This window comes from Budorcas taxicolor, chromosome 15 (genome assembly GCF_023091745.1).
Source record: "Budorcas taxicolor isolate Tak-1 chromosome 15, Takin1.1, whole genome shotgun sequence".
Lineage (NCBI taxonomy): Eukaryota > Metazoa > Chordata > Mammalia > Artiodactyla > Bovidae > Budorcas > Budorcas taxicolor.
In genome coordinates this window covers 44325551-44386498 of record NC_068924.1, presented here as the reverse complement: position 1 = coordinate 44386498, position 60948 = coordinate 44325551, and the positions used below count along the sequence as shown (strand labels likewise).

The following is a 60948-nucleotide window of genomic DNA, read 5'->3' as shown; positions in this document are numbered from 1 at the left end:
CCATCAATTCCTTCTCATTTCTACCCCCTGTAAACATCGAAGTGCTCCAGAACTCAAATCTCAGCTTCCTTGGCGATCTTGTCCTTTGACAGTTTAAATATCAACAATATGCTTATTCTACATACACAGCCTGGATCTTTTCCCCTGAACTCCATGTTCATATATTCAGCTGTCCACTTGATATTTCCTCTTGAATGGCAATAGGCAATTCAGACTTAACGTGATCAGATATAAAGTCACAATTCTCCCCCAGAATCCTGTGCCTTATAGCCATCTAAGGAAGTCATCTCAGGAGGAGAATACCCGAGATCAGAATAGTCATATGTAAATAGTTTAGATGCTGTCTTTGCCATGTTGGTTAGTGTACATTGTTCAAAACATCTCATTTCAGGAAATGGCAGCATTGTACTTCCAGTTGCTCAGGCCAAAACCACTGGGGTCATTTTTTACTTCTTCTTTTATACCTTAATTCTATTTCTCTGGAAGTCGTGTTGGCTCTTAGTTCAAATGTCTGTCTACTTCTCACCATGTCCACTGCTTCTACTCAGATGTCAGTTTTTTACCCTGGTTATTGCAATAGTCTCCCAACTGATCTCCTTGCTTTGTCCCATGCCTTCTCCCAGCGGTCTAGTTTCAACATAGGAGCAAGAGTGAACTTGTTTAAATGGGCTGAGGCCCTGCTTCTCCACTCGATGTCTTTTCACTTGGAGTAAAACTATAAAACCCAATGTCTTTTCACTTGGAGGAAAACCCAGTGTCTTTCCGCTAGCCCATAAGGTCCCACACAAGCTGCCTTCCCTCCAGCGTCTCTGATCTCCCTGGGTTCATGCCTCTCCTGGCTACTGACCTTCTGGTGGGTTTCGGTATGTCTCAGACATGCTCCCACCTCAGGTCTTTAGCACTTGCCATCCTCAGTGGCTAGAATGCTTTAGTCTCCAGATATCTACCTAGCCTTCACCCTTACCACCTTCAGATCTTTTCTCAGATGTGTCCTTATCAGTTTTCCCTGGACCATAGATTTTTTTAAAATTGCAAACATCCTTCTATTTTGCATTCACTATCGCTCATCCCTGATTTATTTCACTCTATCATTTATTACCAACTGCTATATATTTTTTACTTCTTTATTATCTGCCTCCCCATCTCCACTAGACTTCTGTCCATTTTGCTCACTGAAGTATCCCTTGTGACTAGATACCTGATGCAGATAGAGCCACTTGCAAATGTTTGTTGATTAAATGAAGAGAGAAACCTAAGAAGAGCCTAAAGAGCACCCGTATCCCATCAAAAAGAAAAGCCCTACTAGCCCCTTGCAATACATCATGTTAGAGTTCTTATTCTGGATATTTAAATTATGAGCTGGGCAGGAATTAGTGGCATAAAAGCAAGTCAGCCTCCTCCACCCCTTAAGTTAGGGAAAAAAAGACCAAAACTTTTTCAAGATGTGAAAAGATCTATAAAATACTCCAGAGTATATTAAAGTTATTGATAAACAGCAGTGGTTCAAAATACTTATTTTTGAGAAAACATGATTTCAGCCACATTGTCATGTTCATAATCTTGTTTCAAGTCAATCTGATTTCATTCAAAACAATTTGGAACCACAGTCTTGTTGGAATGGGTTTTCAGGATGCAAACACCTGAGAACAATACAGTCGGGTAACAGTAGTTCAAATCTTCCCTGTTCCACATTTGTTAATGTATATTGTTCAAAGCAAATATTATTCTAAGAAAACTAGAATGCCTACTATGTGAGTTGATTGTCTACAGGGGCAAATCCCTGTGGCCCTAGAACTCCCAAGGATGACCTGAATTGACGCATAATGAGCGAGGCTAGCTTGCCTGGAAAATCCCATGGACGGAGGAACCTGGTGGGCTGCAGTCCATGGGGTCGCTAGGAGTCGGACACGACTGAGCAAATTCACTTTCACTTCTCACTTTCATGTACTGGAGAAGGAAATGGCAACCCAGTCCAGTGTTCTTGCCTGGAGAATCCCAGGGACAGGGGAGCCTGGTGGGCTGCCATCTGTGGGGTCGCACAGAGTTGGACACAACTGAAGCGATTTAGCAGCAGTAGCAGCAGCTTTCTGTAACAGGTGGCACTTTGTTAACCATCACTGGGCACTGAGCTAGTCTCATTACAGGCACTGGGCTAGTCTCATTACAGTCCAGGACATTGTTTATAAATAGATGATTGTGGGTATTAGGGAATACCTGAATCTGATCACATTGTTTAGGGTGCAGTATACTGTGAGTAGCACCTATGGTTAAGAAATATATGCTCTGAGTCATCGCATTACAGTCTATCCTGAAGACAGACTGTTAACATGAGACGGGTATTCACCGGGCCTGAGAGAAGGGAAGTCAGAGAGCAGGGCTCAGCCCCGGTGTTTACTACCCTGCCTGGCATCAGAACGTTCTGCTTCCTGGAAGGGTGACAGGGCTGCCCCTGAGGGTGATGGCTGGTCTCTGTTGTCCTTCAAAAAAGTTTGGCAGCAGAAGTTGGGAAGAGTGGGTGTACATATCCCATATCACATATTCCATTCACTAGAAGTGAACTGCCCCAGCCCTGCATTAAAACACCCACCTTTGTGTTTATATATCCTTCCGCTGATCCTGGGACTTGTTTCCAGGAGCCTCCTCACAGAAAATCTTGACACAGTTGAGTTTCCGGTCTGACAGCACTGAGGACCTGGACTCGTTGGGCACCTCCAGGACTTCATTTGAGGAGCCAGACACCCTCCCTGAAACAGAAACATTTCTTTCATTGGCTCTTAAATCAAGCTTCAACAAGCATTAAGAGCTTATTTCTTGCTTCTTTCTTCTTACTTTTTGATCTTGTGCCCAGAATCTTATGTGTAACATAGAAATTAACCCCAATAATTATGGTGTATGGAGTATCTATAGGACATAGTTAATTTTCTTATGTAGGAATGGGTTTCAGCTTGAGTCCAAGTGGTTTCAGATTCTTCCAGGGATGTTTGAACAGGGATGGGATGGAATTAGCAGACGTCTATTTGCTTGGGGCTGAAGAGATTCCTGAGAAAGAATTTATAGTGAGGGAGAATGATCCAGGTATAAAAACTCTGAGGAGATGACAAAGACTTAATCATTTTAAAGGGTCAATTCTGAGAACATCATGGTGTCCAGTTAAAAAAATGTAGTAAAATACACAACATAAAACTTACCATCTTAACCATTTCAAGTGTGTAGTTCAGTGGTATTAAATACATTATTATTGTGCAACCAATATCACCATCCTTCTCCATAACTTTTTTTTCATCTTGCAAAACTGAAACTATATAATTTTTAAACAATGACTCCCCATCCCTCCCTCCCTGCTCCCAGCTCCAGTAAGCTGACCCAGGGATAGAACCTGCATCTCTTGCACCTCCTGCATTGGAAGGTGGATTCTTTTACCACTGCGCCACCTGGGAAACCTCAAATATTAACATACAAATTTTACATATGTTAATAATAAGTCTGGTGAGAACTGAGGAGGAATAATGAATGCATGATTTATTGACTATATTCTACCTGTCCAAATAGGATGAAATAGATCTTTTGAAGCCATAGAGTTGCCTGCCCTACTCTATGCTGCAATCAGTAGTGATCTAATTCTGGAAGCAAGGAGAAAGGAAACTGAACCCTGAAAATATAAAAGGAAGATCCTTTTCTTTATTTCCTATCTGGAGTGGGATGCTTCTGAAAATCCAAAATAAGCGCTTTTATAAAGGACTATTCCATTCTCAAAAGAAGTTCCTTAAAACTGTCTACAGAGGGTCCCTGAGCATCCTGGAGATTGTAACCTCCCATTGTTCCAGCAGCTCCACTAGAGGCCCCCTTACCAAGCCACCAGGTGACAACTAGAATCTTTCCCACAGGCTGCTAACTCCCCAGTCTCCCATGAGCATTGTGAGAGAGGAGATAGATGATGGGTGGCGAGCGTATCAGCAGGAATCCATGCCTCCCGAGAAGGGAAGCCACAGCGCTGTCCACAGCATCCATGGAGAGAGGGACGCACAAACACCTGGCGGCTTCAGAGGCAAGGATGACGATGCTGAGCTGCAGTAACTTGTTGGCTTTCTCTCCACCTTGAAGGCAAGAAATCTCTTTGTTAAGGTCAGTTAATGTCTAGAAAAAAAAATGGCAGAATATATTTTTAAGGGGATATTTGGGCATTTTATTTGTAAAGACAAAGGGAAAGAGGATTCTACTGTGTGAATTAAAAGGTGTGTGATGTTTCTTGGCAAGCTGTCAAAGAAAATTATATTACCCGAAACATTTATAAGAAGTGATGGCTGTGAGAATAAGAAAGAGGGCTGACTACATGATTTTAATACAGTGCCTTCAAAGACTAAGGCTGAGAAATAAGTGGCTATCAGGATCATGCTAGTGTTTTAGTCTACATCCATGAATCCTGAAGCCAGGAGCATCAGCAGCCCAGAGACTAGCCACTGTGCTTGGAGATCATTCTTCAGAGAGGGAAGTCTATCTCTCTGTGGCTTCTTTGTCAGCTCCTGTTTATTCTCCTTCTTGAGCCATCACACCACGGAATCTTGACTTACTGAGATTACCCACAAGCTGCCAATGGCCAAATCAAAAGACCTGTTTCCCCATTCTTACAGGACTAGATTTTGTCCAGCATTTTACATTATTGGCCATCCCTCTTTTTGAAACCTAAGCTCTCTCCCCGCCTTCCATGCTCTGTCCTTCTCCCCCTCCCCTTCTGCTCACTCCTTCAGCCTCTCCTCAGCTTCTCCTCTCTCCCTTTGCTCCTTTTCCTCTGCAAATGGCCTTTTCCAAGGCTGCAACCCTCACCCTCACCCACACCTGCCACCTCTCGAATCACATCACCCGTGGCTGTTTTCACAGCCCCTGTACATCTGTAGCTGGACATCCCACAAGTATCTCTAAAGTTACCTGATACAACCTTAACTCACCTGTGCCCCTCACACCCTCCCCACATCTGCTTCTGCTATATTTCTTTTTTGGGCCAAGAGTGCATGCAGAGGCAGTATAGTATAGTGGTTAGGAGCACCAAGTTCTGATTTCAGACAGTCCTGGCTTGGAATCCCTATTAGGCCACTTACTGGAGCAAAGAAATTGATCACTGAGCTTCAGTTTCTTCATCTGTAAAATTAGGGTTAAGAATAGTACCAGTTTCTCAGGTTTACTGAGAGGATTCTATGCACATAAAGGGTTTGGCCCAGAGTAAGGAATAAATGTCAGCTATTGTACGAACAGGGATCAGCTGTGGGCTGGGAAGGGTGGCACGGCACCAGAGCAGCGTGGAATTAGCCCCAAAGCGGGGCTGTGCAAGGATGGCTGGGCTTAAGCTGAGTCTAGTGCAGGCTCTGTCTCTGCAGTTGTCTGACTCTGTCACCTCAGCTTTATGAGCCTCAGTTTCTTTTCGTGAACACAGGGTAAGGGTCCTCACCTGTTCACACGTCAGGGGCAGTGTGAGAGACGCTGAGAGCAGGTGTGCAAGTCAGAAGACTGTGAAGGGCTGTGGTGATGGAAGGTTCCCGGGACGCTCATGTGAGGCCGATTGCAGACGTGGATGGGGCCCCCATCCTGTGGCTGTGCCCCACGCTGGAAGCAGCTACCCATCGCCTCTCACAGGCACTCGGGCTGGAAGAAGGTGGTGATGCAAGTGAAGCAAGGCTACCGGCTGCGGTGGTGCCAAGTTGTAGTCCGCAGGGGTGCTGCAGGAGGCAGGGTAGCTTGCGAGGTAGGTGACGGACCTTTTCTAATAAGACAGAAGGAGTGTTAAATAAGCCCATGGAAGAAGGGAGGCTCATGGAGCCTGAGTGCTTGAACTCCCCCTGAAGGGGAAACAGCATGAAGTGAGGGTAGCTGGTCACCATGTGGGATGATGTCAGACTGCCCCTTGTAAGTGCCCGCACAGCTCTAGGCAGACAAGGGCTCCAGGGAGGGATCCCTAAATGACTAACTTGTTCTGCAGTCTTGCGGGGCGGGAAACAAGGGAAAGTGGCCTGTGGGCAGTAGAGGGTTCCCAGGAGAGGAGGAGGCCTCGACTGTGAAGCTAGACACAACCGACAAACATGGAACTGGCTCTTAAATCCTGTTTCTCTTTTTATAAAGAGAAGGGAGACTCAGTCCAAATCCGGTACTCTGGGCCAGAAACATCTATGAACGAGCAACCTCTGGTCAATGCTGGGGGAAGCCCATGGTCTGTGGGGCTGCAGCAGTCACGGTGATGCTGGTGGCCAGGCAGGCTGGAGAGAAGGGAGGTGCCGAGGTCTCTTACCTGAGGGGAGCCGTTGGCCAAGTCACGGATGCTTGCTTTCACCACCCAGGTAACTAGAAAGTGAGAAGAAAAGAAATCACAGATACAGTGCTTGCTTCGGCAGCACATATACTAAAACTGGAACGAAACAGAGAAGATCAGCACGGCTTCTGGGCAAGGCTGACGCACAAATGTGTGAAGCGTTCCATATGTTTGTGTAAAATAGATGACCAGTGCAAGTTGGATACATGAAGCAGGGCACCCAAAGCCAGAGTGATAGGGTGGAGAGGGAGGTGGGAGGGGGTTCAGAATGGGGGGGGGCACAAGTATACCCGTGGCTGACTCATGTTGATGTAAGGCAAACACCATCACAATATTGTAAAGTAATTATCCTTCAATTAAAATAATAATAAAAAATCACAGATATGGCCTCATTAAGAAAATATGGGGTTAGGGGACTTCCCTGGTGGTTCAATGGCTCAGAAACCATGCTCCCAATGCAGAGGGCCTGGGTTTACTCCCTGGTCAAGGAACTAGATCTCATGTGCCACAACTGAGTTCATGTGCCACAATTAAGACCCAGCACAGCAAAATAAATATATACATATTAAGAAAATCTGAGGTTAGGAGGTGGCTCTCCAGGGAGCCCTAGAATCGGAGGGAAAGCAAGGCTACCATCTTGACCACTGCAATAAAGGCAGCAGCCAGTCCTTCCAGAAGCCCAGCAAGGCTCTAGAGACTGCTCTCTTTTCTAAGTATATAGATCATCCTAGGGCTCAGGAACATGAAGCAGTCTGTTTGACATCACCTGATGAGTTAAGAGCTCTAACAGGAGCATAATCAAGACTTGCAGCTTCATTCTAACGGTTATAGCTATGCATGTTCATCATCTGCAGGAAATAACTCAGAGCCACGATCTCAAGGCCCTGGTTAGCCTGCCTGTCTGGGTTAGCTGAAGAGACTCAAGAGGGTGCAGCCAGAGGAAACAGGTTCATTACCAAACTAACAGTTTTCTGAAATAAAAATAAAATTTCTATAAAATGACAAGATACTAGGCTAGTCTAATTTTTTAAAAAAGATTTGGAAAATATCCAAAATTGGGAAAGTAGAAAATATCACAAGGTATTATGGGGAAATATTTTGTATAACACAGAGCAATTAGTAGGAAAATATGAGTGTTATAGCTGTTATTAGGAGCTGATAAATGATCAAAATTGAGTGAAGGTGAAGATTTTAAACCTAAAAACTAGCAATCAGGAAAGAAACAGAAAGTTATTGCTAACATCTTCAAGGAGTAGATGGCTAGTATATTTAATCACGTGACATCATTATTATTCTCCCCAGTTGTAAGTTTATGCAAAGCATAGAGCTAGAAGGAAAGCTCTAACAGAAAGTTGCTAAAAGAATAGATCTTAAAAGTTTTCATCACAAGGAAAAATAATTGTAACTATGCGGGGTGGTAGAAATTGACTACACTTACTGCAGAGATCATTTTGCAAAAATACAAATATCAAACCATTATATTGTACACCTGAAACTAATATGTTACATGTCAATTATAACTCAGTTAAATTAAAGGAGTGTTCTCCAGTTCTTTTCACGAAGAATGGTGATACCAAAGTCTGACAAAGGCAGATGATAGAAAACCATAGCCAGTGGTTCTCAAACCTTTTGCTCTCAAGTCACCTTTACACTTTGAAAAATATCACTGAAAATTCTAAAGAGCTTTTGTTTATGGAAGTAATATTTAGCAATAGTTAACATGCTAGAAATTAAAGCAGAAATTGTTTAGATTATGCATTTTTAAGATAACCACAGTAGAACTCTTCAGTTCAGTTCAGTCGCTCAGTCGTGTCCGACTCTTTGTGACCCCATGAATCGCAGCACGCCAGGCCTCCCTGTCCATCACCATCTCCCGGAGTTCACTCAGACTCACGTCCATCGAGTCAGTGATGCCATCCAGCCATCTCATCCTCTGTCATCCCCTTCTCCTCCTGCCCCCAATCTCTCCCAGCATCAGAGTCTTTTCCAATGAGTCAACTCTTTGCATGAGGTGGCCAAAGTACTGGAGTTTCAGCTTTAGCATCATTCCTTCCAAAGAAATCCCAGGGTTGATCTCCTTCAGAATGGACTGGTTGGATCTCCTTGCAGTCCAAGGGACCCTCAAGAGTCTTCTCCAACACCACTGTTCAAAAGCATCAATTCTTCGGTGCTCAGCCTTCTTCACAGTCCAACTCTCACATCCATACATGACCACAGGAAAAACCATAGCCTTGACTAGGTGGACCTTAGTCGGCAAAGTAATGTCTCTGCTCTCGAATATACTATCTAGGTTGGTCATAACTTTTCTTCCAAGGAGTAAGCATCTTTTAATTTCATGGCTGCAATCACCATCTGCAGTGATTTTGGAGCCCAAAAATATAAAGTCTGACACTGTTTCCACTGTTTCCCCATCTATTTCCCATGAAGTGATGGGACCAGATGCCATGATCTTCATTTTCTGAATGTTGAGCTTTAAGCCGCCTTTTTCACTCTCCTCTTTCACTTTCATCAAGAGGCTTTCTAGTTCCTCTTCATTTTCTGCCATAAGGGTGGTGTCATCTACATATCTGAGGTTATTGATATTTCTCCCAGCAATCTTGATTCCAGCTTGTGTTTCTTCCAGTCCAGCGTTTCTCATGATGTACTCTGCATAGAAGTTAAATAAGCGGGGTGACAATATACAGCCTTGACGGACTCCTTTTCCTATTTGGAACCAGTCTGTTGTTCCATGTCCAGTTCTAACTGTTGCTTCCTGACCTGCATACAGATTTCTCAAGAGGCAGGTTAGGTGGTCTGGTATTCCCATCTCTTTCAGAATTTTCCACAGTTTATTGTGATCCACACAGTCAAAGGCTTTGGCATAGTCAATAAAGCACAAATAGATGGTTTCTGGAACTCTCTTGCTTTTTCCATGACCCAGCGGATGTTGGCAATTTGATTTCTGGTTCCTCTGCCTTTTCTAAAACCAGCTTGAACATCAGGGAGTTCATGGTTCACGTATTGCTGAAGTCTGGCTTGGAGAACTATTAGGTATTAACAATATGTATTCAAATAACCAAATCTTCTAAAATAAAAAAAAATTACATTAAACTGGCATTGTTTCCCATTTCTTCAAAACCGTTTAATGTCTGGCTAAACAGAAGATAGATGGAACTTCCCGTCTGCTTTTTACATGCAGTCTGTTGAGATATCACACATTATATAGTCTCTGGAAAACTCTATGATACATCCCTGAGAGAGTGGGAGTGAAAGAGGATAATATGTGTTAGTATTACTATGAAAGTGTTAGTCCCTCAGTCATGTCTGATTATTTGTGAAGCCACGGACTGTAGGCTGCCAGGCTCCTCTGTCCATGGAATTCTCCAGGCAAAATACTGGAGTGGGTAGCCATCCCCTTCCCCAGGGGATCTTCCCAGCCCAGGGATTGAACACAGGTCTCCTGCACTGCAGGCAGGTTATTTACCATCTGAGCCCCCAGGGAATGCTGGGAAACATTGAGGGCAGGAGAAGAAGGTGACAGAGGATGAGATGGTTGGATGGCATTACCCACTCAATGGACATAAGTTTGAGCAAACTCCAGGAGATAGTGAATTACAGGGAAGCCTGGCATGCTGCGGTTCATAGGGTGGCAAAGAGTTGGACACAACTTAGCAACTGAACAGCAATTACTATGAAAATCATTTTGACCTTGCAGACCCCCTAAAAGGATCTTGGAGATCCCCATCGGTCTCCAGACCACATTTTGAGAACCTCCACTGTAAGTCAATTTCAATGATGAATGTTGATGCAAAAATCTGAATGAAACATTAGTAACAGAGCCCAGCAGTACATTGAAAGATGAATGTATCATGTCCAAGTGGGATTTAGAACTGTAGGAACATTAAGTCTGCCAGGCTTCTCTGTCCATGGGATTCTCCAGGCAAGAATACTGGAGTGGATTGCCATTTCATTCTCCAGGAGAACGTCCCAATCCAGGGATCAAACCTAAGTCTCCTGCTTTGCAGGCCAGCTCTTTACCATCAGAGCCACAAGGGAAGCCCTTAGGAAATCTATTAACATAGATTTAATGTACTCATAAGTCAAAGGAGAGAATCAGTCATTACAATAGATGCTAAAAATATTTCACAAAAGTCAATATTCATTTCTGACTTAAAGATCTTAGGAAGAGAGATATAATAAAATATATCTCTGTCCAACAACCAGCCTCCTGTTTAATTAAAATATACTAGAAGCATATTTTAGTGTGAAATAGTGTGAAGGGGCAGAAATTTCCCAAGCACTCGGGAACTCAAGTTCTGCTGGGGAAGCAGATTGCCTGTGATGGTGGTAAATGGGGAAGCAGCAGAAGACCCTAGTGGATGACAGAGATGGTAGCTGAAAAATTAATGATCAATCAAGTTAAACCACCAGCTTCCACCATGCTCCATTCTCCAGGTGTACTTACGTATTGGTGAAGCGGCGAGCAAGGGTGCTGGTCTTCCCAGCAACGCTTGGTGGCAATCTGCACACTGACCTGCTATGGCCAAGAACTGACCATGGCCTCCTGCCTCCCACAGTCTGGCTGGGAAGGGACCTGGAAAGGGGGAGAGAGAGTGGCGCTGCAAAGCCCACCTGGAAGGGGGCCAACGAGATACAACTTAGCTACCCGTGAAACCTCCTCACCATCAAGTCCAGGTCTGAGCAACTCTAATGATACCTGGAAATAATGAGAAATGCTTATTGAATTCTAGAAATTATATATATATATATACAAACACACACACACATATATATAACATATATAAATAGAAATGATGTTTTACCCAAGAATAAAATATCAAGCTCACTCTTGACTTTTTTTTTTGGTACCACGTATCAAGTCTCCAAACACTTTAGATCCTATATTCACAATATATCTTGAATCCATCTTTTGTCTTTGGGCTTGGATCTTCAGCATTGCTCACCTGGACTACTCTCCCTGGGGTTAATCTTTCCCTGTCCTTTCACTCCCAAATGAACCATCGAAGAGGGCTTGCTTTGATTACATCACTCCCCCGACTACAACCATCCAAGGGTTCTGCACAATGTATGGAACAAAGTTGACATCCTATTTTTCTTTGTCAAACAGCCCTAGTGAAACAACAGTGTCCTAATCACCTCAGAAGTTATTTCTTGTATTTTCTGGTATTCAGGATTTTCTTGTATTGTGGTTTTTGGTGCACATTTCCCCATTTGTTGTCAACTTTATGGCATCCCACTCCAATACTCTTGCCTGGAAAATCCCATAGATGGAGGAGCTGGGTAGGCTACAGTCCATGGGGTCGCAAAGAGTCGGACACGACTGAGCGACTTCACTTTCTTTCACTTTGTCAACTTTATTAAAGTAACATCTATACAGAAATATACTCAAATAATAAAACACTTTAAATGAATTTCTAAGAAGTACAACTGGAACCCAGATCAAGATTTAGACTATTAGAATCTCTAAAAATACTTCAGGAGTCCAGTCCAGTCACTATGCCTCCAAAGCATAACTGCTATCCTGACATCTAACACTATCTATTAGTTTTGAATGCTTTTAGTTTTACACAAGTCTACTGTATTCCGTGGCGTAGGAAATGGCAACCCACTCCACTGTGCTTGCTGGAAAATTCCATGGACAGAGGAGCCTGGTGGACTACAGTCCATGGGGCTGCAAAGAGTAGGATATGAGTGAGCACATACGCACTCTCTCTCTGTACATGTAACTTTCATTATTAGGATATGAATCCCTTTAAGATATCTATGTAGTACCTGTGTAGTTCTCTGTACCCATCTCCCCCACGCCCTGGGCTCTGGTACAGAGATTCATCCAAAGAGGACACCAAATCAGGGCACCGTATCAAGACAACCTGACAGGATGTCAACAGTTGAGGAATATATACAGGAGTTCATGTATTATTCTTCCATCTGCTGTGTAGATTTGAAAATTTTCAAAATAAAAGTGAAAGACAAAATAGCTTATTGGATGACTTATGCAATCCAGTTTGGGTGTGCTATTTAAAACAGGACACATGTAAACTCTTTATCTTATCCTCTGTAAGTTTTTGTGTATTTGTATAAGGGAAGAAACCCCCCAAAGTAGGTGGGAGTTCAGTGAGAGGGAACCAGGAAAGCCTCCCTTACTGGAGCTATTTGTGGATTATTTACTTTCAGTCATCAAATATTTATTTGGCATTTCCTGTGTCCTGGGCATTGTGATAGGCACTGGGAATAAAATAATGAATAAAATCTAGCCGAGAGTAGTAATGAGACTCCTTGGCAGATAACCTGTGTAGTTCAGGCTAAGACTTTGTTGACTATATCTCCCCCTGGTGGCCAAGAGCAGGAACCGCTGCAGACACACCGCAAAGAGGTTCCACCCGGGGTTTCTATGACTCATGCCGTCCAAGAAGCCAAAAAAAAAAAAAAACACCCCAGAAAATTCAGACTGCTTCTATACTTCCTCATTAAAAGGAATACTCACCCAGCACACTCTGTTTTTCTGTGCTCCATGTGTCAGATAATTTATAAAATTTATGAGATTTTAAAAATAAGGTGATTTTTCTTTTGACGAAATATCAAAATGGCAATCTGAAAGTTCCCTTACCCTCAGCCTCTACTGCCCCCTCATCACGTTTCCCACAGGAAGTTGGATGTCACACGTGGATGTCAGTGATGTTACAGAGGAAACAAGGAAAAGAGAAAGCCCAGCTTCTCAGTGCTTGCCTGCATACAGGCATAGCAGTTCACTCACTCTGTTTGCAGCAGATGGATCTTGTAAATCAGATCAGATCTGGTAAACTATTTACCCAACCCTACTGCATGAATCACTTGAATTGGGAATTTGATTCTGTGACTGAAAGTATTTCAGTGCTGCTTTGAGCAAAGGGACAGTGACCACATCCCATCCATCTCTATGTGATGACTTTTTTGATATGGCAACTTGGCCAGGCTACAGCCTCCAGTTATTCAATAAAACATTAGTCTAGATGTTGCTATGAAGGGATTTTGCAGATGTAATTAAAGTCCCTAATCAGTTGACTTTAGGTAAGGAAGACTGTCTTGGATTGTCTGAGTGGGCCTGACATCATTAGTTGGAAAGGCCTTAACACAGAAGGCTCCCCAGAAGAGAAAAGAAGAGAGCTTGTGGAGAATGGCCTCAGCCAACATCTGTGAAATTCCAGAGTCCTGTGATCTTCCCTTCCTGCGTGCCTGCCTTATAAACAGACTTGCTTAGTCAGCCCCCAAATCCTGTAAGCCAGTTCCTGGCGACTTAGCTTGCTAGATCTACCATAATAAAATATCACAGACAGGGTGACTTAGACAAAAATTTATTGCATCACAGTTCTGGAGCTTAGAGGTCTGAGATGAAGGTGCTGGGAAGGTTGAGTCCTTCTGAGGATGAAGATGATGATGATGGACAGCCTGCTCCAGGCCTCTCCTCTAGCTTCTGGTATTTTGCTGGCCATCTTCAGCATCCTTTGGTTCATAAAAGACCCATCACTCCAGTCTCTGCCTTCATGTCCATGTGGTTTTCTCCATATGCGCATGTCTCTCTCTCCAAATTTTCCCTTTTATAAGGACATCAGTCATATTGGATTAGGGCCCATACTAATGATATCATTTTCACTTGATTGCCTCTGTAAACACACTGTCTCCAAATAAGGTCACAAAACGTGTCCTTAGATACTGGACATTAGAATTCCAATAGTATCTTTTGAGGGTTCTTGGTTGAACCCTGGACTAATACACTGCATGTGCTTCTCATGGTCACGTTCTCCAAAACAGCTTACCAGAATCACTGGATTCTTCAGGTGGTACATTTCATGTCTCCAGAAACACGGATTCATTCTCTAATCCAGAGATGTTAAAATCTGGGTATAAGCATAATACAATTGCTCAGATCATGCAAACAAGGTCAGTGTTTAGGATTTATCAGAAAATTATTATTGTTAGAATTCTGGGGCATCCTGTCAGTTGGATTTTATGGGTATTTGAACTGGAAAGTGGAGTGTTTTAACTATAACCTGGGTTTGCCATAAGCAGCTCTTTATCACTTGAAAAGAATGAACATCTTGAGAAGCCAGTAACTAGCTTTCTAAGATTTTGACAGAGTGCTCATGGGTGAGAGAGCTTGGAAGGAAGCTGAATCTTCTGGTGTCCAGGGACCAGGGGCTGGTGACAATGCTTCATGTCTCTGAGCCTCCCTCGTGTGTCACACACCCTGGCTCCTGGCCAACCATATCTTGTCTGATTCAATCCTTACTACATTCTTACCGTGCATTTATTACTCTCCCATAATAAGACTGAGGAGGATGAATCTTAGAGGACTCTTAGGTTGCACATCTGAAGGCCAACATGCAGACATACAGCTGATCTTCATTCTTTGTGGATTCTGAACTTTCAAATTCACCTACTTGCTAACATTGATTTGTTAATTCAAAGCCAGTCCTCCAGGTACTTTCACAGTCATTCATGGACATGTGCAGAGCATGAAAATTTTGAGTTACTTGAAGCATGTGTCCTGGCTGAGGTCTCAGCCACACTCTTGTCTTGTTTCAGCTCTCACACTGTAAACAAGTGTCCTTTCATGGGTCTGCTAGCACCACTTTCTGTTTTGTCTTGCTTTTTGTATTTTTGTACTTTTATTTTTTCATTTTCAGGCATGCTGTTTTTTATCACCTTAATTATTTTCTTTTTAAAAATGTTTTAGTTCTTTTCAAGTGAACTTTTATTGCATTATAGTTGCTTTACAATGTTGTACTAGTCTCTGCTGTACAGCACAGTGAATCAGCTATCTATATCTATAATATATATACATATACATATATGTGAGAGTTGGACTGTGAAGAAGGCTGAGCACTGAAGAATTGATGCTTTTGAACTGCGGTGTTGGAGAAGACTCTTGAGAGTCTCTTGGACAGCAAGGAGATCCAACCAGACCATCCTAAAGGAGATCAGTCCTGAATATGCATTGGAAGGACTGATGTTGAAGGTGAAATTCCAATACTTTGGCCATCTGATGTGAAGAGCTGACTCATTGGAAAAGACCCTGATGCTGGGAAAGATTGCAGTCAGGAGGAGAAAGGGATGACAGAGGATGAGATGGTTGGATGGCATCACCGACTCAATGGACATGAGTTTGAGTACAAACTCCAGGAGTTGGTGATGGACAAGGAGGCCTGGCGTGCTGCAGTTCATGGGGTCACAAAGAGTCAGACACGACTGAGCGACTGAACTGAACTGAACACATATATATTTCTTCTTTTTTGGATTTCCTTTCCGTTTAGGTCATCACAGAGCATTGAGTAGAGTTCCCTGTGCTACACAGTAGGCTCTCAATTAGTTATCTAGTTTACACGTAGTATCAATGGTGTGTATACGTCAATCCCAATCTCCCAATTCATCCCACCCAATCCCCCTTTCCCTCTTGGTATTCATACATTTGTTTTCTCCGTCTATGTCGCTATTTCTGCATTGCAAATAAGATTATCTGTACCATTCTCTAGAGTCCCATTTTATGCATTAATATATGATATTTGTTTTTCTCTTTCTGACTTGCTTCACTCTGTGATATGTGTCTCTGCATTTTTGTGCTTTTTTGGGTGGTTGAAATGGCCCAAAACATAGTGCTCCAGTGCCATCTAGTGTGGCTAAGTGCAAAAAGGCTGGGTCGTGCCTTGCAGAGAAAATACATGTGACGGATAAGCTTTGTTCAGGCACAAGTTACAATGGTATTGGCTGTGAGTGAGTTCAGTGTTAATGAATCAGCAATGTATATTAAATAAGGTGACCTGAAACAGAAATACAAATAAAACCAGAGGCTGATAGCAACCTACCTTCTCCGCATTACCCCAGGAGCAGTGGTTCAGGGTTCACAGATTCAGTGAATGAAGAGGTGACTGTACCCATGCTGAGCTCTAAAGGTTGCTCTATTTACCACATCAGGAGGATGAGACTCGGAGTTGGTACCTCAGTCCTCTTACCTGTTTCATGAATGAAGGAAACTGTAGCCTGGAAACCTCTGAAGGTCGCGTTGTCATTGGACTGGAAGCTGATGGACATTACCCTGGTGATGCTCACCACAGGGGTGGGGACAAGAAAGCCACACAGCCGAGCTGGTTCGAGCCCAGCCCAGGCACAACAGGATCAAGGGCCCAGCAAATAGACATGGCAGTGGATAGAAGAAAAAAGATTGTCCTTCAGGTAACTGTTAAGAAATAAACTTTTCCGGTGGATGTCACCATTCATTTTCAAAATGGAAAAGGCAGACTGCTTCTTAGTACTACATATTTAACCCTGCTAACATTTTAATTCTGTTTATCTCCCAAATACTCCCATTGGGAATGCCACTAAGAGAACTGACTCCAGCCACAGGGCTTATTTCAATGGCACTTTCCCCTCTGATCCCTAGACTACGTGGGCCTTCCATTCAAATGGTTCTTTGATTTTCCCTGAAGCTCTCCCCACCCTTGCTCCATGCCTCCCTCCACATCTGGGGAGGAGGAGAGGTGATGAGAGCACAGGGAAGGATGGAGATGATGCAGGGAAAGGAACACTGAGCCACATCCCATTTATTTCCTAAAAGGATTCCCAAGAAGGACCAGATCCAGATGCAAACTAGGGAAGCTGAGGCTCCCAGGGAAGACAAGCCTATTTCTTTGTTGTTTTTAAAAATTTATTTATTTTTTAATTGAAGGATAATTGCTTTATAGAATTTTGTTGTTTTATGTCGAACCTCAACATGAATCAGCCACAGGTATGCATATCTCCCCTCCCTTTTGAACCTGCCTCCCATCCCCTCCCCATCCCACCCCTCTAGATTGATACAGAGCCCCTGCACACACCTATTTCTTTCTTCCTTTCTACATCCCTGTACACGCTCACATAGTCGGAAGTGCAGTCTCCATTTTCTTCTATTTTTAGGTCCTGAAATGAAAGCTGAGAAGGCTCCACGTTACATTCAGAGTTGACAGTATGAATACATTAACTGATTTTGATCAAGCAGAAGAATTTCAATTGTTCAGCTTGCCCTGGAGCAAGACGAGAAAGGTAACGGGCATTTCTGAATGAGTTATGTTACTTAGGAAAAGATGCTAAACCACAGGCTCCCAAACCTCTCTGTAAGCACCCGATTATGGGCCAAATGTAAGGGTGGGAAAACGCGCAATTATTTGAGCTCCCCAGCTGCCTCCTTAGAGGAGCAAAGGAACTTCAAAGAACAATGTTCAAGCAATCTGATATCCCTAACCGACTGAGCTTAAAGAGAGCAGCAGTGGGAGATAGAAATGATGAGCTGGCAGTCCAGATTTTATACACGCATGTGACGGGGATTCAATGGATCCTAAACTCGGCAAAAGACACAGAGGCCTGTATGTTTGGGACAAGAAATGGAGCCAAGTGATGATTCATGGTAACAAGACATGGGGTCAAGGAGACATGTCAGAAATAGGATTCATTCAAACATTTCTTAAATCCTTCCTGGAATACTTTCTGGAAACAGATACTTTCAGTTACTCTGACCATTATGTCTTATTGAAAGAGGTTTTAAAAAAAGGAGGAAAATTACATAAATCTGTTTTAAACCAGAAATTTCCCACACAGGGGAATCTATAATCCCTATAATAAATAACTTAAAGAAAGTTCAAAATATTTCTAAAAGTGAGGGGGTTGCAGAGGCTGAGATGGTTAGATAGCATCACTGACTCAGTGAACATGAGTCTGAGCAAACTTCAGGAAACAGTGAAGGACAGGGAAGACTGCTGTGCTGCAGTCCATGCAGCTGCAAAAAGTTGGACATGACTTAGCGACTAAACAATAACAACAAACTTATTTTCTTTAATATCAATAATATTTAAAACTTAGAATTTAAAATGTTCAAAGTTGGTGAACAGAACATGCAAAGCAATAAAACTTATGATGAATAATAAAAATAGACTCTTTCTCTTTGAGTCAGATGGTATGCACATAATCATGACCTGTTGTACCAACTTACAAATGACTGTCTCAAATGGGTCCTGCAGGCGATGCTGCCGCTGGCCGGATATGAGTGCGTCTTTTCACTGATGCACAGCACTCATGTACTTGGTCGCACAGGTGTTTTTGAATCACTTCTAGCTCTAACACTTGTATGTTTAGACTTTCAGCTAAATTCTGCCTTCTTCCTCTTTTTGGAAATATGCTCATACTTAATCTTTTCTCCTCTGTCACTATAAGGTGGTGGTGGTTTAGTCACTAAGTCGTGTCTGACTCTTGCGACCCCATGGACTGTAGCCTGCCAGGCTCCTCTGTCCATGGGATTCTCCAGGCAAGAATACTGGAGTGGGTTGCCATGCCCTTCTCCAAGGGATCTTCCCAACCCAGGGATCGAACCTGGGTCTCCTGCATTGTAGTCAGATTCTTTACCAACTGAGCTACGAGGAAAGCCCTGTCACTACATAGCTTCCCTTAATCCCACTGCTATTTGAACGGTCTGCCTGACTCTGCTCGGGTTTCAGGAACTTTTAGGAAGACAACAGCTACATTTGCCTTACTCCCTCTGTGTCTTCTCACATTTAAAACCTGTGTGATCTTGTTCTACTACTGACATCTGACCTCACCTGACCTTTCAGCTGCCACCACCTCCACCTCCTTTCAACTGTCCATCTCAATTATTCTACCTTCGTTATGAGGGGTTGAGGTGGGGACTAGCAGGTGCTCAGTCCTCCTTACGTTTTAAAAAAGTTCTGTCTTTTTACTTTGTTAACATTTAAAAGCATGTTTGAGAAGAACAAAAGGTTTCAGAGCTGTACAATGGTTTCTCTGTGGAAGGGAGAGAGAAGAGAGGGGAGGAGATCAAGATCTATCAGGAGAAGAGGTGGTGGAGGGAGGGAGGGAGAGGAAGGCGAGCCAAAGAAGGGGGGGAGTCCTGCTTCTCTTCAAATTCTAACTTTGCGTGGGAAATTCAAGCTACTGGCCATACTTGTTTGTTTGTTTTGGTTTTTGTTTTAAAAGCTCTCTTCTCTGGACTGTCATAACACTGCACCAATTTGGTTCTTCCTGGGTCAGATCTTTTATTTTTTTGGCCTCAAATATACAAGAACTTTGAGGTCTTGTTCACCCTTGCTCCTTCCCCATTGTTTTATAATCTACTTTCTCTCCTTCATATACTTTCTTGCTTTCAATAATTAAAGAGAAAATGTTCTAAGTAAATGCTTAATTCCAACCTTACCCTGACTGCAGTACCATCTACCTGAAGGCACGTCTGCAGACAGCACGCTAGTGTTCCGTGAACAAGCATACAAACAGATGTCCAAAACACCGCAGTGGAAGGCTGATATATTCTGTATCCTGACACTTAAAGCCCTCCCTACTTTGATCTCAGCCTCGCCTTCTATCACCCTTCCTGCTACACAGTATGCCAGTCCCTGAAACTGTTCTGCACTGCACTTTTGTTATCTACGTCCCACAACGTGTTTTAGTAACAGTTTAATTCATAAGGAAGAAATGCTTATTTCTTGAAAGGACTAGACATTGATGGAACAAGTTAACCTGGTACAAAGGTAAAGGCAACTTTTCAACAAAAAGTAAAGTGCACAGTTGCCTCTGCAACTCAAAAACGACAAAAAGTAAAGTGCACAGTTGGACAAAATGGCAAAAAGTAAAGAACACAGTTGCCTCTGATCTCAAAAATGAAAGAATGATCTCTGTTCATTTCCAAGGCGAACATTCAGTATCACAGTAATCCAACTCTATGCCCCAACCAGTAATGCTGAAGAAGGTGAAGTTGAATGGTTCTATGAACACCTATAAGACCTTTTAGAGCTAACACCCAAAAAAGATGTCCTTCTCATTACAGGGGACTGGAATGCAAAAGTAGGAAGTCAAGAGATACCTGGGGTAACAGGCAAATTTGGCCTTGGAGTACAAAATGAACCAGGGAAAAGGCTAACAGGGTTTTGCCAAGAGAACACACTGGTCATGGCAAACACCCTCTTCCAAAAACGCAAGAGAAGACTCTACACACGGACATCACCAGATGGCCAACACCAAAATCAGATTGATTGTATTCTTTGCAGCCAAAGATGGAGACGCTCTAGAGAGTCAGCAAAAACAAGACCAGGAGCTGACTGTGGCTCAGATTGTGAACTCCTTATTGCAAAATTCAGATTTAAATTGAAGAAAGTAGGGAAAACCACTAGACCATTCAGGTATGTAAAATCCCTTATGATTTTACAGTGGAAGTGACAAATAGATTCAAGGGATTAGATATGATAGAGTGCCTGAAGAACTATGGACAGAGGTTTGTGACATTGTACAGGAGACAGGGATCAAGGCCATCCCCAAGAAAAAGAAAAGAAAAAGGCAAAGTTGCTGTCTGAAGAGGCCTTACAAATAGCTGTGAAAAGAAGTGAAAGGCAAAGGAGAAAAGGAAAAAAATACCCATTTGAATGCAGAGTTCCAAAGAATAGCAAGGAGAGATAAGAAAGCCTTCCTCAGTGATCAATGCAAAAAATAGAGGAAAACAATAGAATGGGAAAGACTAGAGATCTCTTCAAGAAAATTAGAGATACCAAGGGAACATTTTATGCAAAGATGGGCACAATAAAGGGCAAAAATGGTATGGACCTAACAGAAGCAGAAGCTATTAAGAAGAGGTGGCAAGAATACATAGAAGAACTATACAAAAAAGATCTTTATGACCCAGATAACCACGATGGTGTGATCGCTCATCTAGAGCCAGACATCCTGGAATGTGAAGTCAAGTGGGCCTTAGAAAGCATCACTACGAACAGAGCTAGTGAAGATGATGGAATTCCAGTTGTATTTCAGATCTAAAAGATGATGCTGTGAAAGTGCTGCACTCAATAAACCAAGGAAATTTGGAAAACTCAGCAGTGGCCACAGGACTGGAAAAGGTCAGTTTTCATTCCAATCCCAAAGAAAAGCAATGCCAAAGAATGCTCAAACTACCACACAATGGCACTCATCTCACATGCTAGCAAAGTAATGCTCAAAATTCTCCAAGCCAGGCTTCAACAGTACATGAACCATGAACTTCCAGATATTCAAGCTGGTTTTAGAAAAGGCAGAGGAACCAGAGATCAAATTGCCAACATCCGCTGGATCATGGAAAAAGCAAGAGAGTTCCAGAAAAACATCTATTTCTGCTTTATTGACTATGCCAAAGCCTTTGACTGTGTGGATCACAACAAACTGGAAATTCCTTGAAGAGATGGCAATACCAGACCACTTGACCTGCCTCCTGAGAAATCTGTATGCAGATCAAGAAGCAACAGTTAGAACTGGAAATGGAACACCAAGGTGGTTTCAAATCAGGAAAGGAGTCCGTCAAGTCTGTATATTGTTACCCTGCTTATTTAACTTTTTTGCAAATTACATCATGGGAAATGCTGAGCTGCATGAAGCACAAGCTGGAATCAAGATTGCCACAAGAAATATCAGTAACCTCAGATATACAGATGATACCATGCTTATGGCAGAAAGTGAAGAACTAAAGAGCCTCTTGATGAAAGTGAAAGAGGAGAGTGAAAAAGTTGGCTTAAAATTCAACATTCAGAAAACTAAGATCATGGCATCCAGTCCCATCACTTCATGGCAAATAGATGGGGAAACAATGGAAACAGTGAGAAACTATTTTTGGGGGTTCCAAAATCACTGCAAGTGGTGACCGCAGCCATGAAATTGAAAGACGTTGCTCCTTGGAAGAAAAACTATGACCAACCTAGATAGCATATTTAAAAGGGGAGACATTAGTTTGCCAACAAAGGTCCGTTTAGTCAAAGCTATGGTTTTTCCAGTAGTCATGTATGGATGTGAGAGTTGGACTATAAAGAAAGTTGAGCGCCAAAGAATTGATGCTTTTGAACTGTGGTGTTGGAGAAGACTCTTGAGAGTCCCTTGGACTGCAAGGAGATCCAACAAGTCAATCCTAACAGAAATCAGTCCTGAATATTCTTTGGAAGGACTGATGCTGAAGCTGAAACTTCAATACTCTGGTCACCTGATGTGAAGAACTGACTCATTTGAAAAGACCCTGATGATGGGAAAGATTGAAGGCAAGAGGAGAAGGGGGTGACAGAGGACGAGATGATTGGATGGCATCACCGACTATCTGGACACAAGTTTGAGTCAGCTCCGGGAGTTGGTGATGGACAGGGAAGCAGCTGTGCTGCAGTTTATGAGGTCGCAAGGAGTCGGACACGACTGAGCGACTGAACTGAACTGAAAGCGCACAGCTGCCACCTAGTGGCAAGTGTGGATAGTTGCAGGACAGAATACATCGGTCTGATACCAAGTATTTATCAAGAGATTTGTGTGCCAGGTGCTAGGTTCTAGGTACAAGGGATACAGCAGTAAACGCATCAGATAAAAACCTCTGCCCTCATGGTGTTCATGTAAGCGATTCTGTGGAGATCCACAGCCAAGTAAGGGTACCTTAACTAGGTAATGTTTGGGGGCTTGAAAGACCCAATTGCAGATGGCCATGTCGGTGTAGTCTTCAGGATAGTGAGGACTCTGTATGAGGCCTTCTTCAAACAGGATCGTTAAGAAGTCGCAGCCAGAATCTGCAACACAAAGGAGAAGGTCTAAGCAGTGGCATCACCATGGACAGAGCGGACCTCTTTGTTCTCACCCTTGTGCCCCTCACGAAAGATGCCTGAACTAACTCTTCAGGCAGAGCCATTAAGAAAGAGGAGGTCTGTGCACTGGTTCTGGAGAAGTCACCAAGCTCTCTTGGCTCATGTGGGTGGGCAACAAGCATGCATTTTCAAGACTTCACGAAGAGCCCCTGTACCCCATGTCTTACTGACCTTGGGCTCTTCTTTGCTGTGGAGCTCAGTGGGCCTTGGGTGGTTTCCCTACCCATCATCTAATTCCTATGGGGCCTCAACTTCTGCAAAAGGTCAGCATAGTGTATGATAAGAGTAAACAGTTTTACCAGGAAGGTAGTTTGGTTTAACAGCTTTATAGGTGAGATTGAACCCAACGGCATAATCTGTGTTATCAGAGATGAAGCTCAGCCTTATAGTGCTGGAGCCAACAAGAACTGATGAAGCCAGTCTCTCTCCACAGAATTTCGCTGCAACATAAGAAAGAAGAGTCTTTGCTCAGAGCCTAGAAAACAGCACCCATTAAAAGACTTACAGGGACCTGAACATTCATGATAGTGCAGGCTTGTCTGAATCAGGGCTTCTCAACTTTGGTACTGCTGATGTTCTGAACTTGAATGTTCTGTGTGTTCAGGCCATTTTGCACATTGTAGGATGTTTTGCAGCATCCTGGCTGCAAAATTGTTTTGCAACATTCCCTCTAGTTGTGACAGCCAAAAATTGCTCCTGAGACGTTGTTAAAGGTCTCCTGGGGGAAAGTAGGGACAGGCCGTATTATCTCCAGTTTAGAACCATAGGAATGCGCCTCCATTTCTGTTTCTTACATAAGTAACTTTTGTCTCCTACTTGTGGTTATCTGTTGCTGTCTTCCTTCTGAGCTGGATGAGGCAGGTAAAGGTTATTTTTATGCTCAGGAGAGCAGCATTCTGCCCAAGAGGCCCTGAGAGGCACAGCTGTAGACCTGCATTTTACTCCCGATGGGCTCCAGGTCTGGCAAATGAGTCTAGGAAGCCTGGTTCCGTGGGAAGCAAAGGCAGTAAGTGAAATGCACTGTGGCCTTCCAGCCCTCACACAGGCTCAGATTTCGTTCCTTTCCACCATCATTTCTAAGTCTCAACAGTGGAGACAGGAAATGTGCTGTTTATAAATGCCTTGGGGCTAGACATATTATAACCAGGCCCCGTTAAATCTTCCTGGAATAGTGTCCCTTTGACAATGTGCAAATCCACTCACCAATAAGTGTGTCTTCTAAAGAATATATCGACAGGTAATTATGGTCACAAGACTCTGCATCAAAGTGGGAAAAACTGAGGAGCACATGCATTCCGTCTGGTACCAACAGGGTCCAGGCACAGTGTCTGCAGGTAGACACATTGAGAGGGTGTTATTTTCAGATAGAAAGTGGCTGTCACAGTCCAATGAGTGGGGCAGAGTCAAACTGGAGGTGGGACAAAGGAATGGATAAAGAAGATACGGTACATATTTATGACGGAATATTTCTCAGCCATGGAAAAGAATGAAATAATGCCATTTGCAGCAACATGGATGGACCCAGAGACTGTCATACTGAGTGAAGTCAGAGAAGAAGAATAGTGTATGACATCCCTTATATGTGGAATCTAAGAAGAAATGATACAAATGAACTTATTTACAAAACAGATTCACAGACTTAGAGAACAAACTTATGGTTACTGGGTGGTGGGGGGAGAATGGAGGAGAGGGATAGTTAGGGAGTTTGGGATGGACTTGTACACACTGAGATGTTTAAAATGAATAACCAACAAGGTCTTACTATATAAGCACAGGGAACTCTGCTCAATATTATGTGGCAGCCTAGATGAGAAGGGAGTTGGGGGAGAATGGATACATGTATACGTATGGCTGAGTCCCTTTGCTGTCCACCTGAAGTGATCACAGCATTAGTCATCGGCTCTATCCCGATATAAAACAAGTTTAAAAAAAAATGGAGGTGGGAGTTGGGGCAGGGGTGGCAGTGGGGGCTACTCACTGCTTGCTCTCATAATATAGGAAGGGGCTTTCTGGGAAGTGCAGCTCCCCCTCCGATGCTCTGACCACGCGATCCTGCTCACTGCACGTGGCTGGGAGGGAAAGCCATGAAAATTAGGACTAACAGCGATGGCTAGCCGCAGCAGCCCTCTCCCTCCAGAATACACGCAGACACTGGCACCTCTTGACTCTTCTTCATGCTCCCTTCCTTTCTCCATGAAATCTTTTCCTGTCTTGGCTTCTGTGATGCTTTAGTCTTTTTGGTTCCTTGTAGATCTTGCTTAACTTTGAGATTCTATGATTTCTTCTCCTTTACTCTTCCTTCTCTGACCCCATAGATCCACTCTATGGATGCAGGTATTTACTAGGTTTTGTTTTGAGTTTTCATTTCTCTCTACATGAGCCTTCTGACCTAGTTCATTCACACTCTCAGTTTTAATTATATCTCTACCTAAACTTCTGATTTTTCAGCCCCCTCATAGGTCTCTTCCCCTTAAACTTAACGTGCTACAAATACAATTCCTTTTCTGCAAACTGCTTCCGCTTCTGATTTGAATACTTTTTGTGTTCTTAGCTCTTCATGCTCAGAGATTTGGTGTCATCCTCCACTCCTTTTTTCTCACCACCCTTAACTTTAGTGACTATCCAGTCCTAGTTCATCCTATTTCTATGCCCTCTTTTTCATTCTCTGGCCATTGCCCTAAATCAAGCCTTATTTTCTTATCTCTTGAACTAATGCATAATCTCATAATTCTACTATGCATTATTTCTCCTCCAGTTTATTCCCTATGTACAGTTCTTACAGCACTTCAGTATAGCTCTAATCTATTTATCTAGTTAGTCAACTGCTATTACTCAATAAAGTCTAAGTTTTTTTGACTGGTGTTCAAAGTTTCCATAATTTGGTCTCTAGTTATATGTTTAATCTTCTTTCTCATAAAACCCCTCACATATCCTACACTTTAGCTGCTTTGACTTACTGGGTCTCTATTACACCCTAAATTTTCCTGTCTTCATCTTTTAGTATCCATCTTCTCATAAGAATGATTCCTTGAGCTGGAATATTTTTCTTTACCTGTATCCCATCCCCACCTGACAAAATTCTATTCATCCTTTATTCTCTAAGGTTCAGGTTAAAAGATGTCTGTGCTCCAAAGCCTCCCTTGTCTTTTTGTCTTTTTTTTTTCCCAGCTAGAAACAGCCATTCTCTCCACTGAGCTCTCAGGGTACTCTTTTCCCACTTTGCTCTTTGGAGTTAGTTCCACAGACTCACAGAACTGCTGAGCTAAAGATGCCTTTGAGACCATCTGGTCCAAACTGCTTCCTTTTTGGATAAGGAGACTCAGGTTCAGAGGTAGAAAGGAGCTTGCCCCCAGTCATAGAGCGAATTCACTGAAGACTTGCAATGTAACCCTGGGGTGGGTTCCCTGTGCTTTCTGAACAAGCTGAGCTCAGAAACCTGACCACTATCCACTTCACCTCCTCCCTCATGTCTGAGATGCAAGTTGAGAATTTGACAACTGTTTGTTGAATTGAGCTGGAGCTCTGGATTGACAAGAAGTGAACTGGGAGGGACTGTGGGGCTCCTGCTGGTGAGGGTGGGCCCTCACTGGCTGGGGATGAACGACTGAGTGCTCCAAGTGATGTTTTTATACATAGTGAGTATGGAGAACCCTTGCAGAGGAAGACTTTTGATTATAAAGGGAACCAATCTTCAGAAATAGTAGAGATTAATTCATGCTCCCAGAAGAGCAGGCGATGAAAAATACCCACCTCTGGAGCTCTTTCTCTGCTTCCCTGGGAAAGAAAAAGAAAGATGGGATTCAAGGTTTGTGGTATCTTGAACAATATTTCAAGAAGTTAGCATCTCCCTGGCAAAAGTGCAGAGGTTTTTAAGTCAGTGTGCAACTAATGAAAATATAATCTGTGGAAAGAACAGAAGGGATACATTGACAAAGCAGCAGAGGGGTCTTTGTGTTTTAAGAAAATGATTCACTGTCTTTATTAAGTGGGTTCATTGGCTTGGGGATTATGCAAAGCAAGAAGAGGTCATCTGGGGTACTCTTCTAATTTTTCATGACAAGAGAGGGTAGAGATGGAAATAATGTACCCACAATCACAAAAGAGTTGCTGAGATAGCTACGACTTGAACTGAGGACTCAAATACCTGCCAGTGTTCCATATACTTGAACACAACCACAAGCTTTTCCTGATCTAGTTTGAATTAACCCCTTTAGGAAGAAATAGACGTCCTAGTGAGGTTGGAAGCCACCAGTTAAGTTGGATTTGGAGGCAAAAAATGAAGTTTCAATTAACTAATTGGTCAGTCTAGTAGAAGGATGTATATAGACCTTGGCCTTTTCAGATTTACAATACCTGGCTCTATGTCAGGCCTTCTCAGCCACAGCATTATTAACATCTGGGGCTGAATCCTTCCTTGCTGGGTGGGAGTGGGGGTGCTGTCCTGTGCACTGTGGGGTGCTTAGCAGCATCCATGGCCCCCTACCCACTAGATGCCAGTGGTTCCTCTCTCTCCTGTTGTGACAACCAAAAATGTCTCCAGTCACCGTTACCCGAAGGGGCAAAACTCCCCCTGGTTGATAACCACTGACCCATGCTATAGCTTGCTGAATCTTGCTAGCACAGTTAGTGAGAAGTAAGTGGTGGAAACATACCACCAGCTGAGACAGTTTCAATTAAATGCAAATTTGACAAAGTCTAGGATGGATGTATTCATGTTTCATTGAATAGTTGTATGCTGTGCAAATCATCATGTGCCCTTTTTTTAGACTCAGTGAATACCACAATCCTTATGTGAGACACTAAGAATGAAAGCAGAGTCTGTCTGCTCAACGGTCTTGACTTGCCTAGACTCTGCTGATGTTCTCTTTTTCCCTAGCTTCTTGACCTTATGTTTTGGCTTGATTACCAATTCGGATGTGTTTGTGGATCCATGAAAGCACTTTAGTAAGATCTGTGAAGATCCCAGGGGATCCTTGATCATTTTTCTGCAGATTGTCTTTCCAGCCTCGACCACAGCCCAAACCCCAGGAAGTCACACCAGCCATAGTCCAAGTCCCTTTCTTATTCCGGCACATGAGGGAACCTCCTGAGTCTCCCTGTAGGGAGAAAAGATCTCTGTTACCATTGTTGTCAGTGTCTGTGCCCCACAAAGATGCTAGACAAGGATCAGTGAATTGATCAATGAATTTCTTCACTTCTAGTACTTTGGACTCAAGGACCTGAGAGAACAGGCAAGCACAATTCCCATTCGCTCCAGAAATACCACTGGAGTCCACCAAATCCACCTCCTTCTTCCCCATCTGGGGCTTTCATCAGACATCACATTGTTTCCTTCTCCCGTCTCATCCTACAGACTCAGAGAAGTTTTGCCCAGTAGTCATATTGACCTTAGTTCCTGGTCAGCAGGAGGGATGGAGAGAAAGAAAAGCTCCCATCATACACAAACCGGAAATCTCTTAAGTAGGAAGGAGCCACCTGTCCTTCAGGCTGGGGAACTCTGAGTTCATTGTTGGCATCATCTTCAGTGTTTGGTCTTTTGGAAAGACCTCCTCTGAAATTAGTCCTTGCTAAAAACAGATTGTTTAAATTGTCCCTTTAATTTTTTTTGTCTTTTCAAATCAGTTCAGTTCAGTTCAGTTCAGTCACTCAGTCATGTCCAACTCTTTGCGACCCCATCAATCGCAGCTATTTATTGGTATTAAATAACCAGGAGATATCACTGACAGTCATCAAAAAGTTTAGAAACTAGGTATTTGATAACATATACACATTGGAAATATCATTATGATGTCACTAATAATTATGAATACTTTTGATATTTTAAACAGATTTATAATCTTTCTGGAGCCCGAGGCTTTTTCTTTTTTTGAACTTTTTATCTTGTATTGAGGTATGAAAGTGAAAGTCACTCCATCGTGTCTGTCTCTTTGGACCCCATGGACTATACAGTCCATGGAATTCTCCAGGCTAGAGTACTGGAGTGGGTAGACTTTCCCTTCTCCAGGGAATCTTCCCAACCCAGGGATCAAACCCAGGTCACTGATTAAACATGCTATGATAATTTCAGGTGAACAGTGAAGGAAATTGTCCCTTTATTTTGACTTGACCTCCCTTCTCACTCCTGATCCTTCTTCCCAGGTCTACTCTTTCCTATAGCCTTATTTCAGCCTCTCATCTGATGACAAAGCTGAGGGAAGTTCTGTCTGGGACCTGTCAGTCCGACCACTCCCACCTACCTGACATGCATCACTTCCACCATCTGGGAAGCCTGTGCAGAGAAAGGTCCGCCCACTGATGGGTTTCTCTAGGGTCAACAGAGCTGTAATACACTCATCCTGGGTCAAAATGGGCAGGTTCACTTCCTGCAAGACTTGTGGAGAGATGCCATCTAGAAAACACAAAACCCCGGCAAGGTACTCTTTCACCTCCCTGCATTGAAGATGCCTCATTCAGGCTTGTGTCTTTTGGAAAGATTTGAATTTTTAAGTACAATGTGGCATTCTCTATTTTTAAAAATGTTTACACACGGTCTTTTACAAATAGATTAAAAATTCTATTTTCTGATTACCTACCAGAAAGTTCTGGTATCAGATTAAGAGCAGAACATGGAAGTTCTTACTTTCATTCAAGCGGCCCCAGCCTGCTGTTGTACAAATAAATCCAGGCTTAAATTGTTCCCCTGGCTCTGGAAGACACATGGGCCCCACAAACTGATCTGAAAAAAAAGAGCAAGGCAGGGTTTGTTTCATTCATGTAGGAGAGACACCACAAGCTGCTCACCAATGGGCATCTAGGTGGATCCCCCAAGGCCTTGCGATGTCTCTGGTACCTCCAGGGGTCTCTTATCAAAGAAAGACAGACCTTTTTTTGACTCCACTTAATTGTATCTCAAAAGTCACAAGCAAAATGAGTTTCAGGTAGGGGAACCCCACCTCGATTTTCTGTCTCAAAGTCCATGATCCAGAGATCTTGGGCACAAGCTACATAATTTATACTTTAGGAACTGTGCTATGGAACAGAAGTTCTGGAGAACATGGGGTGGACAATTCAGAGTAAACTTCAAATGTTTACCAAAATGGAAAGCTCCAGCCATCTTCAAAAGAGCGATATCATAATCCATTGGTTTCTTGGTAGAGAAGTGTGGGTGTATGATGACGGTTTCAATGGCGAGGGTTTGCTCTCCTGCCTCCACATGTCTCAAGTCATATTCACCAGCAGTAACGTTGAAAGTTGATACAGTATTTCTATGAGGAGGAAAGAGTAAAAGGGATGGATTTCACTGGAGCTGAGTACAGTTGTAATGGTTGACACACTGACCTCTTCAAAATGAGATGGATGGAGAATGCACGTGTACAGCTACTGAACAGAAAAAGTAAGAATGATTCCAAATGTAGAGGTTCCCAATGTGAGTGGGGGACTAGTGAAAGTGGCCTCATGTGGAGCTAATAATAAGATAAACTGAATACTTTGCAATGTTATTTGTTAAGTGTCCAAGGGTTTGTGTATACACTGTAATTCAGAGATCTAAAGCTACCCCAGATGGTTAATTTGGTCTCTTTTTTTAAATATAAATTTATTCATTTCAATTGGAGGCTAATTACATTACAATATTGTAGTGGTTTTGCCATACATTGACATGAATCCGCCACAGGTGTACATGTGTTCCCCATCCTGAACCCCCCTCCCACCTCCCTCCCCATACCATCCCTCTGGGTCATCCCAGTGCACCAGCCCCGAGCACCCTGTCTTATGCATTAAACCTGGACTGGTGATTCATTTCTTATATGATATTATACATGTTTCAGTGCCATTCTCCCAAACCATCCCACCCTCGCCCTCTCCCACAGAGTCCAAAAGACTGTTCTAAACATCTGTGTCTCTTTTGCTGTCTCGCATACAGGGTATCACTGATATCCTTTGGGAGTATTTGGTGATTCTTATGAAGACAGCCTGCTTTAATGTCAGAGATCTAATACCTAATGCATACCATGAAAGACATAGTAGCATCATAACTCTGATATCCCAGAGAGTATGCACACTCAGAACTTTGGGACTGATTACCGTACTGGGAAGAGGGCATCTTTCCTTACTTCTTTTGTGTTTCTTTTAATATAAATTTATTTATTTTAATTGGAGGTTAATTACTTTACAATATTGTATTGGTTTTGCCATACATCAACATGAATCCACCACAGGTATACACGTGTTCCCCTTCCTGAACTTCCCTCCCTCCTCCCTCCCAGTACCATCCCTCTGGGTCATCTCAGTGCACCAACCCTAAGCATCCAGTATCATGCATTGAACCTGGACTGGCGACTCATTTCATACATGATATTATACATGTTTCAATGCCATTCTCCCAAATCATCCCATCTTCTCCCTCTCCCACAGAGTCCAAAAGACTGTTTTATACATCTGTGTCTCTTTTGCTGTCTCTCATACAGGGTTATTGTTACCATCTTTCTAAATTCCATATATATGCATTAGTATACTGTATTGGTTGTGTTTTAGAGATCTAACATGGGGAAGACTGAAGACCTATATTACTTCTACCTGCTGCAAAGTTATCTGAAAGGAACTTGATAGCAGGCGTTGAGGTGGATTAAGACCTTAGGGATCTAGAAGGGGATCTCTGGGGATCCAGAAGAGATGATTTAATACAACATTGGAAAAGGCATCATTTTCTCTTGGCATACTTCCCTAGCATCTCTCTAGCCTAACCACATGCCACACTACAGTGAAATTATCAGTTGACTCTTCTTTAAACTATCAACTCTTAGAGGGCAGGGTTCACCTCTGAGTCATCTTTGTATCTTTGACAGCTATTAGTGTACAGCTTTAAGGAAATACCCAGGAGATGTTTGCAGACATGAAATGGAAGAGGGAAAATAGGGGGACATGATCTTGACTGCTGCTTTATGCGTATCAAGAACACCGGCAACAATAGAATATTTGGAACACACAAGAGAATGGATACAAGATGGAAATTGTTAAAGTTCAGAGAGCCAGGATCAATAGGAAGGAAGACACAGAAGCCTTCTTCATGTTTTATTGGCCTTCTTTTGTTTTCTTTTATTCATTTATTAAGATGCATAATGAGCTGGATGATTTTTTCACTGGAATTTAAGAAAACTAGGGGAGAACTTTCACAAATCTATCTTTGTGATGCTTTTTTTTCTCACTTGGATATTATTCTTTATTAATCCAATCATTTAAAATATCAAAGTATTCACTCCTATAAGGAATGCATGTTTTCTATCAAGTTAAGAGCCCTTGACAATGTCTTTGAGCCGTATTTATTTTATGCAACCAGCATGTCTTCCCCTAAAGCATACATTGCACCATCCCATATTTTAATAGAGTTATTGCTGCTGATTCCCAGGAAGAAGAAATGTAATCTGACCTTTATCAATCGGCTGGACTTTCCTTACCTGTTGGCAACGCAGTGAGCAGCTGTGATCACCCACTGTGGGGAGATGATGGTACCACCACAGACATGCTTCTGCCTTCGTTTCAGAGACACCTGAGTTGCAAAGACCTTAAATGGGAGCAAGTTAATGGCCTGGGATCCCCCCAGACCTGGAGACTGAGCATCTTCTGAAAAAGAGACCCAGATATCTTACTCATAAATATCAGAAATCATGAACTGTGAAGTGGTAGACCAATCGCACTATAGTTCAGAAAGAAGGGCAAAGCTGGACTCAGAATATTCCCACCCCTGGTCCACAAGAGAGGTAGTTAACTTGAGGCTTTAGCAAGTTGGTAGCAAAAACTGTGGGTACTTATTTATATGATAATGCTCAGCCAGTCTGTTACTCTAACAATATGAATGATATCTGTGAATGGGGAGAGGGAGAGAGAGGGAGAGAGACATAAGATACAGCATAGACCAGATGAAAAAGTCTGGGATAAAGACAAGGTGAGGGCTAAAGGAGTCTTCCAAGGTCTGTTCCAATTTCTCTAGGCATCCCAGAGGAATAGTTTGGATTTACTGCTTTCTTAACAGTCTTTAACTATTTAACCTTTACAATTTCTTCAATCTTATTTTTAGATCTATTTCTAAATAGATGTCCTATCTATGTCCTATCCCATGTCCTATCCTGCTCATGATACTTGGCTTGACTCCAACATGACTTAGCGGGTACAATAAATACTTTTACTTCCATTGTTGGAATTAGAAAAAAGCAATTTTTTAGAATTGTCTCCTTTTTGATCAAAAATTTTTCTATGAGCAAATAAAAAAATAATACAGAGAAAAGGCTAAGAATAGAATAAAGTACAAGTAAGTAAAAGTCAGTGAATCATCCCTGCCTATGATTTAAATGTAAACTTCTGAATTGACTGGCCAACTAATTGACCAAGTAAGAAACTGATAAACCAACTCTTCAGCCAAATAATTAATTCATCAGTTAATCAAATAACAATGATTCAGCCATTCCATCAACCCACTGAACAAAAATTCAATCAACAAATCGTTGCTAAATAGCCACTGATCTAAAAGTTAATATGACTGACTCAAGAGAAGTGAAAACAAAAAACTATCACTCTACTTACAAAATGAAGAGACAAGATGGGTCCCAGGGTAAAGAAAATTGGGAGACTTTCAAAGACGATAAATGAGAAAACCATAGTCAAGGGGCAGAAGCACAAACTCGTTTTTATAGGCACAGAAGGACCAGAAAATTACATTGACACAGAATTCTTAGGACACCAACTGTATACTAAGGAGACTAACTATATACTATAAACTCTTGATTGTTCCCTGAAGGGCCCTATGAAATAGGTATGAACCTTACATCCCAAACATAAAGTAGACCCATGGATATGACACCTTTGACTTCCCTCATCATCTTTAACAAGATAGGTATATTTTAAATATGTTTATTGAATCAGAAAATTATTTTTTAACTTATAAATTTGAAGTGGGAGTTTTGTCTTAGGGACTGAAAGTTTGGGATGGCATTTCTAAATTTTGGAGTGAGCCAACAGCGCTTGTAACTATTCTGAACACATCTTTTCTAGAAGTCAACTAATGAAAATCAGGAGGCTCTTGGATCCTCGTACACACTCATGAGATCTCTGCCGATGAACTAAGCAGAATGGGGCATACTGATGAGTAGCATGGGATGCTGAGAGATCCAATCTTGAAGCAGCTCATAATCCCACCAGAGAAGGTTTCCTGAGACTCACCTGCCAAGGGTAGGAACCCTTTGCCACTTGCCTTCCCCCAACGATGCGACTGAAAATGTTCAGGTAATTCAAAGACTGTGACTTCACTGGACTCTGCCCACAAGTGGGAACTGGGGAGGAGAAAGACAAAAAATTTGGAGATTAGATAGTTCTTAGTTCTGAGGTATACAGGAAACTCTTCTGAGCAAGAAATACTGTAAGACATAGAGCATGTAGAAATCGTACAAAATGGCTTTAAATTAATTGTGGGATTTACTGTGATTTGTAGTATAAGCAATTGTTCAGCTTTTTCACATGGAACCTGCATATCGTGAAGATCTACTTTTCTGATATGAAGATTTAGGGCCTCAGAGGTAGATCTCCGCTGGGTTAGCACGAATACAGTCCCCTTTTTATTCTAAGCCATCTGGCCCCTTCTAGGCTCCTCCGAGCGCTCTGTGCTTCTGTGTCATTTATTACATTCCATTGTGGTTATTCTTTCAAACCCACTAGACTGATGCCCAGATGTTGCTCAATTAATTGATTGAATGGGTAATACTATAATTTGCCTTAAACTTTTTAAAAAAGTAATGTTACTTATTTATTTACATATTTCTTTGGCTGTGCTGGGTCTTTGTTGCCCTGTGGGCTTTTCTCTAGTTGCGACAAGCGGGGGCACTGTATCTCTGCTTGCAGTGCACAGACTTCTCATTGCTGTGCTTCTCTTGTTGTGGAGCACAGGCTCTAGGCCATGCAGGCCTCATAGTTGGGGCACACAGGCTTAGTGGTTGTGTCGTCCAGACTCTAGAGCAGGGGCTCAGTGGTTGTGGCGTATGGGCTTAGATGCTCCGTGGGACGTGGGATCTTCCTGGATCAGGGATCAAGTCCGTGTCTCCTGTACTGGCGGGCAGATTCTTTACCACTGAGCCACCAGGGAAGCCCCTGTAGTCTGCCTTTGATTGCATCTGTGTCAGCATCTTGTCCTCTGCTTGACCCAGGAGATGATGGTCAGCAGTGCCCGGCACAGTCAAATATTAGATTTAATGCTCTCTAAGAGTGGAAAGTAACAGATTGTTTAATGATAGTGGACTGGAAAGGAGACAGTGTCCTAACTCACATACCAGAATGGTGTTAGGGTAGAAGGGTTGCTAGGTAATGGGAAAAAGAACCCTTTCCTTTTTATGGAAAAGAATTTTATCCTTGAAAAGCTGCATTTACTTAGTTACTCTCAATGTTTGTTCTGCCTTTTTTTTTTTTTTAAATTTTGGACTCCTCAGCTAAGAGATGGGCTAGATTAAGATGCTTAAAATGCATTGTTAATTTTTAGTTTGTCTAATTATCGGTGACATCAAATTTTTCAAATTTATTTGCTAGTAACTAGTGTTTATTTTTCCATGTATTGAAGTTTTGTTTCCTTTGCTCATATTTCTACTTGGTTTATGCTTTTACCTTTTTGTAATGGAAAACTTAAAATCTCTCCAAAAGTAGAGAGAACAGTATAAATGAACCTCCATATACTTATCATTCTGCTTGGTAATCAGGGAAGATCCACCTTCTGTCCCTACTGCAGGTCATTCTTTTCTACATGTTCTCTCGGAAGGCCTAGAATGCCCCGCCTCATATTTGCCCCACTTTTTTACCTAGTTGAATCCTCTAATCCCTATTCTTCAGCTTGGAGATCACTTCAATTGAGACGTCTTCCTTGATTTCCTCAAACTGTGTTAAGTGTCTCTCATGTAAAACCCTTTCCTCTCCCTTTTTATAGTTTTCACCGTGAAATAGTGGGATAGAAAATTCTTTGCCTGTATCCCTCATTTACTATGAAAATGAAAAAAATCTGTTTTATTCATCTCTGTATTTCCAAGATTTAGCACATTCCTAGCATACAGTGAACACTTAGAAAAGTTGGAAGGATGGACAAATGATTTTTCTTGAGAAAACACCCATGAAAGCATAGCTATTTAGATCAATATGTTAAAATATACAAAACTTTTTCAAATAGCTTCTCATTTAATTTCCATTCTCTGACTATAAATCAAGCACTATTATCCCCACAGTACAGATGGGAAAATGAAGAATCAAAGAGATGCACAGTTAATTAATGACAAAGCACGGATGTAACACTGTCTTTTGATTCTGAATCCAGAGCAGGCATAACACTGAATCAAAAACTTATTTTCTAGCTGTTTCAGTTAACTGAATCATAAATACCTTTGTATACATAAAATTTAGTATTTCCTGAACTCATTGAAGGAAAAGTAGAAAATACGATGATTCTTGAGGTACAAATCTGACTATGAAGAAGACTGCCAAGAACTGTTCTCAGCTTATGTTACTTGAAGAAAAAAACATCATTTATGTACAAAATATACTGCAGTAAACAGACTTCACATCTGCTATTTATAGCAGTATCCTGTATACAGTAAACTACAGTAAGTAAAAGTTGCTCAGTCGTGTCCGACTCTTTGCGACCCTATGGACTATACACTCCGTGGAATTCTCCAGGCCAGAATACTGGAGTGGGTGGCCTTTCCCTTCTCCAAGGGATCTTCCCAATCCAGGGATTGAACCCAGGTCTCCTGCATTGCAGGTGGATTCTTTATCAACACCAGGGAAGACCAAACTACAGTAAAAAGTATAATTTTTTAAAAGATTACAAATGCTTCCCAATTTATGCTGATTTCTCAAATTTGTTCCATTAAAGGAGGTGGGATTGTGGAATGTGTTCAAATAAATGAATAATTCCAGTCTTTTCCAGATCAGTGCAACTTATCCAAGTTGTATTTTGTATTCCATAAATTTTCTATTCAGTTTAATATGATGATTGCAGGAGAGAAGTCCAAATTAATTACATGAAATCTAACTAAATCTCCAGAATATATTTGCTTCTTCTGTTCTCCCAAAGGAATATGGAGTGAAACTGTGATATCCACTGCCAGCAAAGGTTATTTCTTCAAAGATAGTGATAGACTTCCTAGAACTTACCTTTGGGGAGAGAGAGAGTTGAAGATTTACTCTGTTCCAAAAAGACTATTCCAAATAGTAAAATGAGCTTCTTCTTGCTTATATGCATTTTGAAACTTAGAATTTTTCCCTGAAATTTTAGAGACTGAAGAGAACCAAAATAGAAAGCCTTGTAAGAGCAGAAATATACCAGCTTAAAAGAAGGTTACTTATTAACCAAAACATGAGGCATTCAACCATGTCCAGATGATGTTTCTGAATGTGGTTTCTTGCAAAGATCTTTGAAAGATGTGGGGAGTCAACCACAGAAGCATAGTCTTGATCAAGCAATAGTACATGTCCCTTTACACCCACATCAATTCATTGCTTCCCCCAGAGTTTATCTGGCAAGCCAAGAGGTTGGTGACTTAAGGCTTCTATTTGCAAACAGTACTTGCTTCTTGGGACAGGTTACCATGTTCTACAAAAGGATTGAATATCAAAGTTGTCCTCATTTGCAATGATAGACTCTCCTACATGCTTGCAAATAACCTATCAGAATATCCTGAAGCATCTGTCTTTCTCTTGTTTTCCAAATGTAAATGGATGGTTATAGCCATGTGTTAGAAAAAAGATAATTTGGTAGCACACTCAGGAAATCAATTTAGGATACTATTCATTGAGGTATTTGTGAACTGCATTCTTTCACCATTTTTTGTATTTGTGGAAGGCAAAATTAAATTACCTTGGTTTCTATACTTGGTAGATGATGTGGCATGGGGAGGCAGCTCTGATTATATCTGTCTTCCTTTTCCTTGGCTGAGTTTTTGGGATGCAGACACTATGTAAGAGGTACCTGTGGATTGGCCAATGCCCTATATGACCACATAGCAATATGAAAAATTTTCTATCAACTCTTACAAATTACCTGCCCCAAACAGCAATTTCAAACTAGAAGTCTCTTTCATGTGGCAACTTATACCCCTCTACAAAATAAGTCTATAAAAATATAACACAGACAACTAATACACATGCAAACAAAGACTTTTTAAAACTGAAAGTTTGTGAGAACTGCAAATTTAGGGAAGAGTCAAGACTTCGTTATGAAAAGAAGGACACTCAAACATCATTTGAGGCTTTATCCACAAACAGTAAGAAAATAATATTTTCAAAGAGCTGAGGAAAATGACTATTAACCTAAAGTTTTATGCCCAACTAAGTGATCCTTTAAGAATAAGAGTAAAATAAAGATTTTTTTTTGGAGAAGGCAATGGTACCCCACTCCAGTACTCTTGCCTGGAAACTCCCATGGATGGAGGAGCCTGGTAGGCTGCAGTCCATGGGGCCGTTAAGAGTCAGACACGACTGAGCGACTTCACTTTCACTTTCATGCATTGGAGAAGGAAATGGCAACCCACTCCAGTGTTCTCCCAGGGACGGGGGAGCCTGGTGGGCTGCCATCGGTGGGGTCGCACAGAGTCGGACACAACTGAAGCGACTTAGCAGCAGCAGCAAAGATATTTTTTGGGAAAAAAAAAACACTTAAGAAGATTTAATATCAGCAGTCATTGATAAGAGAGCCAATAAATGAAGAAAGTACATCAGAAGAAACTAAGTCCAGAAGGAAGGAGAGAGATCTAAGAGGCAGTGATGAATAAAGAAAAAAAATATATAATATATATAAAATAAAATATAAAAAATATAAAATAAAGAAAAATATTAAAATATAAATATAAATATAAAAATATAACCAAGCATAAAGTAGCAATAGTAATGACTAATCTGAAATTATAGGGTGAGGTTTTCTGGTTGTATATCCTATGTATATTTACCCCTTTTTTCTTGGTAACAGACCCCTGATTTTGTTGGGTTCTTCAAAGTGCCTAATTTAAACAAAAAACAAATGACATTTTCCAGCTTCCTCTGTATATGAACAGGCCTTGTTACTGAGTTCTTTCTGTTGATTTAGGGTTCAAGGGATACTCTAAAAAAGTTTAGATGGACTTAGCTGACATAAATCTTTTGGCTCTAGACTTTCCCCCTTCCTCCTTCCTGAAAAATGAACAAAATGGTCAAAGCTGGAGCAATCATTCTGTGGCCCCAAAGCAAGGTAAGGATCACTGAGTGGAAAGATAGAAGTCTAGGTACCTAATACATTGTAGAACTGATGTATCAACTTTCTCATTATGTGCAAAGATATAACCTGTACCGTAAGTCACTGTTGTTAATTTTTAGTTTGCCTAATTATTGGTGACATCAAACATTTCAGATGTATTTAGTGGTAATTAGTATTTATTTTTCCAATTATTGTAGTTTTGTATCCCTTGCTCATATTTCTACTTGGTTGTTTATCATTTTAACTTTTTATGGTGGTAAATTTAAAATCTCTTTTAAAAGAAGAGAAAATAGTGTAATAAACCTCCATATACCTATCACTCTTTTTCAACAATAACTTATATTTGGCCCATTTTATATCTTTTACAACTCTATAATCTATATATATTTTTGAAGTATAGTTGACTCACTATATTAGTTTCAGATGTACAACACAGTGATTCAAAATTTTTATAGATTATACTCCATTTAACTGCTGCTGCTAAGTCACTTCAGTCGTGTCCGACTCTGTGCGACCCCATAGACGGCAGCCCACCAGGCTCCCCCGTCCCTGGGATTCTCCAAGCAAGAACACTGGAGTGGGCTGCCATTTCCTTCTCTAATGTATGAAAGTGAAAAGTGAAAGTGAAGTCATTTAGTCGTGTCCGACTCTTGGCAACCCCATGGACTGCAGCCTACCAGGCTCCTCCGTCCATGGGATTTTCAGGCAAGAGTACTGGAGTGGGGTGCCATTGCCTTCAAAGTTACTATAAAATATGGGTTATATTACTTGTGCTGTATAATATATCCTTCTAGTTTATTTATTTTATACGTAGTAGCTGTACCCCAAAATTCCCTATCATGTCCCTTCTATTTTCCCTTTCCCCACTAGTAACCATTAGTTTATTCTTCATATCTGTGAGTCTGTTTCTGTTTTGTTATATTCATTTGTCTTATTTTTTAGATTCCACATATAAGTGATAACACACAGTGTTTGTCTTTCTCTGTCTGGCTTATTTCACTAAGCATAATATCCTCTAAGTCCATTCATATTGTTGCAAATGGCAAAATTTACTTTTTTACGGCTGAGTAATATTTCATGGTGTATATATATACACCACTTCTTCTTTATCCATTCACCTATTGATGGACACTTAGATTGCTTCCATATCTTGGCTGTTGTAAATACTGCTGCTGTAAACACTGGGATTCATGTACCTTTGTGAGTTAGTATTTTCATTTTCTTTGGATATATACCCAGGAGTGGAATTGCTGAATCATAGAATAGTTCTATTTTTAGTTTTTAAAGAAACCTCCAAACTGTCCACTGTAAATTGGCGGCACCAATTTACATTCCCTCCAACAGTGTACAAAGGCTTCCTTTCTCCACATCCTTGCCACAATTTGTTAAGTGTGGTCTTTTTGATTATATCCATTCTGACAGATGTGAGGTCTTGACTTGCATGTATCCGATAAGTAGCAAAGTTGAACATCTTTTCATGTAGGCAACCTGTATACATTCGGAAAAAATGTTTATCCAGGTCTTCTGCTCATTTTTCAGTTAGGTTTTTTTTTTTTTTTTTTGATGTTGAGCTGTATCAGCTGCTTATATATTTTGGATATTAACCCCTATCAGTCATATATTTTCCACCATTCAGTAGGTTGTCTTTTAATTTTGTTGATGGTTTCCTTTGCTGTACAAAAGCTTCTCAGGTTACTTAGGTCCCCTTTGTTTAATTTTGCTTTTGTTTCCTTTACCTTAGGAGATAGATCCAAAAAACTAATGCTATAATTTCTGTCAGAGAGTGTTCTGCCTATGTTTTCTGCTATTAACTTTATGGTTTTCAGTCTTCATTTAGTTCTTTAGTCTGTCTGAGTTTGTATATAGTGTGAGAGAACGTTTTAATTCTCTCGTATGCAGCTATCCAGTTTTTCCAGCATCATTGATTGAAAAGACTATCTCTTCCTCATTGCATTGTCTTGCTTCCTTTGTTGTAGATTAAATGACCATAAGTGAGTGGGTTTGTTTCTGAACTATTTATACTGTTCTGTTAATCTGTGTGTCTATTTTTGTGCCAATATCATACTGTTTTGATGGCAGTAGACTTGTGGTACAGTTTGAAACCAAGGAGCATTTATATCTCCACCTCAGTTCTTCTTTCTCAAAATTGGTTTCTCTGCTTGGGGTCTTTTTGTTTAAATACAAATTTTAGAATTATTTATTCTCAGTTCAGTCACTCAGTTATGTCTGACTCTGCAACCCCATGGACTGCAGCTCGCCAGGCCTCCCTGTCCATCACCAACTCCTGGAGTTTACTCAAACTCATGTCCATTGAGTTGGTGATGCCATCCAACCATCTCATCCTCTGTTGTCCCCTTCTCCTCCTGCCTTCTCTCTTTCCCAGCATCAGGGTCTTTTCAAATGCCACTGGCATTTTTATAGGGATTAAATTCAATCTATATATTGCTTTGGGTAATATGATCATTTTAAAATATTAATTCTTCTAACACATGAACAAGGTATATCTTCCGTATGTTTGTATTGTCTTCAGTTTTTTTGTCAGTGTACTATCATTTTCAGAGTATAGGTCTTTAAATTCCACAGAGATTTATTCCAAGTTATTTCATTCTTTTTGATGCAATGGTCAATGGGATTATTTTCTTAATTTCTCTAATAGTTCATAGTTTTCATATAGAACTGCAACAGATTTCTATGTATTAATTTTGTATTGTGCAACTTTACCAAATTCATTGATGAGTGCTAGTAGCATGTTGGTGTGTCTTAAGCATTTCCATCTACAATCTGAATTTGAAACAAATCCCAGGAATTATTTTATTTCATTTACAAACAATTCGGTATACACCTTATAGAAAGTGAAGTCACTCAGGCATGTCCGACTCTTTGCAACCCCATGGACTGTAGCCTACCACACTCCTCTGTCCATGGGATTTTCCAGGCAAGAGTACCGGAGTGGGTTGCCATTTCCTTCTCCAGAGGATCTTCCCAACCCAAGGACTGAACCTGGGTCTCCCACATTGTAGGCAGACACCTTACCATCTGAGCCACCAGGGAAGACTTATAAGGACTCATAAAAACATGATCACAATAGCATTGGAGGTGGTGGTTTCATTGCTCAGTTGTGTCCAACTCTTTGTGACATCATGGACTGTAATCTACCAGGCTCCTCTGTCCATGGAATTTTCCAGGCAAGAGTACTAGAGTGAGTTGCCATTTCCACCTCCAGGAGGTCTTTCCAACCCAGGGATCAAACCCCGTGTCTCCTGCATTGGTGAGCAGATTCTTTACCACTGAGACCCTGGGAAATCAATATCATTAATAACCCCCAAACTGATAATTCTTTAATATATCAAATATCTGGTGTTTGAGGGACTTCCCTGTGGTCCAGTGGTTAAGAATCCACTGTCAATGCAGGGGACATGGGTTTGATCCCTGGTCTGGGAAGATCCCACATGTTGTGGAGCAACTAAGCCTGTGTGCAACTGCTGAGCCCACAGTCTAGAGCCCATGCTCCAAAAGAAGAGAAGCCGATGCAATGAGAAGACCAGGCACCGCAATGTAGTCCCCGCTTGCTGCAACTAAAGAGAAAGCCTGTGCACAGCAATGAAGACCCAGTGCAGCCATAAATAAATAAGTGTTTTTCTTTTAATTTGGTGTTTGAATTTCCCCAATTGTCTTAGAATTTTTTTTACAACTGTGTTATTAAAATCTATAAAGCTCTACTCGTTTCATTTAGTTGCTGTATATCATGTCTTTTAAAGCTATAACTTCCTTTTCTCTTGTTCATACAATTATTTTTGTTGAAGAAATTGGCTATTTAGTCCTCTAGAATTTTATACATTATGTGTTTCACTGATTACATAACTATTTCCTCTAATGTGTTCCTATGACCTCTGTGTGACCTGTGAACTGATAGGCACATCCAGATAGAGTCTTAATCAGATTGAGGTTAGATTTTTTTGGCAAGAAATTTTATAGTTAGGTTGAATACTTCCTATTGCATCATATCATGAGGCGCATAATGTCTGGTTGTCCTTTCTATGACTTTAAAATTAGTAAGTGGGTTCAGACTCATTCAGTATAAAGTTCCTCATATTTTTTCATTTAATGATTAAATAGCCCTTGATAATGATTGCCTAGATCCACTGTTTAATTAATGATTATAAAGTGATGATGTTCTAATTTTATTATTTCTTCTGTGTTTATCAACTGTAACTATTTTATAAAGATTTTTTTTTCATTAACTATAAGTACCTCACAGTATATTTGATATAGGAAAGTTAAGACAAATACTTGTTTCTTTTTCTTTATCAGTCATTTTGAAGAATAATGAGTCATTTTCTGGTATCCTCTAAAGATGATCAACTAATATTTCTAGTATCATTGTGAAGTAATGTAACATAGTACAATCTAAATAATCCTTGTAGCATATTATCCCACTAGATAGTCAAGAAAATCCTAATCTGGTTTTATCCATATTTTACAAATATGGAATATAAGATTCAAATAAACTTTCATAGACTTTCCCAAGGTTAGACAATTAGTAAATGCTGGAGTGTTGATTTCAATTCATGCCTTTTGATTCCTGGTCCTCATACTGTAATCATACTATTATGTCAACTAAGTCCATGAATGTTTCCTTATGTACCTTTTCTGTTTTTCTCTGGCAGACCAGGAGGATTCAATCTCCTTTCTATTTCCTTCCTTCCTCCCTTCCTCAGTCCCTTTTCTTTCTCTCTCTTTTCTTCCTTTTTCTTTCTTTTTTTGGCTTTCATTAATCACTTGTCTCTAAATTTGCATAAAATAAAGATGCATTTGCACAATTTCTCTCTTTAACCAGATTTCTATGGAAAAATAATACAACCTCCTTTCTCATTTTATGCTTGTGAGACTTTTTTTTTTTAATTGTTCCAAACTACTCTTTCTCTGGCTTTCTCACTAACCTCCATATTCCTTGATCTTCTTCCTCTATTGCACCACCAAAGTTTGGTGTTCATAAACACTAGTATCTAGGAGAAAGCTTTCTGAGTTAGAAGCATAACGCATAAAGTTTTCATCTTGAATTTTGGAGCTAGTTATGTCTCTACTTGCAAACACAATCTCTGTCCAACTTCCTTTCCTCTACCTTCTTTCCAGTGTGTGAAATTTTGCTTTTCAGCCTTGCCTTGGGCAAATCCATATGCCATTTCCCCCTTTCTTCTCACACTTCTGACTTCCTCACTTTTGCCCATTTGTTTCTCTGCTATACACCCCTATGTCTACCTGGGAACACACTTCCCACTCTTCCTTTCCACAATATTCCTGAAATTCCTGGACATAATTAAACCTCTCTCCTCCCTGGAATCCTCTTATTTGTATTTTAAAACTCACAGTGTGAAGAGAGGGACGCACGTATTCCTTTTCACAGTTTCTCTCCATTAACACCTCTTATTTCCAAATCATCTCTTCCTTTTTAGATTGGATGTTTTGAAATAATAGCCTCATTGTTTTGGATTGGTCTCATTGCATTCTCTGCTTGCCCTTAATTGTTTCACAATTTGTCTCACAATCTCACTTTTTCACTTGCCTTCAGGGTCAAGTGTGCTTTCTCCTGTCTAACAGGGATTAAACAAGACTTCTGTAAAGACAGAGTCCATGACTCCCACCTAGAGATTGGATTAAAGTGACAACCTGAGAGCATATTGTTACTTCTTGTTCCTGATCCAAATTCATGATAAGAAATGTATATGAAATCAGTGAACTAATAGCAACTCTAGAAAACCAGAAAAGGATATTTAATGGGTCTAAAATACTAGTATTCCTAGAAAGGTAAAAAGCAGATGAAACTGAATTGAAGCAAAGGTAAAGGAGAAAATTACTGAAAAAGTTCTAGAGTGATAGAGCTTTGGAAGCAGTAGTAAAGGTGAGAAGAAGAAATCTACTGGACAATAAATAGGGTCATTTCTGAGATATCCCAATAGAGAAATTAGGCACTTTAATCTGTTCCACTCTAACTTACTTCAAACAGGAATCTGTTTCAGTCTTTTCCCCTGGGGGGGAAATGCAAAGGATTATTTGGGTCCAAGTAGCAAAGGTAGCATTCCAAGCAACTGGCAGCATCCAGAGAGAATAAGAATAGGAAAAAATTCAGAAGCCCAGCCCCTTGGAATTCCTATCTGACAATACATCTTGTCTCAGAGGTAGCTTTGGTAAATGTGTATGGCATCCACATAAAGACTAATAGATAATTGAAAACATAAAGTTAACCAAATAACAAGAAAGAGTTAACCATCAAGAAAAAAATAAAACAAAACCCAAAGCTATGAAAGAAAACAGTAAATGTAATCATCAGTAGATCCAATGCCTAAGGGAAGGAGTTAATAAAGTAACTAGAATGAAGACTTTAGAATAAGTATAATTAATATACTCAGAGGAAAATAAGAATATATTACATGCACAAAAATCAACTTGAGATATTGGAGCAGTTTATTGTTGAAATAAAAAAAACAAACCCTCAACAGGTGAGTTAAACATCAAAATGGACAGAGGGAGGGAGGACTCTACTAGTGAGATGGAAAACAAAACTGAAGAATATGCCCAAGATGTAGCACAAAAGGTCAAAGAGGTGAAGAATAAAAGAAAAGGTAAAAGCTGTGGAAGACAGATCAAGAAGCTTCAACATTTATTCAGTGGGAGTCACAGAAGACAGAATGAAAATGGAGAAGTGAGAGATGAGAATGCATAATGATAATTAAAGGAAACATTTTAGTGCTGACCAGACAAGACTCTGCAGTGAGAAAGGTCTCCTTCAGTACCAAGTATGAGGAGTGACACAAAACTGCTATATTTAAAACTGTGTGATTAAACATAGAAAACACTCTGAAAGTTTCTATAAATAGCAATGTCTATCTCCAGAAGGACGAAAATATTGATATCACACTTTTCATCAGCAATGTAGGAGGCAAGAAGAGAGGAAGCAACTCTTAAGTTATGAGGTGGGAAATTCTTATCTACACAAAATTCTATATTTTAAAACTATGTGATTCAAGCAAGAGGGAATCTAGAGACATTTTCATATCATGGAGACACACCAACATTTTTATTTCTCACAATCCATATTTTTCTGGATAGAAAAAGAGAGAGAAAAACTAAGAGAGAGAAACTAAGGAAGCACAAAAACACAAGAAGATGGAATGAGCAAACAAAATTATAGAAACAAAATAATTCCAGACACTGGTAGATAATGTAAACAAAGCGTTAAAATTTGACATGTGAAAGAACAGAAATAGGATGTATACACGGACAAGTTTGATAATACCAATGATTAATTAAGGAGTGAGGGAATGAATATGCTCAGATATTGCAGATGGAAAACAAATCAACACAGATATTTTTTAAGGGTTTATAAAAACAAAAGGTGTAATTTGCATGGACTTTAGAGTACTGTTAAACATTTATATAACTGATAATACAGTGTCTAAATATTTAAAGCAAAATCTGATAAGAATATGAAACACTGAAAAATCTACAATCATAACGCAAGACTTTTAGAACTTAATAGATCAAATAAACAACTAAAAATTTAATCTAATAGATTATTAATGTAAAACATTATTTTAAAATGATACAATTTTTTAAAAGTTTAATTTGGCAGTATCTATTAGAATTTAAATTGTATAAATCTTTTGACCGAGTAATTCTACTTCTTAGAGTACATCCAGGCAGGAGGGGCAAAATCATGTTTAGAAACAAACCCCATACCTGCCAGAGATGCTCAGAGGGCTCAAACAAACCTTGTACACACCAGGACCCATAGACCCCACAGAGACTGAGCCAAAACTGTGTTTAAGTGTTCCTATAGAGGTACGGGTCAGCAGTGGACTGCTGCAGGGGCAGGGGCTCTGGCTGCAGTAGACCTAGGTATGGCATAAGCCCTCTTGGAGGAGGTTGCCATTAACCCCATCATAGAGCCACCAGAACTTAAACAGGACTGAGGAAACAGACTCTTGGAGGGCACAAACAAAAGCTTGTATACACTAGGACCCAGGAGAAGGGAGCAGTGACCCCACAAGAGACTGATCCAGACTTGCCCGTGAGTGTCCAGGAGCCTCTGGCACAAGAGAACCCTCTACCCATGGAGATCACCAGATGGTCAATACCAAAATCAGATTGATTATTTTCTTTGCAGCCAAAGATGGAGAAGATCTATACAGTCAGCAAAAACAAGACCAGGAGCTGACTTTGGCTCAAAACATGAACTCCTTATGGCCAAATTCAGACTTATATTGAAGAAAGTAGGGAAATCCACTGGACCATTCAGGTATGACCTAAATCAAATCCCTTATGATTAAACAGTGGAAGTGAGAAATAGATTCAAGGGATTAGATCTGATAGAGTACCTCAAGAACTATGGACAGAGGTTTATGACATTGTACAGGAGGCAGGGATCAAGACCATCCCCAAGAAAAAGAAATGGAAAAAGGGAAAATTATTATCTAAGGAGGACTTACAAATAGCTGTGAAAAGAAGAGAAGTGAAAGGCAAAGGAGAAAAGGAAAGATATACCATCTGAATGCAGAGTTCCAAAGAATAGCAAGGAGAGATAAGAAAGCCTTCCTCGGTGATCAATGGAAAGAAACTGAGGAAAACAATAGAATGGGAAAGACTAGAGATCTCCTCAAGAAAATTAGAGATACCAAGGGAACATTTCATGCAAAGATGGGCTTGATAAAGGACAAAAATGGTATGGACCTAACAGAAGCAGAAGCTATTAAGAAGAGGTGGCAAGAATACACAGAGGAACTATACAAAAAAGATCTTCACGACCCAGATAATCACAATGGTGTGATCACTCATCTAGAGCCAGACATCCTGGAATGTGAAGTCAAGTGGGCCTTAGGAAGCATCACTATGAACAAAGCTAGTGGAGGTGATGGAATTCCAGTGGAGCTATTTCAAATCCTAAAAGGTGATGCTGTGAAAGTGCTACACTCAATATGCCAGCAAATTTGGAAAACTCAGCAGTGGCCACAGGACTGGAAAAGGTCCGTTTTCATTCCAATCCCAAAGAAAGGCAATGTCAAAGAATGTTCAAACTACTACACAATTGCACTCATCTCACACGCTAGTAAAGCAATGCTCAAAATTTTCCAAGCCAGGCTTCAACACTAAGAGAACTGTGAACTTCCAGATGTTCAAGCTGGATTTAGAAAAGGCAGAGGAACCAGAGATCAAATTACCAACATCCATGGGATCATGGAAAAAGCAAGATAGCTCCAGAAAAACATCTACTTCTACTTCATTGACTATGCCAAAGCCTTTGACTGTGTGGATCACAATAAACTGTGGAAAATTCTTCAAGAGATGGGGATACCAGACCATCTGACCTGCCTCCTGAGAAATCTGTATGCAGGTCAAGAAGCAACAGTTAGAACTGGACATGGAACAACAGACTGGTTCCAAATTGGGAAAGGAATATGTCAAGGCTGTATACTGTCACCTGTTTATTTAACTTATATGCAGAGTACATTGGAGAAGGCAATGGCAACCCACTCCAGTACTCTTGCCTGGAAAATCCCATGGAAGAAGGAGCCTGGTAGGCTGCAGTCCACGGGGTCACTAAGAGTCTGGCACGACTGAGCGACTTCACTTTCACTTTTCACTTTAATGCATTGGAGAAGGAGATGGCAACCCACTCCAGTGTTCTTGCCTGGAGAATCCCAGGGATGGGGGAGCCTGGTGGGCTGCCATCTATGGGGTCGCACAGAGTCGGACGTGACTGAAGCGACTCAGCAGCAGCAGAGAACATCATGAGAAATGCTGGACTGGATGAAGCACAAGCTGGAATCAAGGTTGCCACAAGAAATATCAATAACCTCAGTTGACAGAAAGTGAAGAAGAACTAAAGAGCCTCTTGAAGAAAATGAAAGAAGACAGTGAATAAGTTGGCTTAAAACTCAACATTCAGAAAACTAAAATCATGGCATCTGGTCCCATCACTTCATGGCAGATAAATGAGGAAACAATGCAAACAGTGAGAGACTTTATTTGGCGGGCGTTTGGGGGTGGGGGTGTGGCTCCAAAATCACTGAAGATGGTGACTGCAGCCATGAAATTAAAAGATGCTTGCACTTTGGAAGAAAAACTATGACCAACCTAGACAGCATACTAAAAAGCAGAGATATTGCTTTGCCAACAAAGGTCCATCTAGTCAAAGCTATGGTTTTTCCAGTAGTCATGCATGGGTGTGAAAATTGGACTATAAAGAAAGCTGAGCACTGAAGAACTGATGCTTTTGAATTGTGGTGTTGGTGTTCAAACTGTGGGTTGAACTGAGAGTCCCTAGGACTTCAAGGAGATCCAACCAGTCAATCCTAAAGGAAATCAGTCCTGAATATTCATTGCAAGGACTGATGCTGAAGCTGAAACTCCAATATTTTGGCCACCTGATGCAAAGAACTGACTCATTTGAAAAGACCCTGATGCTGGGAAAGATTGAAGGGGGGAGAAGGGGACGACAGAGGATGAGATGGTTGGATGGCATCACCGACTCAATGGACGTGAATTTGAGTAAGCTCCAGGGGTTGTTGATGGACAGGGAAGCCTGGTGTGCTTCAGTTCATAGGATCACAAAGAGTCAGACGCGACTGAACTGAGCTGAATTGAGTACATCCAAGAGGACTACTGGCACTGGTGGCTCAGATGGTAAAGAGTCTTCCTGCAGTGTTGGAGTCTTGGTTTCAATCCCTGGGTCAGGAAGATGCCCTGGAGAAGGGCATGGCAACCCACATCATTACTCTTGCGTAGAGAATCCTGAATGGTTGTTGCTGAACTACAACAGGACGCCGGGATTCTTGGCCTCTGGAGGAGAATTCAATCCGGGGCCAGAGACGAGGCTTGATCACTCAGAGCTTTTGTGTAATAAAGTTTTATTAAAGTATAAAGGAGATAGAGAAAGCTTCTGACATAGACATCAGAAGGGGACAGAAAGAATACCCCCCTGCTAGTTTTTAGTTGGATGTTATATAGTCACTAGCAGTCTGTTAATGAAAGAAAGGGATGTCTTAAAACTCGGATAATGGCACCAGGCCCCTCATCCATAAGATGTATTTGGGGATAATCCTGGCACCAGAAGAGTCATCCTGGGCCATAAAATGATTGACTTGAATCTCAGATTACCATACAAATAGTTTCATTTACATAGATTAGGGAAACAATGTCTGAGTATAAAATACTGGTTTGTCAAGTTGGTTCTGAGCGATTAGGCAGAACTGACTTGAAGACAGAGTCTAGGGTAAATGCATAGTATATTAACATAGCTTAAGACAAACATTTCCATAAGAAAAATGCATTGCTAACTCAAGGTTTGAGAACGGTTAACTTCAGGTGGAACCAGGTGTCATTTAGGCAACACAGTATTTTAAGAGAAACCTTTTAAATTTGTATAGAGAAGGGAAAAAAATATATATCACTAGTTTGTTTCCTTCTGCCGCTTAAGAGAGAGATAAAAAAATGTCTGACACTTGCAGTCTATTTCCTCCATTTGGAGACCTCTGGCCTTCCTATCTGTTACCCTCTCTGTCCCGTGGACAGAGGAGCCAGACGGGCCACAGTCTATGGGGTCAGACATGACTGAGAGACTAAGAGTTTCACTTTCATTTTCAGTGAAGCACTAACAGGTGCATTGTTAAAAAAAAAAAAACAACTCATTAGATACTCTGGAATATTGTGAATCATTACAAAGAATGAAGGCAATTAATACATACTCACATGGAATTGTCTAAATTTTTTTTTTTTTTAGTAAAGAAAAGTAATTTCAAAGCAGTACAAACAATAACTAACAAATGGCCACATGGAAGTCAGGAACAAGGAAGAGATTCTTGGCTTATCTAGAAAAGGAAGATTGGGATGGACATAAATATGGGCAGGGAAAGAAAGAAGTATCTTTTTTTTTCTTCTTAAATTGAAGTATATTTTCTGTACCGGTAGGTAGTTAGAATAGGAAACAGGAGGCCAGAATGGTGGTGGCTAAAAGACAAGAAAGAGAAAAGCCTGCGAAAATAGAACAAAGGAAGGTTCGAGGACCGGAGTGAGGACCTCAGGTAGAACAAGCAACACTCCTGGCTAGCATCCTCTTGGATGTACTCAATTCAGCTCAGTTCAGTCGCGTCTGACTCTTTGAGATCCTATGAACTGAAGCACGCCAGGCTTCCCTGTCCATTTACTTAGAGCAGGCCCAGGGGGGAAAAACCATATAAAAAGAGGTGCAGGAGCCAAAGGGCGGGGGGTCCCTCTCAGTCTCTTTCTCTCGCGCGCGGGGGCACTCTTCGCTTTGCGACTTTGGGTCGACATGCCCTCATGCCTCGAGGATGAACTTTCCTGCTATTTTCTAAATAAAATAGAGCTGTAACACAAAGCTGTAACACTGATTTGTCTAAGAGCTATAACACAGTCTGTTTGAGACCTTAGAGCTATAACACGGTCTGTCCAAGACCTGAGAGCTGACACGCCAAGGGCTTTAATGTCCATCACTCCAAATCTTTCTTGTGACGAGACAGAACCAAGGGGTATACACTCGCCTGACAGTACAATATCATATACAGGTGTATAACACAGTAATTCACACTTTTAAAGGTTATATTCCATTACAGTTATTATGAAATATTGGCTATATTCCCTGTGTTGTACAATATATCCTTGTAGCTTATTTTATACCTAATAGCTTTCACCTTTACTCCTCTACCCTTGTGTTGCCCCTCCCTGCTTCCCTCTCTCCACTGGTTATTACTAGTTTGTTCTTTATGAGTCCGCTTCCTTTTTATTATGGGATATAAGTGTCTTTGATAATTTGACATCTATCTCAGGAATTCAGGATTTGAGGAAACACTATGATAAGTGGGAAATGTCAAGTCTGAATTAAATTGTGGGTCATTTTGACACAGAGAAAAGCATCTGACTCTTCCTGCAGTTTCCCAGGTGTGCCTAAGCAGGAACCATAGGACAGAGCTCAAGAAAATAGTTCTAGGTACCTAGTCATGATTGTTTCTCAGAAATGTCACAGATGGTCACAGCATAGCCTATGTTAATTATATTGGTTCAAATCAAGTTTCAAACCTAATTAGATCTTTGTAATTATAATATGTATGTAAATAATGAAGAGAATAAATGAAGCCCTTGAGACCTTAATAAATATCTTAGGAAGCATAATCATGTAGGAACATGAAAACACATCTAATTTTCTCAATCTCATTAGATTTTCTCCCATTGGATTTTCAATAGGATATTAACAAACTTGTGTATGTCTGATGCTGAGGCATTTATGGTCTTTCTTGTACTCTAATGTTCCTAAATCCTGCAAAAATAAGCCCTGCTATACACGAGTGATTCCTCGAGTCTGTCTCCATCATAATAGTAGACAAGGAGGTAACATTCATCCATTGTTGTTGATTTATAAATGTTCTTTTGCACTGGTAGTGGAAGCTTATATTTGCTTACTTGATGTGATTCTCATTTATGGATTATTCATTCATTGTCATCCATTGCCAGGTGTGTTAACCTATACCATTTAACACGGTGACTATGTGAAGTAAGTATTATTATCCCAATTTTTAAAATAAGGACATTGCATCTTAGAAAGATTTTGTAATTTTTACAAGATTACATAGTTAGTAAGCGGCAGACCTGGATTTTATCCCTAGATCTTTAGGCTCTGAAAGCTTCTCTTTCCATTGCAGCCCTGTATGTCATGCTTTCTATATCATACCAGCATTCATATCATATTTTGAATTCATCTGAGTCTTCATGTATATATTTTCTCGTACAAATATAAGATTTATTCTAGATTTGTGTCTTTTGAGCCTCTGACACAATCCTGAGACTAATGAATGAAACCAGAGGTTTAGCTTGTGTCCTTAGTCACTCAGTCATGTCCGACTCTTTGTGACCTGTCAGACTGTAGCCTGCCAGGCTCCTCTGTCCAGGCAATAATAATGGAGTGGGTTGCCTTTTCCTACTCTAGGGGATATTCCAGACTCAGGGATCAAACCTGAGTCTCCTACATTACAGGTGGATTCTTTACCCATTGAGCCATAAGGGAAGCCCAGAGATATAGCATTCTTACATTATTATTATGAAGTTAATTAATATAAATATTTGATTAAGTTCATTGATTTTAATTATCGCTTCATAGAGTATGAAGTTTTCATAGCTGACTAAGAATCAGGTAAAAATTAAGTACTGATAGTTATTTATCTGTGTATTTAGTGAAAGATTTCAATATTGAGGTTTTTTTTTAAAGTAGGAAATGTTCCAATTGGCAGTTCAGGAATCTACACGTGGTCAACTCTGTTCCTTTCAAAATTGATGACATTTCTTGTCCCTCAAATAGCAGGTTTTGATATTTGATAGCAGTGCTTCTGAAGTATTATTTGATATTTAGTACTGGTAGGCTGCAGTCCATGGGGTCATGAAGAGTTGGACATGACTGAGCGACTTCACTGTCACTTTTCACTTTCATGCATTGGAGAAGAAATGACAATCATGCATTGGAGAAGAAATGACAACTCACTCCAGTGTTCTTGCCTGGAGAATCCCAGGGATGGCAGAGCCTGGTGGGCTGCCATCTATGAGGTCGCACAGAGTCGGGCACGACTGAAGCAACTTAGCAGCAGCAGCAGCAGCGGTACTTGCTGATTTTTTTCAGTGTTTTGTATTTGCTTTTTCAAGTGGTCTGGCTTGTTTCTTACTGGGATGCTGGAACAACCTCAAAACTATAGGTAGCTGCAGTTTAGTTCAGCTTCTTCTCTTTTTAAAAAATTCTTATATTGGCATTGTCTTCACATTTCTCTTGACCCAACAATAAATTACTCTTTAATACATCAATTACTTCCCTAATCTGCCCACTCTTCTCATTCCTTATTACTGCCACCCAAGCCAGCATCATACTGCACTTGGATTACTACTGATAAAACATTCTAGCAAGGTTTTCTGCTAATTCTCTTACTCCTCTCCAATTTAGTCCCCCTAGATTTGCTGGAATTATCTTATTGTTAAGTAAATTAGAGTACAACTTTCTGTTTAAAACTTTTTATTGTTCCCATTGCATTTAGAATGTTCAAACTTCATCTTCACTTGTGTCATTTATACTTTACTTGAAATGTTCCCTCTGCTGCTGCTAAGTCGCTTCAGTCATGTCTGACTCTGTGCGACCCCATAGACGGCAGCCCACCAGGCTCCTCTGTCCCTGGGAGTCTCCAGGCAAGAATACTGGAGTGGGTTGCCATTTCCTTCTTCAATGCATGCATGCAAAGTCGCTTCAGTCATGTTTGACTCTGTGCGACCCCATGGACAGCAGCCCACCAGGCCCCTCTGTCCATGGGATTCTCCAGGCAAAAATACTGGAGTGAGTTGCCATTTCCTTCTCCATAAATGTTCCCTCTGCACAGAGGTTTCTTCTGATCAATTTATTTTATTTTTATTATTTATTTACTTTTGACCACATCAGGTCTTAGTTGTGGTGTGTGGATATTTTGTTGCAGTGTGTGGGCTCTTTGCTGTGGCACAGGGCTCTTTAGTTGGGGTGTGCGGGCTCAGTAGTTGCAGGGTTTGGGCTTAGTTGCTCTGCAACATGTAGGATCTTAGTTCCCCAACCAGAGGTGGAACTGGAGTCCCCTGAATTGGAAGGTGGATTCTCAACCACTGGACCACCTGGGAAGTCCCTTGACCAATTTAAAATCAGCCACAAATTCATTATCAAATCACCATATTTTAATTCTCTGCATAGCACTTAGCATTGTTTAAAATTTCTTGCTTATTTACTCTTATTTTTTCCTCTTTTCAAATTGTTTGCCCTCCAAAATAGAATGTACAATGTAAGAGGGCAGTGTTCTTGTATCTTTTAGTGAAGCTCAAGAAGCTCACAAATACCTAGATGAGTGTTTGATAAATAGAAAGCGCTCAATAAATATTTTTAAATGAAAAAATAATTTGTGCCCCTTTAGATATTTTCCCAGATATAATAAATCCAGTATGAATTATGATATTTGATTTTCTTGTTTGGACAATTGCATGGGAACTAGGTGCTTTTGGCTGTAGTCAACAATTAGGGAATGGAATATAGGTTCTAGTTTTGAGCTTAGTTAACAATAATATATATGACAATGATAAACTTTTCAAAACTCTATAGACCACAGTTTACTCACTCTTTATGAGACATAAGGATGGAATGGAAGGTTTAAAAACTGAATTTACTAGGAAAATATAGTATATCTGGGCATCTATATAGGCAAACTTGAAGGTTGCTGTCATAACCTAAAGTGATACTAGTCAACATATCTGGTTTTTCTCAAGACACAGTTTGATATTAGAGTATAGGTGTACCTAAGCTGAAAAGTGCCTTCAACCACAAGTTACTTCTGTTAGATGAGAATAAAGAGAAGGACAGGAAGGAAATTGAGATGTAACCATAGGAACAGGAACGTCGCTCAGTCGTGTCTGACTCTTTGCGACCCCATGGACTGTAGCCAACCAGGCTCCTCTGTCCATGGGATTTTCCAGGCAATAGTACTGGAGTGGATTGCCATTTCCTTCTCCAGCGGATCTTCCTGACCCAGGGATCGAACCCCGGTCTCCTGCATTGTAGACAGACGCTTTACCGTCTGAGCCACCAGGGAAGTCCTATAGGACTGCTTATAATGATGATCTGTGGAATCTTAACTAGGTCAGAAGGGATGTAGAAACTGAACAGAGGGCAGAGTCTGGACTTGGAAAATACAGTTGCGTCAGTGATTGGTGCTTTCAGTGGAATTAAAAAAAAAAATTGCATAATGGACCTGGAGTTGATACTGAAAGAATGAGATGTTTGAAATTACTATCATGGAATTGATAAAATTACTGGTAATGACAAAATCTATGGCATAATCATATGAATCGCTATGAAGAATAGAAGTCTTTTTCCCTTTATGTCTCTTGACTCTGTTAATTATACAATTATTTTAAGTATTTCTTCTACATATTTTAGGAACCATATCAGATAGCCTTGTAAGTTTTGCTATGATCATCATAGTTTATAAAACTTAGGAGAAGGAACATGTATTCTGTTTATCCATATTTTTTTACTTATCTTATTTTCTTGCTTTTTGATGTTTCACTATTCTTTCTTTTATTAGTTATTTTATGTTTAAGAAATTTCCTCTAGCCGTTCGTTTAGGGTATGTCTGCTGGTAATCAGTTCTCTTAGTTTCCTTTCATCTGAGTATGTCTCAATTTTCTCTTTACTCCTGAAAAATACTTTTGCTGGATATAGAATTCATGGTTGAGAGTTTCTTTCATTGGCACTTAATTTTTTTCATTCTAACCTTTATAGTTTATAATAATAAATTGGCTATCACTTGAATTGGTTTTCTGCTATAGGTAAAGTGCCATTCCTCTCTCACTACTTTCAAATTTTTTTCTTTGTTCCTAGTTTTCAGAAATTTGATTATTATATATGCTGGTGCAGATATCCTTGGGACTATCCTCTTTGTTATTTTCTCAAACACTTCTGGAATGTATAGGTTTGAGTCTTTTGCCAAATTTGAAAAAGTTTGCCAGTATTCCTTCAAATATTTTTTCAATACCACCTTTTTTCTCCTTTATTTCTAGGACTCTGACTATATAAATGTTAGATCTTTTGTTACAGTTCCATAGCTCCTGATTCTTTATTCATTTTTTTTAGTCCATTCTTTCTCACTGTTACCATGTTTTTCCTTTTAACCACAATTTTAGTGATTCTTCACATATCCCCTCCATTCTACTGTTGAGCTCATTTATTGAGTTTATTTGGGGTGTATTTTTCAGTTCAAGATTTCCATTTGTTTCTTCCTTGTATCTTTTATTTCTTTGCTGAGACTTTCTATTAAAAAAAGTTTCAACTACATTTTTGATTGTTTGTTGAAGCATTTTTATTGTGATTGCCTTAAAATCCTTGTCAGATAATTCCAAACTTCCAACATCTCTGTCATTTTGGCATTAGTGACTATTATTTGTTTTTTCTCAAGTTGGAGAAGGCAATGGCACCCCACTCCAGTATTCTTGCCTGGAGAATCCCATGGACGGAGGAGCTTGGTGGGCTACAGTCCACGGGTTGCAAAGAGTCAGACACGACTGAGCGACTTCACTTTCACTTTCGTGTTGATATTTTTCTGGTCCTTGTTAGGATGAGTGACTTTTTAGTTGAATCCTTGACTTTGGGGTATTCCATTATGAGACTCTGGATCTTCCTTAAATCTTCTGTGTAGCTGGCTTTCTCCAAAACTGCTCTGTTGTGTAAAGGAGAATGGTGAGGGTGCTACCTTATTATTGTCAGATGGGAACTGGCACTGACAGAGTGGCCTTAGGGGGACTGGCAGAGATGAAAGTTTCAGTTTCCTGCTCAGACTTTCCTGACACAATCTTAGTAGAAGGCTGAGATACCTCATTATATCCTGGTGAATATGAATGTCTAGGCTCCTCATTCATCCTTTTCTGGTGGGAATGGAACTCTGTTGTATGTATGTGATGTTTAGCTGGGATAGAACATTTATCCATGTGTGTGAGTGAGTGATGTTAGGCTGGAGTAGAACAGTTATTGTCCAAAAGTTTTCCGTTTTGCTAGGTTTCCCCCACCCCAGTCCTCTGGTTAGAAAGAACTAAACTTTGTTGGGGCTATTTTTTGGTCTTCACCTGTTGGTGTTTCTAAGTTGCTGGCTTTGCCAGCCCCAAGTTTGGGATAAAAGAGAGAAAAAGAAAACCCTGGGAACTCACTTCCATGTCATTCTTTTGATCCTAAGGTTTCTAGAAGTTTGTATCTCATTCTCCAGTTTCAGAGTCTCTTTATGCTTGTTTCATATATGATATCCAGAGTTTGAAATTATGCTTAATAATCAGAATAGGGAAATGTACTTCTCCTCCATCCTTCTGTAAGTGGAAAATTGTCATTTATTTTTGAATTTTGATCTTGTATATCAAAACATTGCAGGCTCTTTAAACACAGTAATTAATGTATATACTCTTTTGAATTTTCTTACATATCAGACTATGATGCTACCTAGGTATTATGAGAGTTTTATTTTTGTCCCCCAGGTCATGTTTGTTCAACCACTTCTAGAATATGTAGGTCTGTGTCTTGTATTTTGTGGGATTCAATTTACTAATGCTTTGTTGAGTATTTTTGCATCTCTATTCTTGAGAACTATTATTCTATAGTTTTTTACTTGTGTTTGTCTAGCGATAATGCTGTCCTCATAAATGAATTAGGAAGTATTCCCTCTGATTTCATCTTCTGGAAGAGATTGTAAAGAAATGGTATAATTTCTTCCTTAAGTGCTTGATAGAACTCATCAGTGAGCTAATCTGGACATGGTGTCTTCCGTTTTGGAAGATTATTAATTTTAATTCCGTATCTTCAATAGATAGATATAAGCCTATTTAAATCATCTATTTCTTCTTGTGTGAGTTTTAGTAGATTGTGTACTCAAAGGATTTGTTCATTTTATCTGGGTTATCAAATTTACAGGCATAAAATCATTGATAGTGTTTCTTAATTACCATTTTGATATCTGTGGGATCTGTAGGGACATCTCTGGTCTGATAATTACATTTCTAGTCTGCTAATACCAATATTCCTGCCATATCTGATGACTTTTTTGCCTTTCAGCATGCTTTGAAAACAAATTTTTTAATGGCAAACATGATATACTGGGTAAAAGAAATTTCAGTCAACAGGACTTTAGTAATGTCATGGTAAGGTGTAGGGGATGAGGAAGTGTTCTACAGTTCTATTACTGGTTTCAGTTTTTGTTGAGTCTATGCCCTGGACTGTGAATTTCACCAGTGCTTCTCAGTTTTTTCTCCTCAGATGTGACAGAATGACTAGAGGGGGCTGGAGCTGTGTATTTTCCTCATCACAAGTAGCTTAGGCTCTGGTTGAATAGTTTCTCCTGAGGATAGATCCTGTAAAGACAGACAGAACTTGCTGGCATATTTCATAACACTTCCTTTCTTTCCTTCCCCTGTTGGAAGTCTGAGGGGATTTTTCTGTGATGCTTGCTATGAGGATATGGTAAGAGCTCCTGGAGGTAAAACACTTAATGAGGTACCTCACATGACTGAGCCCCCTTGGAGTTTTATTTCTTAAATTAGTCCACACTGAGCCTCCAGAAATTCATCAGTTACATTTAAGGGTTTAAATCAGTAACGATTCCTTAGGAGATTTCTACTCATGAATTTCTGTTCCACTAAGGTGTGAGCCTCTGTAGCTACCTGTCTGTCTTTCCAATTTAGGGGGCAGGGTGTTGCCCTGTGATGTCACTTCTCTTATGGACTAAGAAAAGTTGTTATTTTGTCAGTTGATTCAGCTTTATTGTTGTTAAGAAGGAATGACGATTTCTAAACTCCTAAATGCTGTTCTACAATCCAGAAGTCTAGCTTTACTATTACTTTTATCTCCAAAGTAAGCATAATCCTTGCTTTATTAACTCAATATTTGTTTATACTTATCCAAATATTTGTCAATATATTTATACAACATTCCATCCTGTGTATTAAGACCTTCCTTCTGGTTCATTTTCTTTCTTTCTTCACTGATTTGAAAACTCTTGATGTTCTATTGTGATATATATTATTTGCAATTTTTCTACTTATTTTCTTCAAGCTACCTCGAGTTATTGATTTATAGATTGAAAAATGTCTCCAGACAATTGTAGTTCTGCCTTAGATTATCTTGTTGGTCATTGTTTTCTCTCCAAGCTTTTTAAGATTTTACTTCAGTGTCCTAGAGTTTCATCGTTACTGATGAAGAGTTAGTCTGGACTGGATAGTTGTTCAGCCATTAGGTTGTGTCCGATGTTTTGTGACACCATGGACTGCAGAACTGCAGGCTTCTCTGTCCTTCACTACCCACCAGAGTTTGCTCAAATTCATGTCTATTGAGTCTGTGATGCCATCCAACCATCTTATCCACTGTTGCCCCCTTCTCCTCTGCCCTCAATCTTTCCTAGCATCAGGGTCTTCTCCAGTGAGTCAGCTCTTTGCATCAGGTGGCCAAAGTATTGGGGTCTCTGCTTCAGTATCAGTCTTTCTAATGAATATTCAGGGTTGATTTCCTTTAGGATTGATTGGTTTGATCTCCTTGCAGTCCAAGGGACTCTCAAGAGTTTTCTCCAATGCCACAACTCAGAAGCATCAATTTTTCAGGGCTCAGTCTTCTTTATGGTCCAACTCTTACATCCATACATGACTACTGAAATAACTATGGTTTTGACTAGACAGACCTATGTCAGCAAAGTGGTATCTCTACTTTTTAATATGCTGTCTAGGTTTGTCAGAGTTTTCCTTCCAAGGAGCAAGAATCTCTTAATTTCGTGGCTGTAGTCACCATCCACAATGATTTTGGAGCCCAAGAAAATAAAATCTATTACTTTTTCCACTTTTCCCCCTTCTATTTGCCATGAAGTGATGGGACTGGATACCATGATCTTATTTTTTTTGAATGTTGAAGTTTAACCCAGCGTTTTCACTTTCTTCTTTCACCTTCATCAAGAGGCTCTTTAGTTCTTCTTTGATTTCTGCCATTAGAGTGGTATCATTTGCATATCTGAGGTTGTTGATATTTCTCCTGGCAATCTTGATTCCAGCATGTGCTTCATCCAGCCCAGCATTTCACTGGATGTACTCTGCATAGAGGTTAAATAAACAGGGTGACAATACCCAGCCTTTACATACTCCTTTCCAAATTTTGAACCAGTCTGTTGTTCTATGTCTTGTTCTACCTGTTGCTTCTTGACTTACAT

General features: G+C 40.5%; 1 protein-coding gene and 1 non-coding gene across 2 annotated transcripts; one reads left to right on the top strand and one right to left on the bottom strand.

The window, feature by feature from the left end:
* Positions 1-5605: 5605 nt before the first annotated feature.
* OVCH2 (ovochymase 2) lies at positions 5606-37180 on the bottom strand. The gene is made up of 17 exons (XM_052652115.1): positions 37093-37180; positions 34129-34238; positions 32370-32461; positions 30010-30182; positions 29558-29653; positions 29175-29326; positions 27837-28034; positions 26689-26704; positions 24917-25007; positions 24142-24266; positions 23238-23378; positions 22733-22863; positions 17143-17236; positions 16236-16413; positions 10740-10906; positions 6275-6327; positions 5606-5752 (listed from the first exon to the last, which is right to left on the bottom strand). The coding sequence occupies exons 1-17, from the start codon at positions 37178-37180 to the stop codon at positions 5606-5608; spliced, it is 2052 nt and encodes a 683-aa protein (XP_052508075.1).
* Positions 6362-6468, top strand: LOC128061059 (U6 spliceosomal RNA). Its single transcript, XR_008200679.1, has one exon. It is a non-coding gene; the product is annotated as a U6 spliceosomal RNA (small nuclear RNA).
* Positions 37181-60948: the final 23768 nt, after the last annotated feature.

Coding starts and splice junctions, on each gene's coding strand:
- OVCH2 (XM_052652115.1), bottom strand. CDS start 37,180: ATGCATATAAGCAAGAAGAAGCTCATTTTACTATTTGGAATAGTCTTT. Junction 34,239..37,092: donor AACTCTCTCTCTCCCCAAAG/GTAAGTTCTAGG, acceptor TCTCCTCCCCAG/TTCCCACTTGTGGGCAGAGT. Junction 29,327..29,557: donor CTGGGGCCGCTTGAATGAAA/GTAAGAACTTCC, acceptor TGTGTTTTCTAG/ATGGCATCTCTCCACAAGTC.